This window comes from Paramormyrops kingsleyae, chromosome 6, assembly GCF_048594095.1.
Source record: "Paramormyrops kingsleyae isolate MSU_618 chromosome 6, PKINGS_0.4, whole genome shotgun sequence".
NCBI lineage: Eukaryota > Metazoa > Chordata > Actinopteri > Osteoglossiformes > Mormyridae > Paramormyrops > Paramormyrops kingsleyae.
In genome coordinates this window covers 25,937,026-26,008,819 of record NC_132802.1, presented here as the reverse complement: position 1 = coordinate 26,008,819, position 71,794 = coordinate 25,937,026, and the positions used below count along the sequence as shown (strand labels likewise).

The following is a 71,794-nucleotide window of genomic DNA, read 5'->3' as shown; positions in this document are numbered from 1 at the left end:
AGTGTATTTATAACATTGTGTTGATGATTTTTTTGACATACATCCGTCTAAATTAGTATGCTTCACTTTTGATTTTGAAAGGGAAAAAGCGCACCATGCGCATGCAGAAAAATCCATTTTTTTGGCCACTAAAATAGATATTATATGTCATACGCCAGGTTTTTGCAGCAAAAATAATTAAAAGAGGACGGATGACGGAAGCTCGAGGCAAACCTCCACCCTTGATGCCACCAATGTGCCAGGCGTTGTTTATGCAACGATTCTGCCATCACTGAAAGGTCAGGAAAGGCTTCATACATGCAGAACAGCACAGGACTGTATTTGGCCCAGTGGGTCACAATTGCAGTGTCATCCATAAGCACCGTTCCATCACTCGCCCTGACTGCAAGTCTCCGAGGAACAGATTCAGATGTGCGTAATGCTTCGATTCCTCTGTAAGCAGGACGTGGGTATAATTACTAGACCACAGATGGTGTGTCACCTGCTCACAAATTCGTCTAACAAACGCCTCCTTATCTGCCCTCAGCCCTCACAGTCGTCCTTCTCAGTTCCCAGTATAGACTGGAGTTGCCACCAAGTTGTGCGCTGTGACTCCTCTCGATAATATCCAGGGTGCCCTGCGAGATGAAACACCTCCTTCTGGGAACACTGGCAACACTAACACAGCCCTCGGCAACCTTCAGGGTCTTATCATGGAAGGTCTCCCACATCACATTAGAGTCAGCAGTCGCACACAAACTGCATGCAAACTCATCAGAAACAGCTTGATCTTGGAGTCTGGCTAAATCCAGCCTCATTCTCCTAATAGGTGGTAGCCTACTGGATCTAAGCTGAATCGTCAGAGTAGCAACAACAAGTCTGTGGTCAGAATTTACAAACTTGGCACTTCTGTAGACCTTGCAGTCCTGCAGGAGCCTCCAGCGTCTGCCCACAAGGATGTGATCGGTCTCCTTCGCCGCAGTATTGGAGTGCCAAGTTCAACGATGCGGCTGGAGGCGTTGGAACCAGGATCCAGCGACCCGCAGCCCCTGACCTTTCGCAAAGTCAAGGAACATGGAGCTACTTTCACCCCGGTCTCCAGACCCATGGGGACCGACACAATCCTCATAGTCAGCCCTGTCAGTGCCAGTGGTCACATTGAAGTCACTCATGTCCAGAGGTGTGTCCTGGGTATGATGTTAAACTGCATCCGGCCCTGCAAGCGGTCCTACGACTTGCAGGGAAGCAATTTTTGGAGGTTGGTGGCCGTATTGGCACTCCAGCTACCATAAAACAACTCACAACTGCTCGATTAAAATAAGCTAAACACTCTTCTGATCTCCGCTGGAGTAACTCTGCTGCAGCTGCCTGCAGGAAGGCTGCACGCACCATGAAGGGGATGGGGGAAAGCCTTCGGGAGTCCCATCCCTGGACGAGTCGAAACCGTCGGAGATCTAATAGGGTCAGGCCTGTTGGGGGTTGGGGTTGGTGTGGTGCTGAGGTGTCACCTGCTGCATGTCGGCACTCAGGTCCCAGTTTGAGACGGCCCATCCGGGTAGGCACCTGGAACGTCTTATCTCTCCAGCAAGATGACAAAACTCTTAGGGCTGCACAATTAATCATTTTTGTGTCGTGATCTCAATTTATACCCCAGTGCGATCTCACTCTTACTTGACACAGATGCTACCTTTTCTGCATTAGCGGAGAGATACGTTGCATCAAACCAAATGCTCTCTTTTTCTTCCTGTATCAACAAACAGCAACATATTTCTCTTTGTTATTATCATAACGATAACACAGGTTAACAGGTCATTTTCATCAGAGGTCATTTTATGTGGGTTTTGTAGTATTTTTCATGCTGATTTCAAATCTGTGTTTAGTTTTTCTCTAGCACGTCAAGTTTTTGTGATGAAGCTATATGTAGTATGATATTATGTACATGTAGTCTGCCTAAGTGTATTACAAGAGTTTTGTTTTTTATCTTATAGACAGCATCACCGTTCCCTTGGTGACTAGATATTGATTTATGTTTTATTGATACTTGTCTAGTTGTGATTTGAGTATGATTAATTTGACCTAGAGCGAATGCGCATGTCTTGTGTATAAAACTTAGTATGGCGGGAAACATAGGTAGTTGTGCCTCAGGTTTTGTTTTGCTGATGTAAGCTTCTCGACAAATTTTTTATTTTCTCGAATTGTTGCAAAAGAAATACTAAATCTAAATCGAAGGCGGAGGTGACAGACAGCATCAACTGTGTTGGCTTTCAGTTGTTATCATGCCTAGAAATTGTATTAATCATCCAGACAGTTTCTGTTATGTGTGTGGTTCATTCACAACGTCGCCCAATCACTGCAGATCTTAAGAAGATATGCAAATCATACTTTGGCTGTCCACCTGGAGACCAGGATAAATCTTGGGCTCCACATGTCATCTGTACCAGTTGTTCAAATGGTCTGCGTGACTGGCTAAATCGGCGAAAGGCAGCAATGCTTTTTCTGATGGTGTGGAGGGAACCGCGAGACCATCTCAACGACTGCTGCTTTTGCTGCGCAAATTCAAGTGGATTCTCAGCTAGAACTAAGCACAAAATTGTATATCTCAGCCTAGATTCTGCAATCAGTCCTGTTCCTCATGGCGGTTCATTGCCTGTTCCTGTACCGCCACATGATGGTCTTGATTCTGTAGAAGGTGATGAGAAGTACGGAGAAGGTGCAGCTGGTTACAGTGAAAGCATGATGGCCGACTACTGCTGGATGCTGTACCGCGACAATCCAGACAAGGTGTACACAAGACAATCAAACTCGAAGAGTTTTTGAAGAAACAATGGTGGTTAACAAACACTTTTCAATTTCTTTATTTCTTTTATGTCTGTTTATTTGATTTTGCTCTAAAGATATTTTACCACATACTACAGTGATGCTTTTGTTTTAGTACACAATACTTGCAATTACGGTATTAACTAGCATTACTCATTAATCAAAAAGTTGATGTGAACGAAAAAAACTGAAAACAGATATGAAATCAGCGTGAAAAACTGATTTGGAAAAATGTGTTTTGGTCTCTGATGATTTAAATAAATGTTTTTTTGTTATCCTGTGTAATTGAATAATAATAATTATTATTATTAAGGGTCCAAAGCATGTAGTGCATTGGAACCTTATTTTATTATTATTATTGTTAATATTGCTATTAGAATTACACTAAATTATTATTGTTATTGTTATAACAAAGATAGAAATGTGTTGGTCAAGAATCATGACCTCTAAATCGCAATCTCTATTCTGAATGTAAAAAAAATCATATTTTATCCAGAATCATGCAGCCCTCATCAAGAAGTTACTATATAGCTATTAGAATGGCTAAGACACTTTTAATGTGGTGTGACTCTTGGTGCCAGATGTGGAGGTTCCAGCATCTCAGAAACAGCCACCCATCTGGGATTTTCACGCACCACAGTGTTCAGAGATTACAGAGAATGGTGAAATGAACAAAAAACATGCAGTCACTGGCATTTCTGTGGCTGAAAACAACTTGTTAATGAGAGAGGTTGGAGGAGAATGACTGCAAAAATAACAGGCCAGTAAAACACATATATACATATGCATGTGTGTTCAGCATTTTCCATCACATCTGAAGGCTCTGGCTCCTCTGCTTGCTGATGTTCCCCTGGAAACACTCCAGCATGTGATCACTGCTAGAGCAGGAGACCAATACGGCGGAGCTGAGTCGCTGAGTCAGCGCCCATGGCCACAGGGTCGTCGCGCTTTGACTCATCGTCCCATGCCTGTTCTGCTCCTATTGTATCTGGTCCGGTCCGGTTATAACCAGTGCTAACTGCTGCTTGGTTCCTTAGCTGTGTAACGTTCCACTGAAAAGTCCAGAAAGGAAGCAGAAGTGCCACTCCTCTGCCCCCAGTCAGTTGCTGATGGCCCCCTGCCCAGGTCTCCCCTCACCTCACAGTTCACCATAAGCCCCACAGAAGCAGAATCCTTAACCTTATAGTCAATGGTCCAGATTACAGAACACTCCTGCCTTTTTTCTGGTCTTGTTAAAACTCTCAGGAGCAGTTATAGGTTTGTGACTCTGTCCCACTCTGATTTAACTGAGACTCACTTCCTCCTGCTCTGACCTGACTGAGTCTCTGTCCCACTCTGATCTGACTGAGACTCACTTCCTCCTGCTCTGACCTGACTGAGTCTCTGTCCCACTCTGATCTGACTGAGACTCACTTCCTCCTGCTCTGACCTGACTGAGTCTCTGTCCCACTCTGATCTGACTGAGACTCACTTCCTCCTGCTCTGACCTGACTGAGTCTCTGTCCCACTCTGATCTGACTGAGACTCACTTCCTCCTGCTCTGACCTGACTGAGTCTCTGTCCCACTCTGATCTGACTGAGACTCACTTCCTCCTGCTCTGACCTGACTGAGTCTCTGTCACACTCTGATCTGACTGAGACTCACTTCCTCCTGCTCTGACCTGACTGAGTCTCTGTCCCACTCTGATCTGACTGAGACTCACTTCCTCCTGCTCTGACCTGACTGAGTCTCTGTCCCACTCTGATCTGACTGTCCGCTCCATGCGTGGCTTTTCTCTAAGCAATGATGAAACTTCTTGAGTCTGTTTTTGCTTGTCAGCAGGGCTGCTAAGTTACAGAGTGTCACTTCCCACACAGCTTGGTGAGACCTGGTTCTGGTGAAAAGAGGTCCACGACAATTCAAATGATTTTCACACAATATAGCATGTCTCATGACATAAACATTTCCATGAACGTATATCAGAGCTCAAAAGAGGCTTTTATTGGCATGAGGAATGTTTTTTCAAATCATCAACTACGGATTTGGTCTCAGTGGGAAAAATGGGTGGGAGTCTGTGCTGTGTGACTAAGCATGGGCAGCGTGCGGTGCGGGAAAGGCAGGGATGGATTGGAGCAGTGAGAAGGGAGCCCCTATCAGGATTGGAGGGGGAGAGGAAAAGGTGCAGCTAAGGGAATGCATAATGACACATTCCTCTCCGCACGAGCCACAGCCAATGTCCCACAAAATTACCTTCCCAGGCTGTAAACGCAGCCCTCAGCCATGCCTGTTAATCGCTGGCTCACAGCTGCCGTCAGTTCCCCTCCTGACCCTTTAGCCCAGGGCGACTCCCAGGGCGGGCGACTCCAGGGCAGGCGATTCCTCAGGGCGACTCCCAGGTTCGACAACTCACAGTGCGACTCCCAGAGCGACTCCCAGGGCAACTCCCAGGATGACTTCCAGGGCGACTCCCAGGGGGACTCCCAGGGCGACTCCCAGGATGACTTCCAGGGCGACTCCCAGGGGGACTCCCAGGGCGACTCCCAGGGCAACTCCCAGGATGACTCCCAGGGCGACTCCCAGAGGGACTCCCAGGGCGACTCCCAGGATGACTTCCAGGGCGACTCCCAGGGCGACTCCCAGGATGACTCCCAGGGTGACTCCCAGGGCGACTCCCAGGATGACTTCCAGGGCGGCTCCCAGGGCGACTCCCAGGGCGACTCCCAGGATGACTTCCAGGGTGACTCCCAGGGGGAATCCCAGGGCGACTCCCAGGATGACTTCCAGGGCGACTCCCAGGGCGACTCCCAGGATGACTCCCAGGGCGACTCCCAGGATAACTTCCAGGGCGACTCCCAGGATGACTTCCAGGGCGACTCCCAGGATGACTTCCAGGGCGACTCCCAGGGCGACTCCCAGGGATTGCATGGCCAGCAGCAGGTGAGGCCTGGAGGACATGCTGCTCCAGCTGTACTCATCTCTCCTCCCCTCTCCACAGGACCCAGCCTTCCGCTGGGGGGCCTCACACCTTCTGGCCCTTGCTGTGTGCAGCTGGAGAGCATTGAGGGGCAGTTCCACTCCCAGGTGGTGAGGGAGGGGGGTCATCATTCATCTGGTTAATTAGTAGCTGCAATTGTCTCTCAATGGCCGTGTGGCTTGGTCCCCCGACCCACGAGACTGAAGACCCGCTGGCTCTTCCCTATCTGTCCGTGTCTGTCAGCATGACATATCACTTATCGTAAAAACCCAAACCTGACCTGAACTAATTCATATATAACCTGTATCATTCCTATGAAAGTATCCAACATAAATTTTTATATTAATAATTTCTTTTCTCTTGTAACAAAAATATGTATATTTCTTAGATTTATTATTTCCTTGGCAAATAAATTTATATAGGGGTGGCACGGTGGTTAGCACTGTTGCCTCACACCCCTGGGATCAGGGTTCGAGTCTCTGCCATGGCGCCATATGTGTGCATGTTCTCCCTTGTTCTCATGGGCTTTCCTCCGGTTTTCCCCCACAATCCAAAAACAAACAAACTAACTGGAGTTACCAAATTGTCAATGGGTGTGCTTGTGTGAGTGAATGGTGTGTGTCCTGTGAGGGGTTGACACCCCACCCTGGGTTGTTCCCTGCCTTGCACCCATAGGCTCTGGACCCCCCATAACCCCAAATAGGACAAGCAGTTGGATGGACAGATAAATGTATGTGATCATTTTTTTTTAATTGTCATTTTTTTTAAAGAGTAAACAATGCATGTCAGCACAAAATGAGCATTTAGTGTTTGCAACGACTGTGTGACATCTTTATGATCCACAAAAAGAATGTTTTAAAATTAACTAAAAAATGTACAAAAAAATGTAAACCTTTTTTGACACTTGGAAAAAAACAGGATTAAGTCTATAACTGAAATGTTCAACTGTAACAGGACTCATGTTCAATTTCCTAGAAAAATAGAGCCAGAAAAAAATTCCCAAACAAAACCTGAATTAAATCCATTAAGCTTGGTAATAATCGCCCATATTAGTCAGTACCAAGTCGGCATATATCCATCCATCCATCCATCCATCCATCTACTAAGTACTTATCCAGAAGAGGGTGGAGATCATCTCATTTGGTTAATAGTGGCCCATTTGAGAACATTTCTAAAGAAGGATTATCGTGTCTCACTTGCTGACTTGATATCTGTTTAAATCAAAGTCTCTTTTTGTGGGAGCTTGTGTACGGTAGCTGGGGCAAATTGCAGGATAGACTCTCTCTGGCAATCTAGCTGTTACAATAAAGCGCTGATTGTTGTTGTTAACTGTCTCTCCCTGGGGTGTCCCCTGCCTTCAGTGTTGACACAGCTCTCCCCCCCCCAATTCCCCCCCCCCCCCACCCCCGGATGGCTGTACATCAGAAGGCAGCGGGCCCCCCACACCTGGGCATGTTTGCATAGGAAGCCTTGCTGGGTGTTGCTTCATACGCCTGACGACTGGCTCCAGTGAGTCTGGCCAGCTGTGCTGAGGGGATGTGCGCGGCTGCGCCTGGCGGTGGGACTGCGCAGCTGGGAAAAGCATGCTCCCAGAGACTCAGCAAGGGGGGGGGTTTGACCAAAGCCCAACTATTTCAAGACCATACTCATTTCTTGCTCGCTCCCTCTGCCCCCCATCTTTTCTATCTTGCTCCAGATATGTTATTCAACTCAAAGGGTTTGTTTTCCATGGATTTTTTTGGAGGGCTATTTTTACGATGGCCGACCCCTGTCCCAAAGCTCAGTCACCGCTACGCTGCCCATCTCCCCCCCTCGCCTCGCTCCTTCCTGCATCCTTCAGACTGTCGGAAGGTGTTTTCTCCTTTTCTCCTCACATACTTTTGTCCTCTTTTTTCCGCTGCCATTTAAGCCACCTATTACGCCGCTAATTGCCTGTATTTCATTCCGTTTGACCTCACTCCCCCTCCTGACGCATGCACACAGAAATTACCCTGGAGTCCCTTTGCTCTTCTTCGACATCTATCTTTATTCATCATTGCCCTCTCTCTCCCCCTGTCCTCATAATACAAACTCTGGCCTTACAGCTTGCTTCAGCCCGTATTAATTTTTTCCTAACTGATTTGGTCTGGACCGAATGTGCTGAAAATAAATGTTGAAATAACTTCTAGAAAAAAACAATTATTCCTGAAAACTGCTCAGCATTTAAATGGCTCAGCGGTGTCTGAATCATGGAATTTGTGTCGCTCCTCGCAGTTAAAACAAAGGCCGTTTTGTATGTCGGGTAACATCGATATCGTTGTTAGCTTCTGCCTCATTTCGAATAATAGTATAAAATGATCCTCTGCTTGAACAGCTACTTGTTTTTTTTTTGTTATCCACTACATGTGTGAGGGTTTTCTCTCTGGATCAGCCCTCAGAGCCGCGCACAGGTCAGATTGAGAGTGCAAGCGAAAGAATCCACAAACAAAGGGATCACTGCACCGTCGCTTGTCAGCTTCCTGCAAGGCTGCCGTCGGAATGTGGGCACATCCTGGCCAGGAAGCCGCATGCTCTCGTGTGTGTGTGTGTGTGCGTGTGTGTGTATGCGGATCTGCGTCTCTGCGTGCCGCCTGTCTGTGTGACGGGCAGACTCAGGGTGCATCGTCTGACGTCACGTTGACTAGCGCCGCTGGGGCAGGTGCTTGGACCGAGGCCGCCCCCTTTCCGGCCGAGTCGGACCCACCCGGGGGGAGATACTGCGGCCCCGGTGCACCCATGGGAAGCTGTGTGGGGCAGGTGGTAGAGTAGCTGGGGGACAATAGCCAAAAACAGGCCTCAGTGAGGAACCGCTTTTATGATGCTTAGTTAACCAGCAAACTGTCTTCCTGAATAAAACCTGAAGATAGCACTAAATAATTGCCTTTTTCCACCTGAAAACCATACAGGAAATTAGCCAAACCAGGCTAAATGAGGACTAACTCATTTAATTTCTGTAATCAGGAAGCACCTGAGGCACTGAGCGTGGCGTGAAGATATATTAATCACAAGGTTAGCCCAGTTACAGTGACTAGTTTCTGCTGACTAATCGCACACGGTATCCAAATACCACCAGTTAAAACCTGCAATAAACTATGTTAACAAAAGAAAAGGCAGAAAGGTACCATTAGGGAAATGAGAAGCAGCTTAACCGGTCCTGTTGCTGGGACAGGAGAGCGATGTGTTTGTCAGTCACCAACAGGACAGTACAGAAAGCAGCAGTGTCAGTGTGCCGTGCAGTTGGACACCATGTCACCCTTTCACGAGTCCAAGTTGTTCTGGAGAAATTTCTGCCAAAAAAGACAAAAATGACCCAACACTTATTTCTTTATTCTATCACTGTTGCAATATCTTCTGATAACTTTAGAGAACTGAAGACTGCAATTTTTAAATCAATCTCAATGAGGACACCGTTTGGCTGGCTGTGGCGTGGATTAGCTGGGTATAGCCTAAACCTAACCCTACTCCTACTCGTACCCCCGACCCTGGTGTCATTGTCGGAAGCATATCTGTGTCGCAAGCTCAGACTGTCTGCTCCTGTCCAGGTGCATTTCAAAGACTGAGAGTCTGATATCCACCCACAATTTTGTTTTTCTGAAACTGGAAAATTATGCATGGGTAATACCGTTGTTGTCGTCCTCTGAAACCGCAGCTGCCTGACTCGCGTTTGATCCTTCCTGACGCAGCAGTCCGATGGCGGTAACTCTACGCCGCTCGCCAACATGAATAAGATCGGGTTAGCCTGCAAGGCACTCTCGCGAGTCTGGGGCTGTGGCCTGCGGCCTGCGCTGACGTCTTTAGCTCTCTGGCTGCTCAGTTTCCGCCTCGACCTCAGGCTCGGCGGATCAGATGCACACCTGCTGCTTAGGTGTAAATGCAAAGGCGCCCCGGGATGTGCACACACGTACATGCGTGCACCCCGCTCCGGGGCGCGGGTGTGAGGGGGGGGAGGACTGCTACAGCTCCCTGCTGCCTCTAGGAGACAGGAAGACCGGCAATCTGACCGGAAAAGCAGACGGAGCCCGCTGACAAATGGGCAGCATCAGGCACTCACACAGGCTCCTGTGTCCAAGTGGGGCGGGGGTTGGGGGGGGGGGACAATGGCCTGTTTGAGGGAAGGCCGGTGGGGAAAACAGAGAGGAGCGGATCCCTCACGGGGAGCCATCGACACCCGTCTCGTCTGCACTCACTCTCTCTCTCTCTCTCTCTCTCTCTCTCTCTCACACATGCACACACACACACAGGTTTGCAATTATATCTTTGTGGGGACTTTCCATTCATTTCTATGAGAAAAACCCTAATCCCAACATGACGACCTTAACCCCTACCCAGCCCTAACCTTAACCATAAGTAACCAAACAAAATACGAGACTTTTGGCATTTTTAGGTTTTTGATTGCAGTCACAGATCTTTGTCGGGTCCTGAAAAATGGTCCCCACATCAAAAATAACCGGTTTTTATCACATTGTGGGGACCACGTGGTCCCCATAATCCACATAAACACACACACATACACACACACACGCACAGCTGGCCAGTGACCAGCACGGCTCCTGCTCCCCAGGAACTTTTGGTGAGAGGCGCATTCACATCGCTTGCCTTAAATACACACTGTATTTTTATCTAGCAAAGAGAGAGTGGTAATTTTCTGGGAGGCCGATTTAAAAAAAGGACAAGGGGAAGAAAAGAAGAAGAAAGAAGAATTTAAAAAAAAAATGTATATCTCCTGACAAAAGCATAGAGTGGATATTATCTCGCCGCAGCTGTCCCCAGCGCAGGCGGTAGTGGCTGCCCACAGGAAGTAGGCCTGAGAGGAGCCTCTTGAAGACCTAATCAGTGAGGCGCGGCAGGATGTCGCACAGAATAGCAGGAAGTGAGCCCTGGCTCCAGCAGGTCTGGGCCTCGGAGACACGGGGCCAGCAGCACGGCCAGCTGTGAGGCATCGCCGGACGTGCTGGGGAGAGGAGCCCGCGCCAGGCGGGGCTGTCACCGAAACTAGGGGGGCGGCCTGGGCCCTGCAGCTGAGCAGCTGATGCCCCAGCAGCTCACTATTAAATCCAGAACACTGCATTTTACCAGCATCGATAACTGCATTCACAGACATATAAATCCAACATAAAACATCATGGCATTATAGCAACACAAAGAAATACTCATCTATCCTTGTCCATTGTAACGATGTAAAGTATTTATACAATATAAAAGACAATCAAATGTACATTGTAATACATGAAAATGACATGTATTTATTTATTTAGCAACTGCTTTTATTGAAAGCGACATACATTTTTACTTTTTGAGAAAGTAGGGTCAGCCAGTCCCTGGGGCGATTGGGGGTTAAGAGTCTCACTCAGGGGCCCAGTGGTGATGAGACTCTGCTGACGCTCGCATTTAAACCAGCGACCCTCCGATCCGCGTCATAAGCCACTGAGCGACAACGTTCAACAACGGCAGTATAAATGTGCCACACAGCGAAGGTACAGATAAAGTACTGGAAACCGTCATGTATTTGTCTTTAATGCAGTCGGAGGAATGAATTTACGATAGGGAGCTGATTGTGTGAGCGGAAGGTTTACCCTGGCCTGGCCTTGCTGCGTTCTTTCCTTGGGGCTAATCTGGTAGAGTCTACCAGCTGCCCAGCTGGCAGTAGTAACCAGGAAGTGCCTTTCAAACAGTCTGTCAGTGCTGTGCACATGTGTGACCCTCCCCCCCTTTCCCAGCTCGCATAGTTTGTCAATGATTTTCTATAAAAAGCCAGGAGGTGTATGCGTGGTTGGGGGCAGGAGGTGTATGCGTGTTTGGGGGCAGGAGGTGTATGCGTGTTTGGGGGCAGGAGGTGTATGTGTGTTTGGGCCAGGAGGTGTATGTGTGTTTGGGCCAGGAGGTGTATGCGTGGTTGGGCCAGGAGGGGTATGAGTGTTTGGGCCAGGAGGTGTATGCGTGGTTGGGGCCAGGAGGTGTATGCGTGTTTGGGCCAGGAGGCGTATGTGTGTTTGGGCCAGGAGGTGTATGAGTGTTTGGGCCAGGAGGTGTATGCGTGGTTGGGGGCAGGAGGTGTATGCGTGTTTGGGGGCAGGAGGTGTATGCGTGTTTGGGGGCAGGAGGTGTATGTGTGTTTGGGCCAGGAGGCGTATGTGTGTTTGGGCCAGGAGGTGTATGAGTGTTTGGGCCAGGAGGTGTATGCGTGGTTGGGGGCAGGAGGTGTATGCGTGTTTGGGGGCAGGAGGTGTATGCGTGTTTGGGGGCAGGAGGTGTATGTGTGTTTGGGGCCAGGAGGTGTATGTGTGTTTGGGCCAGGAGGTGTATGCGTGGTTGGGCCAGGAGGGGTATGAGTGTTTGGGCCAGGAGGTGTATGCGTGGTTGGGGCCAGGAGGTGTATGCGTGTTTGGGCCAGGAGGCGTATGTGTGTTTGGGCCAGGAGGTGTATGAGTGTTTGGGCCAGGAGGTGTATGCGTGGTTGGGGCCAGGAGGTGTATGCGTGTTTGGGCCAGGAGGCGTATGTGTGTTTGGGCCAGGAGGTGTATGTGTGTTTGGGCCAGGAGGTGTATGCGTGGTTGGGGCCAGGAGGTGTATGCGTGGTTGGGCCAGGAGGCGTATGTGTGTTTGGGCCAGGAGGTGTATGCGTGGTTGGGGCCAGGAGGTGTATGCGTGGTTGGGCCAGGAGGCGTATGTGTGTTTGGGCCAGGAGGTGTATGCGTGTTTGGGCCAGGAGGTCTATGCGTGGTTGGGGCCAGGAGGTGTATGTGTGTTTGGGCCAGGAGGTGGCCACACTATGGGGGCATACGGGCTGCTGGCTGGCTTTACAGGGGGCCTAACAGAGACGACTGAACACACAGTACCTTGCCACGTTTACCAAGCACATGGAGAATCTCACCTCTCCCTCAGGGTCATTATAGATAGATATATAGATAGACAGACAGACAAACAATAGATAGACAGCCAGACAGAGAGAGAGAGAGAGAGATAGATAGATAGATAGATAGATAGATAGATAGATAGATAGATAGATAGATAGATAGATAATAGATAGATAGATAGAGATGCCCATGTGCTCATGCCCATGTGCTCTGCTCCAGCTCCTCCTTCCTGGAAGTGCTGCCCATCCCCTGGCCGTGAGCTCGCTGCTGGGGCTCTGCCACGCGGGCCGCGGCTTCATTACTGCCCGCCGGCTAATCTGGCCCCGTGAAAGGGCCGGCCGGCTCCTGTGCCTCCTCCGAGGGCCTCGGAATGCTTTCACTCCACACACAAAGAGGGCAGTTTAGGTCCACAGCTTTCCCAGCATTGTCATGCTAAGAAAGGCAGAAGAAAACTGGCCCATTAGCATTTGAAGGAGTCCCAACATCTGAAGGAAAGATGCTCAAGGCCCCACAAAAACAGGGGAAAAAAAGAGAGAGCCGGGCTTTCCTGCTCATTCATCCACACTCCTGCTCCCTCATTCACACACTCGCTCCTTCCCCCTCCACTTTTCTCTCTTTACCCCCTCGTCTTTTTTGTTTTCTGATGCTGTACCATCTGTTGAAGGGTTTGGCCCATTTTCGAGAGGAATAAAACGTAACGGTGCCGCGACGAAAGCGGGGAGACGGAGCACAATGAGCTGGGTTTTATTAAAAGGTAATAATACTGCATGGAATCTGCGAGGTTTAGAACACAGACCTGCTAACAGCAATGAGCTGCGCCACCCACAGATCATTTAGTGCTTGTTGGCGTCAAATCAGCATTTATTTCCAAGGATTATCCTTCCCAACTACAACTGCTTTCACGAATATTTTAAATGTTGATTTATGGAATGGTGAACTAGATATTCCATAATTCACTTCTGTGAATGGCATCACATCAAAGACAGTGGTTTAAATCTATTAAATGGTTAATAGATTTAATTATCCTGTTGACCAAAACCTTCTATCTTTTTGAGAGAATGGTATAATTATAGAGCTGTTTGACAAGGTACTGTTGGTTAATGCATTGCCATTGGTAGTTCAGGTAGTGTTCACATTACTCTGTTCACTTATTGGTTTTAACAATCGGGTTATTTATAATTTTTTTTTAAACTTTCCACTAGGAGAAGTGCTTTGGCCAACTGCTTTCAGACAGAATGTCCAGGCACATTTCTGTCTAACTATCCTAGCGAAATATATGCCATAAACGGTAAGCAAGCACTGAGATAATATCAAATGCAATCATCCTGATGTAGAAGAATCCAGCATTACTGAGGAGATCTTATGATGTAATATCAGAGGAGGTCCACAAAGCTGCAGATGCACATGCTGAACACATGATCTCATCAAGCCGTTGTCCCCCCCGCAGAAATGCCCCATAATACAATCCATCAGCCATCTTTCTGCCTGAGTCAGCCAGAGTAACTGTTCAGTGGGGCAGAAGTGGGGGGGGGGGGGAGGGGAGTGGCTCCCACTGCCAGCTACGGCTTACGAAAGACATGTTCAGCGTGGCACAGCTGCTTGCAGCTGGAGGAAGCTGGGACGGAGGGGCCCTGTGATTCTGGGGGGTCCTGAGTCCTGACCAGTGACAAGTGACAAGCATTACTGAGGCTGTTGGAGAAATGGCCCTTTATATTTGCTGAATTGTCCTCTACAGCTGCCTCTATAATGCTCCATAACAGTGTTTCCCAATCCGGTCCTCCGGGACCCAACAAACAGTCCATGTTCTTGCTCCCTCGCAGCTTCCCACTGGGGAGCAAAAATGTGCACTTTCTGGCAGGGAGCTCGGAGGGAGCAAAATGTGAACTGTCTGGCAGGGAGCAAAAATGTGGATCCTCGAGGACCGGCCCGGGAAACACTGCTCTATAATACAATAACACCAACACATCCGGGTTCCTGAGCACATCAACACTTATGTTGGACAGCCAGGCCACGGGCTCCCGCACTGTCCTGCTGGCCTGTGATTCCTGGATTTATACGGTGACAGAACCAGTGGGGTGTTTCAGGAACAGCCATCTGGAGCTTGTTGGACAGTGCAGACAGCAGGGATAGGCATACAGATTCACACCAGTTCCTTGTACTGTAGCAAAGAGAAGACCTTATGAAACACCATAAAACCTGAAAAACATATACCACAGGAACATGCAAATAGTGTAAATTGACTCTCTTTTTATGTTTAAAAAAAAAAAAGATTGTCTTCAGCTTTCACGTGTTTAGGTTCTGCTTGGGTGCAGGTTGAGTCACATGCCAAGTGACAGCGAGAGGCAGCGCGCGGCCGGCAGGAGGTGCCCAGGAGAGACACCCGCGGGTTCCCACGCATGCGTGTGTGTGGGCGACAGGTGGCCACAGAGACAGCGGCGGCGGTGCCAGCGCACGCCGGGGCGAGAGAGAGGCCCTCTGTGCCAAGGCTGAATTTCTGATGACTAACACACAGGCGGCCTCACAACCGTGTGGTGAGTAACTCCTGCACCTGGCTGACAGTTAAGGCATTGCGACAGAACGGGAGGGGGGTGGGGTTTTCGAGAACGGAACGAAAGATGTTGCCAAACAATGAGAGCAGTGACGGCCGCGGATGTGGACCTGCAGCTGCGGGGCGGTTTGCACCGAGCGCGGGCGGACGAGGAGAGTCCCTCTTAACGGAGACGGAGCCTCCTCCGGCTCCCCCAAGGAGGTCCTCTGTCAGCGGTGCTCGCACGCGCACGTGCAGATGCACACTTGTGCGTACACGTGCGAATGCTTAACTGCAGGCTGACACCGGCCTTCCCGGGCTGGACACCTGCAGCTGTCCGTACAAGGAGCCCCATCTTTATTTATGTATGGGTGATCTGGGCCTTGAGTAACAGTTTTGTCCCTTTGGGGGGGTGGCCATGGCCGGTGGGGGGGGGGGGGGTAACCCAAATTTTACAGGTGTCTCCAATTTGTAAAATTCTTTCTGTGAAAAGAGCAAAGTTTGCATATTTTGCATTTTAAACATATTTCTGGCAAACTGTAAAATGTGTAACGTTACCCTGCAACTTGCGCTGTTCTAGTTCTGCTTTCTTTGTATTTTAACTGACAGAAGCAGTTTAGTGTCGCCCACCGGGTCCCCAGCCTGGCAAGTAAAGAAGATGGCATCCCTGTTGATGCCCGTGAAGTCGAGAGAGGCTCATTATAAACTGACAAATTGAACCCACGTTTTCCCACTGTCATACACGCTGAGCGTGGAGAGCCACAAATTTCCTCCAGTCGGATACTACAGTCGTTAAAACAGCATGAAAACACTTGTTGCTTTTAAACCGAGAGGTGTTGGGATAGAGCAAAATTACCAACAAATTATAGCTGAAGTCTGCAGGAGACCAACTGCAAACATTAAGGAATTCACTGAGATCAATCGCCACACTGCCGGTCTCACTGCCCTTGTCTCTTAGCGTTGTTACCTTCGCCAACCAGTGTCCAGTTATCACTATATTTTCATCGTCTTTGTTCTGCCCACACCCTGTTTGCTCATTGGTGCCACATACCTGGCCCATTTCTTGTCTGAGACACAGTTTAGATGCTGGTCTTGTTGAGTTAAACCTGCCTGCAAGGTCACATGACTGTCGGCTGTCCCCTGGATCTGGCTGATCTCTGATTGGCTCTCTGCAGATTTGGGTTTTACATGAGGGGCAGAAATGCGATGATGATGCATGATGGCTTCTAGAGGGGCAGTTGCGTCATAGAGACCCAGTTATGAGCAGCTGTGCTACAAGGGGGGAGGGGTTTATTAATAGAAGCAGAACGGATTTCTGCTCAATTGTTAATGGGTCTATTCTGGGAGAACGTGACTTTGGCTTTGCCTCTTATATCTGAGGTGCCTGTGAAGCTGGGCCCAGTCAGTCTATGTAAGTGCTCTTCTCAAGAGTGCCTTGTTATTGTCTCCAGAGAGGAAACACATTTCTCTTACTCTTCAAAGATGGCTTTATAATAGCTACTGGTGTTTTTTTTTTTGATAGATAGATGGAAACATTCAATTTGATATTATTCATCAATTACAGTGCAACCTTGTAATGAATATGTGGTCATGCATGGATGGATAGATGGTCGGACGGATAGATGGATGGTTGGTTGGATAGATGGCACTCCCCAGGAATGTGACAGTGTGTGCAGACTTTCATTGCAGCAGCTGGCAGCTGGCGTGAGACACACTGCTCTGTGCTGCCGTTGCCCCTGCTGAGCTCAGAGCCCCCCAGTGCTGAGACATCTTGCGGGCAGCTGGTCCTTTGGGGGTAGGGGGGGGAGTAATGAGGGGAGGGGGTGGGGATAAGGTAGAACTGGGAGGCATACTTACCGAAGAACGGCCACACAGCTGGCTCCTATACCACCCAGACACCCAGCCTTCCGCTGCTGCACATGGCGTCCAGGCACATGCACGCACATGCACACGCACACGCACATGCACACGCACACGCACACGCACAGCTCATTACGCTCCACTCTCTGGTTCCTCTTCTCTCTTGACTCTCGTACCTCTGATGGCATCGCCTTCCTCTGATCTCACCCCTACCCCTTACATAATTTCCTGATTAAATTCCCATGACCTCAATAATGTTTTAGAAGCGAAAGCGATGGGAACGGTCGCGTCGTCACACGCGCGCAGACCTGCAGGCATGTGCGTGATCCCGGCAGGCCCTGACAGTGTCCTCGCGGCCGCCCGGAAGCCGCGCGTGGCCCCTGTGTGGTCCGGCCCCGGGCCCTTTGATATCAATGGCAGGGAGGCCACCCCTCTGATCTGTGAGTGACCATGATCCTGTGGGCTGGTGGGCCGCAGGCCATATGGGCCGCTGGCTGGGTGTTACTGGAGCCTGGCTGCCGTTCCCAGAATTCACATGATAATGAAGCCATTAGTCTTTCAGCCTGCGCGGGGCTAAAGCTGCGATGAGGTGCTTTTGATGGGCCCCAACCTTGGGTCCTTCCCACCACTGGCTGCAGCAGCTTGCCAGCCAGCTCCAAGCCACCTGTTTGATTTTCCCAGGCCTGATGAGGAGGGGTTTTCTTAGCAGGATTCAGGAATTTTTTCCCCCTCTGTCTCTCTAACTCTTTTACTCTCTCTCCTTTTTGTCTGCTACTGGCTATACTTCCCATTAATTCTGGCACCCCCCCCCCCCCCACCGCCCACCCATCCCATCTCTCCCTCCCGCATGCAGCGCTCACACACACATCCCCGTCAGCATTCAGGCCGGCCGGCCAAAAACATTCTCAGGGGAAAAAAAACGAGGCCACCTTTTGTCAGATTAAGGGCTTCCTCTTTAGTCTGTGGTGGTGGCCGGTGCTCTGAAAGCAGGGCATTTAACAAGAAAACCAGAAAGGCTCTGTGCCTGCGGCCAAAGAGCAGCTATGACACGAGTGTCACACGGTCACTTTGTATAAAACAAAGAATGATGAGGGGACACCGCTGCTGTCTGGGAAATGTGTAGCTTGGGTGCGTCATATCGATCCAGCCGTTTCTATTATTATTATGACGGATTCTAAAGGTGGATATGTGTCCTAGCTAACTAGTTCTTTCATAATCTGAGTTTAAACGGCAAAAAAGGAAGCTTTCTGTTCTTGCTAGAGGTGGCTTCACCATATGCTAAGAGGACTGTCAGGATTTTTTGGTGACCATTACTGTCGCTGAAATAGCCACCTCCCCCATGCTGTGTGCCCACAAGGCTTCTGGCCAGAGTTGAACACCTGTTCCCTTTTCCCAGGGTTTGTGTAGAGGGTGGTGGTGGGCGGGGGGGGGGTGTGTGCATTGTTGTGGGCCAGTCACCTCACAAAGCAAGCCCTGGTGAGCTGGACAGGTGGCTTTACTCTTTGCCATAAAAGACAGTTTTTTTTTTTTTTTACACGGACTGATCATCTGTTTTTTTTTATAAAACAAACAAAAAAAAAATACAGAAAAAAACAATGAGGCTTTATAAGCAAATAACTCACGCTCTTCACGCCGGTGCCATTTCCTCCCTGGAACACAGCCACACCTGTAGCTGGCAGCGTCAGGCCGGGCTCACGAGGTGGGGGGGGGGGGGGCACGCCCTGCCAGGTGCGGGGAGCAGGGGAAGGTCAGGCTCAATGACAGCCGTGCAGCGTGCCGGCCAAACCGGCAGAGTGAATCGCCGCAGGGATTTTCACAAGCACGCTGTTGATCTGTAGCTTAATTATAAAATGCACGGCTTATTCTAAAAAGCAGACAGCGTGCTTAGCAGTCCCGCTCCCGCGGTATGTGAGGACGTGAGTATGTGTTTGACGGGCTGACAGTATGCAGTGCAGGTGAACCTTGAGTACGCTGATAGTCAGCTGTTTGTTCTGCCTTCACAGAAAAACCCCCGGGGCAGAAGAAGGGAAGGTGACCGTCTGTGTGTGCAAACGCCCATTCAGCAGAAAGCTGACAGGAACCTTGGGGGGGGGCAGAGACACCGAGGTAGTAAACAGCAGACTGTCTTCATATCGCTATGCGTCGGTGTCAGGAACCGGGCCTGTTTGTCAGGCTTCCCAGAATTCCTGTCTCCCTGCTCCTGTATGGCACAGGCTGAGGGGGTTATAAAGCGTTAATTTTTAGGTGTAACTAAGTAGATGACGCAAAGATGCTGTGTGGGTAGCTGTCATGGCCACCAGGGTGGCAGGGCTCTGTAACCCACCACCCCAGACCACGAAAATATCCCTCAGCATTTCCAAACCCGGTCGGGCAGGATGGCGAGGCGATGAATCAGCTCAAACGACTTCACTCCTGAAAACACGCGGCGGAGGCGGGGCTCCCAGCAGGTGCTCGCTCAGCTGGCGGCCGAGGATGGCCGAGGGACGCGGGCGGCTGGGTGCCTAGTGCTGCGTGCGTGGTGGGGAGGGGGGGGGGGGGGGTGATTACACTGGCTGCTGAGCCTCGCAAGGTGACTCGGGGTGAGAGGCGCGTAGCAAGGGGCCACAGGGGCGATCCTGCAGCGGGTCAGCGACTGCACCGTCATCAGGACCCGGCTCGCGAGGACCGGTCCCGGACTCACCCAGTCACTGCTGACTCCTTCTGTTTATCATTCCAGCTCACGCACCTTTACCCTGCTGCCCCAGCATCTTATGCGTCGTCCCTAAACCATTCAGTGAGTGACTCTGACAACTAACCACTAGCTACAAACTACCAAGCGTCCACTGCAAACATATCAGAAACTTATGCTAACCGGGGAAAACTTGTAGTGTGCACATTGCCAAGGCCCCTTTCATTCCCCAGAGAGCAGAGACGAGCCCTGAACGCACGCATGAAAGGCAGCCTATCCTCCGGTCCTGTCCAGATGGGCCTGCTGTCCTCCAGCAGGCCACAGGAGGAGCTCCAGGCCAGTGCCGGGCCTGTAGACGGCATGGCGCCATTCATTTCTGCTTGTTTTTCTGTAGAGGGTGACAGCTGGCGGCTGCATATAAATCTCGGCCTGCTCAGAGACGCTTTGCCATGACCCAGCTGTGAACAGCTGGTCCCTCTAAAGAAGTCTTTCTATCCTGGGAGAGATTCTGAAGGTGTGACAGAGGAAACATTGGGTATTGTTCTGCTTATCTGTGCTGCTCCTGTTAACGGACATTCACTGTGTGCAAATGCATCTGCAAATATATCCCTGAAGCCTCCCACAGGAACAGCTGTAGAGCAACTAACTGAACCTTTGATATTTTCCTCCCCACTCTATACGATTCCCCCCCCCCCCCTCATTGACAAAAATAAACAGAAAATAGCAGAGAAAACTTCCTTGCCTTTATTACATGCCTGAGAATGTAATATTGTTTTAAAGAGCGATTGGTAGATCTGCATCGTGCAGCCCTCTTCAGGCTAATGGTGCTGAAAATAAAAGGGATGCTTTAATTTCAAAAGGGCTTTGAAAATCGAATGGAAGCCGGAGTGAAAAGGAGAAATCGAAATAAAGGAATTTGCCCCCTCTCTCCCTTGCATGGTGGGAGGAATTAGCATTTTCAGCAGGATGAATGAAGTACAGCCGGTCTGGTGAGTCGCACTTATCAATGGACCAGTGGGTGGGGGGGTGATCCTAACTTGTACCTTGTGCTCTTGCTGATACCTGTGTCAAGTGGCTCAGCTTTGGGATCCACTGCCAGCCCAGGACCCTTAACTCTAGCAGAGTGCACTATTGGGGCTTCCTGACGCGTCCCGGCTGAAACGAGGGCTCGTCTAATTACCCCCCCCCCCCCCCAGTAAACGAGGCAAGAACACAAAGAAGGTATTGATTGTGTTTATTACCTTAATATGCAGGCCGAGCTCACAGGAAGAAGATCCCTTCAGGGATGCGACGCTCTGGGAGATGAGTTAAATCTTTCATGTGTAATGGAGGAAGAATTATAGGCAGTAAAGGAGGGGGAGGGGCGAGAGGGGGGGTGCAGGGCCCGGCATGAAAAGGACTCCAGCATTATCAGATTTGCTACAAGATATAACAGTGTCTCCCATTGTGACCCCCCAGCCCCTGACTGTGTATGGCTCCAGAGCTGGCTTCTCTAAGCAATTGCAACTGGAGTGGAAAGTATTCCACAGCACAATATCTCTGCTCTCAATAGATCTTTGCGTGCCATTGGTACACTGTCACTAGCAGATGGCGAGCTAATTAGAAGCTATTAAGTGCTTTGATAGTGTGTGTGGGAACCAGGATGACGGAGAGCCGGTGCTCAGGCCATGAATGTGCAGACAAGCCGTTGCAAGGGCCCACCCAGCATCGTCCTCGGGGCTGGGGGACAAGGGCGGCTGGCGCAGACAGCTCAAAGCAGGCACTGCGTGACGGCTGCCCCGAAGCTGCTGCAGGGATCTTAGGGGGGCATCCGTCAGGCATCTTTTTCGGATCGATCGGACACTCCTGTGTCGCGTGGTTTAGCCGTTTTGTTCAGGAGATTGAACCTGTCTTAGTGCCAAGGAGAGCAAATTACCTGGTGTGCCGGCAGTTTCCCAGATGGGCCACACTGACAGAGAGTCCTGCCAAGCGCAGAAACGCTCTGTTCTTCCAGCAAAAGCAACATCGACGTGGCCGAGACCTACTTCGGGTCCATCGTGCATCTGATCCAAGCACGTCTTCCTACCGATATCACGAAAACGGTTACCGATGCCAGCAGGCAGAATGTCACAGAACAAGAAAGCTTGTTTACTTTCTGTTGGCACTGTGCATGTCCGATGACATTATTTGTTTAGTAGATGATTTTATACAAAGCAACACACAGGGAGCCAGTCCCTGGAGCAGTCAGGCTTAAAGGCCTTGCTCAAGGGCACAGTGGTGAAATCAGTCTGCTAACCGAGGGATTCGGACCAGCAACCTTCCGATTACCGCCACAGCATCCTAATCCACTGAACCACACACCTTAGGACATACCTCACCCAGGGCACCGGAGCTGTTGAAAGGCAAGCCTTGCATGTTCGTTGCCATCCATCTGAGATCAGACAGACAGAGAGGTGCTGTGTCATCAACGTCACTCAGTCCTCATCTCCCAAAAGGCCACAGACCATACCGTGTTCCAGAAAGCATTTCTACCAAAATGTTGTTTGACATGACATAAAGAGAATTAATAATTACAAAGAATTGTGGCGATAATGAATAGCGTATGTAACTCAAAGCAAAGGTTCCATTATGTAATATGGCTCATGGAGTTAGGGAATTAGAGGGGCTTTGACAAAAGTTGAAGGCCTTTGATAATCACACTGTTATTAAAATCAAACAATGATTGAACACAACTTCAGTTCCTACTTTGAGCTTTGACTCTAAAAAGTATAATATCCACTCCAGATCCCAGAGCTTAAAAAGCAGGGAGAGTCACCACTTTTCAAATGTCACTGCAGCATAAGACCCCACGCTGAGCCTGCAAATAAAATGCACCGTGTTTGACGGCTTCTTAGTCACAGCAGCCCAGCGACCTTGGATTTGCTGACTGCAGAGTCCAGAATCCAGTCTGCTTATTCACAGGGAGAAGATTTACTTCTACAACCACAAGTGAAGCCGTTTCAAGGGATACTGCTGTTATGCTTGAGGGGCAGACATTAGATGCAAGGACAGCAGATATTAATGTCAATTATATTCCAGCAAACAGTGTCATAACTAACCTGTTTATCAGTCAAACTCAACTTTATTGCTATTGTGGACAAGAACAATAAAATGAGGAATGTGGGCACAAAAAGTCACAAAATATGTCCCCATATTCAAAGTGCAAGCAGTGCCTTTCGTATTTGAATAAATAAATTTGCTTTCCATCACATAAGCTGAATAAATGAAGCAAAATCACCAGTTTTGTCTGTCGCTTTATGAGAGCTGCACCTGCAATCTGTGGAGAGCCAGCCATCATTTCTCAGCCATTTAGACACCTTATAACAACACATCCAGTACACATTCATTTAACTTCTGGAGTGTCCATGCCAAACTGATTTACAAAAATACAATGTTATATTTTACTGGAAGCTATGCTCCCACTTTATGTACATAGTCAGTGCCACCCCCCCCCCCCCCCCCTCCGGAACTAAACACCTGTACAGGTGATGTTTATCAGTCAAGCAGCAGCAGCGAGATCTGGAAATTCAAACCTACAGGTGGGGAGGATGTGTCAGGAATGTCCAGCACAGGTGACTGAGACCTTGATGCCACGACATGCTTCCTCAAAGCCAGTCTGAAATATGACTACGGTGGAAATGACTCATATTTCTAAGTTGGGAGCACAAGGCAGACTTATGAGGTGAACACAAATAAAAAGAACAACTCAGGAGCAGTGAAATAGGATTCTGGACACTGGGGATTTCATTTCCTCTGAATCACAAGTGATATATGTATACCATATTTTATATATATATATATATATATATATATATATATATATATATATATATGCACAACCATATATCATGTGCAAAACTATGATTTTATGTCTGTCAAAGTGTTAGTCATTGCAAAACCTCTCCTAAAATTGCTCCAGTATTTGCAACAAATTCAATAGTCTACTAATAGCATACAATGTTTGACTCCTCAAAACCTCATCAAGCTTTTTATTAATTAAGTTAATTAATTAATTGTGCTCAAGGGGAACCCCCCAAGGAGAGTTTGGGAACTGAAGTAGTGTCCGTCTAGTCATCCAACAAGATATCAGTAACTTTTTGGAGAACACGAGAAACTATTTTGATTTTGGTACTGGTCATTTGCATACATATATTCATAGTGATTGGCTCCCAAAGGGATACTAAACACAAATGATTGGCGTTTCATGTTATTGCAAAAGTGTTACTAATTATAAACCACCAAATGAGACTGCTTGTCAATGAACTTTTTAATCCAGAAGAAATCTTTTAGTATTATAATTCAAATTTCAGTTTATTACTACATGAAATGAATGTTTTCCTTAAATCTAGTGCTTGTTTCTAATATTATATACATTTTTGTAAACAAATGAATAAGGTAATTTTTCTTATAAAACAAATTTGTAATATTTTTACTGAATTAAGCCAGCGTTCCCAGACTGTGAGCACTGTGCATGCACTATATACATATATAGATGCCAGTACCGCAGTAGAACAGCCCTGACCTTCTCCCTATGGACTGCTGGAACCCAGCGGCAAGCTGCTCTGCCTTGCCTTCAGCAAGTCCTCTTCAAAGACCCATGTTGATAAAGTCAGCTTTTTATTGGCCTCCCACCTCAGCAGTTGTTTTGCATGTTGCAGTTTTGATTAGTTTAGTGACTTGCACAAGAAACCGTTACTCTTATACTAAGAACAGTGGTGCAAAAAAGTGTTAAAATATCTCTGGAATGTCCTCTTTACTTATCATTAATATGTCACTCGGCTTTCTCACGTGCAGCTTCCGATTTACAGCCCCTGAAAGGCTATTTTTCTTCGAGATAAAGAGGGCGTACTTGGTGACAGACTTCCTCTTTCTAAAAAGGAAAAGTCTCCATGAAACAGGAAAAGGCGCGGCGCTGGTGGAATCTGCTGTGGAACAGATCTTTGCAAGTTCCCCGTCATCCCTGAGTTAGTGTTTGTGACTGTTGGTATTTGGCAGCTGGGGATTAACATCGGCAACAAAAGTTAAACTTTACTTCCAATGGCCCTTGATAAGCACACGGCTGGGGGCCAAAGCTAACGGCCGCAGAGCTAAAGACAGAACACAAAGATATTTATACACGTCAGTTAATTGCTCATTTAAAACCCACCACCTATAGGACAAACCTTTTCTAATTAACCACTGTAAAATCCGGTGTCCGTAGGAAGCTTCTCCCCTCTGTCAGTTAAAATCAGGAGCTAATATGTTTCACTTTTCTCCTCTTTTCTCCTCTTTTCCCCTCCTCTTTCCCCCTTCGCCTTGATGTGCTGTAAACAAGATTAAAAGAGCCCAGCTGTGTGCAGTTATTGTTGGTGTCAGTAGGAACTGCTGATAGCTTTTGCAGTTGAACAAAAGCTGGATGAGAGAGCAAAGGGGAGCCCCAGACAGAGTGGCTCCAGCCTAGATTTCTCCCACAATCCTTGCTCTGCGGCCCCATTGTTCGCGCGCCCCTGGCTCCCTCAGCCATGACCCGAGACAGCGGACAGCGAGACAGCAGGATGTTAAAAAGTATGCAGCTAACAGAGACAAAGTGTCACACTACCAGTAAGAGAGGGAAAGTGAGAGGGCAAGACAAATGCAAGAGATAGCAAAGCGTTCATACAGAATGTTTATTTGTGCAGCAATAACAATACCATAATATTAATTGTGTACTATTTATCATTTGGAGGATTTTTTAAATATACAAATGCATATCTTATATTTAGGTTTAAATCAATTGCACATGTAAAGGTTTCTGCAACCAATGTATTGCCACAGAATTTTCAAAATAATTTTCTGGTAAACTTAAAAAAATGTGATTAAAATAACGGTAAATAACTAGCAAATATTATATATAAAAATTTTTAACTAAAATTTTCGAATGAACGGCGCAGCCTACTTTGCAAAAAAACTAACACGAATATATTTGTAAATGTACAATATCGGAATTTTTATGTGAAAACGTTTCATCTGGAAGCACAGATTAATTTAACTAATAAACCTGCAAGCATATATTAAGATAATTAGTACATAAATATTATTGTTATAAACCTACAAATGTGTATATGTTATAATCACCATTATTTTACATATACAGCATACAAATTCACGTTTATTTCATAGCCATAAAAACATCGTATTAACTGGCTTTATGTGTGAGAATGTAGCCAGCAACTTAACTTAGGCTTTGCAGGGTTCAGTTAATCAAACTCATTATCTGTGGGAGGAAAGTAAAGGAATTTAGTCTGAAAAAGAAAACTCGGATTTGGTGGCATACAGGAACTATCACTGCAATTCAAAGCTCTCTGTTTCTTTCATTTTTTTTCCCTTTGGAAGCTGATCGAGCAAGCTGGCGACAATAGCAGTTTGCAGGTGTGCGGGGCGGTAATCTCTTCTAAGAGTGGTTTTACGTGATAAATGAATAACGATTTCTACAGCCATTTTGTTCTCAGGGTTTTCGCTGCGCAGGTGAATGGGGGAGTGCAAGCCTGTTGTTTGTGGTCTCCATGGAGACCGCCCGCGCGGCGCCAGGCTGACAGGCGTCAGGAGTCGTATGAATGGGTGACGTCACAGAACTGGCGCCTGCCTGTCTGCGTTGGCTTGTTTGGACAATCTGAGCAAGATTCAGACCAGAGCGCTGCGATTTCTGCGCATACAGAACGCTAAATACACAATGAAAGCATGTGGAAGAATTCGTAAAGCCCGTAGCTGTAATCTGTTTAATATGGGGAGAGGGCGGGAAAGCTGGGTCGTTAAAAAAACAAATATGACATAGGGAAAGTAAGATAAGCTCCAGCGTTCTAGAGCCGTAGAAACCTATAATCTGATATTTTTTAGGTGTATGAATTCACACAGCAGTACATATGGATACTCGTTTAACAAATGAATAAATATATTATAATGTTATCTATTTATAATATTTTTATAAATTAAAATGAAATGCTAACGCAATGTTTAATATTAAATTTCAAGAGTTTTTTTTTTTGTGGCTTTATAATGCTAAAGGAATATTTATGTGAAGTAATCACAAAATAAAACATGTGAGACATGTTTTATTTTAATATAAAAATATAGTGTTACTGTATGTGTTTAGGTTACACAATGACATGAATTATAATGCAGTTAAACGTAAATAACTATACATCCAGGATAATTACAAAATTCCTTCGAATTTGCCTGTCGCCCATATCTAGGCAGGATAGACACCTGCACTGTCCCCAAGCGACGGACAGCCGAGTTCCCACATGTCATCCATAAAAAAACACATTTGTTTCCATTTGTAACACCATCCCTAAACAGATTGTAAATTCTGATAACCAAACTCGCTTTTTCTATTGGTTGAGAGAAGACTAATGTTCCCGCCCCGCGTGTAGATCAGAAAATGTAATTGGTCCGCGCAGGCAGAAGCTACCTCCTTGGGTTACGCCCCGAAATCTTCGCGAAGCATAAATAGTGAGTGGAAAGCCCGTACTAATCCAAACTGTCAAAGTTTCAAAAAGCTGTTAAATTCGGATCTCAGCAGGAAAAACAACCGCAGTGTGTAAACTTTTTTTTGACTGCCAGCTGCAGAGAAGTAACCCTGCGCTTATTCATCGAATCGTCGTCAGCGTTTGCTTCTGCAACTTCAATTTGCTGCCTCAGCTTCTTGTTCCAAGATCAGTATAACGCCAAGATGAAAGTTATCGGATCTACCTGCGCACTGAAGAACAAGGTTGGCAGCGAGGACGTCGTGCGGTGCCTGTCCGACCAGAGCCTTGCCATCTCTAAATGCAAAATCCCGCTTCTGGACGAGCAGATGAACGTATTTCTTCACGACATGAACAGCTGCTACAGCAAGCTGAAGGAACTCGTGCCTACTCTGCCACCTAACAAGAAAGCCAGCAAGATGGAGATCCTGCAGCACGTCATTTATTACATCTGGGACCTCCAGGTAGAGCTCGACTCGCCGGAGATGAGCCGTCAACAACCTAGCAATGGATCAACCCTCAGCCGCACTCCACTGACAACCCTAAACGCAGAGCTGAAGAGCGTCTCTGTCGAGGTAATTGTCAAAATGCTTTAATAACTGCTGTCAGAATTGAAGGTTTACTGGTTTATCCAATTTGCAAGCTGTCGTATAACTAGGGCAGAGTAATTACTGAAAGTGATCATTTATTGACTACAACTTGCCTTCTGCCTTCCTTTACAGAATGGATGCACCGACGACAGAATTCTGTGCCGCTGATTTGAAAGCTGGAAACCACCGTGATGCGCGTAAAACCAGCTATATTAACAATATGGTCGAAACGGCTCCCTTGAATAAAAAGGGGAACTGCAGAACATTCCCATGATGTCCCAAAAAATCCCCGTATGAACTGAAAGTGAAGAGGAACTGTGCATAACAAAGTCGTTGTTCGGAAGAACTTCATGGTCCAGACGGAGGGGCACGGAGTCCAGGGGAGATGAGGGCAGCATCCCGACCCGCTGCTTAGAATGGACTCAACAAAAAAGACTTGCTCCTTCCCCCCCCTCCCTTCACTTTTTTTGTACTTTTTGCTAAATTTACGCGTAGATGAGATTTTATATTTTGTAAAAAATGACAACTTCTCAGATTGCTGAGTTAATCTGTATTGTATATTACAATGCTTTAAGATGTGAAGATGTTTTTATTAAAATGTACGTAAATGGTGTTTTTATTAAAACGAAATATTTTGAAATGATCCATCTTTGTGTTGCGGTTATTTCTGAGGCGCAGTAAATCTCAGCAGGACGCCTGTGATTATTTACCTTAATACCACATTGTTTACACAATCTACGTACAATCTCGCATCGCAAACCATTCTAATCCGGACAGCTCACATCCAGCCATCATTAACAAAGCTGTAATCTGTCAAATAAATAACGTACTGTATTCACGTAGTCAATAAGTACCGACAAGTACATTGTTTACGAATATTCTAAGCAGATCTAATTTAGATAATTACGATAACATCCCTCTTCGAATATAGCCCACTGCAGTCTTGTCTCCTAATCTGAGTTTTGTATGCTTCAAGAAATCCGTCAAATATGAAGTAGGCCTACTACTACCACACACACACACACACACACACATGTGTATGTACAATATTATATAGAGAAACAAAGGCAGGCGCGTGCGCGTGCGCGCACACACACAGAGTCAACTTCTTGGCTACAGTCCTGGCCCATCTGCAGCTTGGCTCACGGATTACTGTTTGTTAATGTTTCAATCAGCTGTGCGCTCAGGAATGTGGAGCTATTTAACCTGAACTTCCCCAGGTGTGGATAGGCGCCGCTCAGTCTGGGCCCGCCTGCCCTTCCCTGCCCTTGGCATAATGCTATCACACAAATACAATCACACACTGGCTCTGCTTTAAAACATTAGCGCTGCAGCTGTGCATCGCACTGCAGGGGAATTGGAACAACATTGCACCAGGGGGAAAAAATAAATCTTACAATGAACTGCTGTTACTTACAGCGAATGGTTTAACCCTCACGCTCCCGCAAGATGGTTCCTGAATCACCTATTATTACTACTTTTACACTTATTTGTCTAACCTTTGAAACGGTTAATTATACTCGTATTCATCATGTCTTTGGTTTTAACAGTTCCCGAAACAGACTTATCAAATTATGCTGACACACATGTACACGTGTAGTCGTTTAAAATACCAAATAGCGTTTCTGCAGTACTACTGGAAGAAAGCCTTTTTTTGGTATGCAGCATCTGAAAGTTTGAGCAAAATTGCAAGGCTATCTCATATTTACGTTACTTTGTTGAAATTATAACAATGTATAAATTTAACATCCACTGAATTGTTCTGGGCAGGAGGCTATCGCTGACATTGGGAACATCCAGAACGCCAAAGTATACTTGTTCAGGATACATTACTATTACAATAACAACAATTATAACACGTGTTTATTTTTCATGATTAAACACTGACACCTGCTATATTTTCTTAATTGACGAGGAAGTACAAATTCGTTCTGTTTAATTAAATTGTCCTTAAATACATATATACGTCTTGCGCCCTCCAGTGGTAATGTATGTAATTAATTAGCATTCGGGATAAAGGTCCCAACAAGCCAACCAAAACTGTTGATATTTATCGGTATACTGATGATTGCCTATAGATGGTTTTTCCTAATTTTATTTTCAACCTAAAACCGCATACTAGGCGCTGTACCATATAGACATGAATCACAATTCTGGAACCTAGGTATTTCATCTCTAGTACCAAAATAAAAAATACTTTATTGGCTACAGAAGCATTAAAAGAAAGGAAATGTACAAAAAATGATTAATAATTTGAGGTGGGGAGCAATGACTGTTATCAAATATTCACAGGCAATGGAGAAAGAAAAATTACACTGCTTTATAACGGTCCAATGAATTCCACAAACTCTTGCGAAATAAGTCATGAATATAAACATATCCATGTTTCAGGTTATGAATAATATTTTCGTTCAGGTTTTAGATAACATTAAAAAAAAACTCTGTTCACATCCAGAAGCACAACACATGCCTGTGTAAGACAACACAGCACTGCCCAGGTGACAGAATTCCAACCAGGCAACTCCTGATCACAGTTTCCCCACCTACAGAGCCATACACAACCCTAACATTCCCATAACGTTTCCCATAATCCCATGATATTCACATCTGGTTATAGGGGTAGCCATGTGAGGCATTATACTTCAAAATGGCGTTCATGACACCTCTGTAAGCAGTATATATGGGAACATGAGGGAGTGTGTTTACGCCGTGCAGTGTACTTGTACGTAGAATGGCCTCATATACCTTGGCCTGTGTACAATCATGCATCAGCATGGAGGATCAGGCCAAATTGTCTCCACAAAATTGCTGCCCCTACCAAGAAACATCGTAGGTCCAAGTCATCCTTTGACTTTTTCCAAACGTAGACGTGTCCAGACAGCAGGAAAAAGGGTGAGTGATGACTCCTCAGACCATATTACCCTTTTCTATTCTTCAGGACTGCAGGGTTTGAGCTCTTTGCACCAGCCTGGCTTCTACAGTATGTGCGTTTTCCAAATGGCAGCCAAACCAGAAATACTGTCTTTGTTGAAGCTCACATTTGGTTTCTATTGAGACCAGGACATAGAGGTGCTGATTTAGGTCTGTGGTAACTTTTAATGCCTCACTTCTGTGGAGTTCTGCAGCTATTCAACTGAGAATCTGTCTGTCTCATTTGGTGACCTGACTGCTGTTCCTTTTTTTCCAATACATTCCATATTGGTCCATATTTTATATATGCTGTCACACTTTTCAAAACTCTTTCCCTTCACACATCAAAAAATGTCAGTTTTTGTGAGTGATACACAAACTATCTGCCTCGTTGCCAGACTTCTTTTAAAGCTGCCACATACCACTAATTGACATACAAACCAACATGACTCACCTTTACAATAATGATGCCGTTACTAAGAAAGTATTACTCTGCCCTCCCCCCGTATATAACAGGCACTAGAACTGGGGATTTTTTTTATTTTTAAATGTAGTTCATCTAAAGTGCACACTGCACACTAACCACAGTGAAACATCAGGTACGCAACATAACACAAGGTCTGGCTTCTGGTTAAAACCAGTCAAGTTCACCATCACAAAGGAACACGAGACACGTATCAGCATTAATATTAAACAGGCCATCGACGTGCATTTCCATTTTCCTTAACACATTGAAACTTCGCATGGGTAAAAAACACAAAGGGATCTGTCAAAACAAAAGACGTAACATCACTAACGAATAGATTAAATCTCTAGTAGTGTCTTTGTTCCAAGGCTGAAAGAAGATTGTATGTTTATGAGTGATATGGAAGGCATAACTAATTGTCTTGTTGACATTACAGATTTCTCCATCATTACTGTGGTATCAAAACCTCCTTACTTCACATTCTCCAACCATCTTTCAGTTTGGTAAAGACAGGCGTTCACTGAAATTTACGTTCACATTTCTTGAAATTATCCTAAGGGGGCAACAGTGAGAATATTCAAACCCTTTCCACTGAGGTGTGCAGAGGGCACATGGTGAGCAATTAACTCATTTATTCGGCCATCTCACTTATTTTCTACAAAAGCCCACATGAACACAGCAAGGGGCTCATACTGTATCCTGCAAAAAATTCTATATAAAACCTCAGTTCTATATAAAATTTGACCAACTCTACTTGTGCACTGAATCTCAGTCTAAGGCCAGTGGGCTTCACATACATCAGTGGACACATCATCTCCAAGGGCCTGAAATCCCTGCGACCTAATTCTCAAGACGCCCGTGCGCATCCTGCGCAACGTCACCATCCTTCCCATGGTTCTTCGCCTCTCCGCATGCCGTCGGCCTTGCTGCCCCTCCTAGCCTCACAGATCTTCTGCCTGCCTCTTTGTGGCCAGTAGTGCCACTAGCTCCAGGCTGCCCCCCGCTGGCTACGTTCTGCGCCGCTTGGCTCCTCCGGGACTGGAGGGGTTGCTGTTGGAACTGAGCACCTTCTCAGTGGCCCGGTTCCTCTTCCGCTTGTCTGCCGCATCCTTGGCCGAGATGTCACCGGAAGCCTTCTCTCTGTCTCTCTCCTTGTCTCTGTGGCTGGCCTTCTCGCTCATCTTCACCGACGAGTTGCTGCCTGCAAGGGACAGACCAGGCAGGTCAAGAGGGTGCAAATCGACTGGCTGACAGAAACTAAAGGAAGGGATGTCACGCTCACTTCCTGTGAGCTAAGAGACATCACAGGCACGTCCAGTGATTACAGGGATGCACATTTGTTTAAAGTGCTTCAAAGAGCCAAAGACATCAAGATTACACTGCAGCCAAGACCAGACTAGAAAGCAGAGAGGTCTCTCCCCCACCCTTCCATTGCTTTTTCGTATGTGATTGAAGTGTTACAGTCTATGAAAGCATCTTTAATGGTTTATTAGAAGTTACATTTTGAGTTCATCTTACACAACCGATACCAGTAAGAGCACCCGTTTCCAGGAAATTAAAATGTACAGGGTGAGCCGATTAGTCACTCGGGTGATGATCTACACTCCCCATGGGAAACAGACACCTGTGAATCGAAAACGCGGCTGAAAACTCCTCCGCTGCGAGTTCGGGCCGATGAAGAAACAATTAGGACAAGTGCAACACGAAAGTCAAAGGGAGCCAAAAACCACACGAGATGAAGCGACCCAGGGACACTTCCTGGTTCCTCACTACTAGAATTACTTGAGTGTTTCTGCTCATAGGGGGTCAGCGGCTGGGTGCGTGCAGCCAATTCAAATTCAGGGGTGAGATGAAGGGGGGGGGGGGGTCACCGATCATGGCAGTTATCTATGAGATGCGCAGTGATGGACACTGAAAAGTGCATCAGACCAGATTAGTAATTCTGTGCACAGTGGACAGCAAATAAGCAACGCTTGTGAGTCTAAGAAGCGACACGCAATGCTGCATTCAGAGGGAAGGCAAGCAGGTGGGGATGGAGCAGGACAAGGCGGCCCGGCACGAGCTGCTGCTAAGCAGCGCCCCCTACTGGCACCGCCTCGAAAAGCAGCGGCCGCACCTGTTGTCCTGGACCCGCCGCTGACCCGCCAAGGGGAGTGACGTACAACATCTCTGACTGGGCATGCCATGCTCCTCACAGTCCCCGTCCCCCCCCCCCTCCCCGCTCCCCAGAAACACAAAAAATACACATCCGACAGTCGTGTTTAGCTAAGGATGGGGGAGAAAGGGAGGGGGTAACACACACTGTCTGTGCCACAGTCACTTAAAAGGGGCCTTTTGAGCTGGTCTGTACTGGGCTCATGTTGGAGTTTTGGAACAGAGTGAATGTGCTCTTCTGTCCATACCTCTCAAACTCCTGGCCAGCCAAACTGGGACCCAGACCTTAAAAATGAGACATAAACGACCAGAGTGAGGGACACTGGTTGGTGTCAGATCAGCGTGCCAATGAGCTGCACAGCAGCAGTAAATACAGGCACTTTAAAACGAGGAAAGGAAGAGAATGTATACACATCGATGGAGGAAACGTATGAGGCGAGCGAGGACCTTCTTCGTGTGCCGATGGTGGCTCCCTCTCCTCCTTCGTCTCTTCCTTGACTTCATCGTCTGCCACCAGCTTACCTGTGGAGTGACAAAAGTGGTTGACTTTTACCTAAGCAGAACCAGTCCCATTGATCAAAAAAAGAGAATGCATATGGAAAGGTCACAGTACTATCTATTTATTTATTTACTTACCTTCTTTCACTTCTTGTATGATCTCCTCTGGTAGAACAAAACTCCTTTCAGAGTTGGGAAATGGCAAGATTTCGGATTCATGCTGCAGCAATATAAGAATGGCACGACACAGATATAAGGAGACGTGCTGTTTCGCATGCTGAGTGCTGCACTTCAAATCGAGACGGAAATGGAAAAGTCAAAGTGGGGACACACACCAGAGCCTGCATGTCGTACATTGTTCCCAGATGGTCCCAAATGACTTTTGATGACACCTGTCTTCCAATGTTCTGGCTAAATTTATCCCGAATACATATCATATGGAAGTGACGATTTACTCCTAAAAGGGCAAAAACAACATCATGTTATAATTATCCTGGTTCAGAAACGTTTATTTCAATGAACCTCTGTCACATAATGCATGTGAGATATAATACACACAGAGCTTATAAACCACATGTCACAGTATTCCCGCAATTCCAAACAGCTGTTAAATGACACATCCGTGATTTTATGTCTCATGTGTAGCTGGCGATGTGAGACGCTTGATGACACCGCGCATGTCTGGGCTGCGGTCGCTGTCACAATGGCTCAGTCGTCCTTCCCATGTAAACAGCCAACATGAGAGAGACGATCGGCTTCATTCTAACATAACCAAACAGCCAAAGAGTGACTCAAACTAAGCAGAATGGGTCAGTTATCGATACTTTAAAACCTCCAAGTGGCCATAGGACTCGGCATCATCCGGTCATCCGGGCGCTTTGTTGTAACGGGCCAGCCAGCAAACATCGGCCATAACCGATAAAAAAATCCATCAAAAAAATAACCTTACCGACGGGCTTGTGGCCCAGCATGGCGTGGAAGAGACACACCTCCACTTCTTGGCTCCATATTACCGGGTCTTCACCAGGACAGACCCCTGAATCTACGTGTTTATCGTCCGGTTGCGCTGCTTCAGCTTCCCCCATGTTTCAATCCCACGAACTAACCAGAGAAGAAGAATAGAGGAGACAAACAACGGGAAACAGCGCCGTCAAGCGGACGCCAAGCGCCGTGCTGCTGCATTAACCTTCCGTACGGTCACTAACGTTATTCACATTAACATTTATGTAGGAGACTAATGGCACAGTACAAGCATACAGCATACATTCAAGGAGTCACAGGGGCATAAGTACAGCTCAGCTTCCAATAAATGAGCAAGAGCTATACAATGTATTTCAGACACAGCCAGAACAATAGCTCATTCACAGAAAAACATCACCGTATCAGAATCTAAGAATACTGCCTATAGTATCTATGGTTTAAAATTTCCTGTTGATATTACACTAAAATACTGTAAAATTGCAAAATGAATGCTATAAAACTGGACACAATTGCAACAAGCTCAACCATTTACAGCACAAAAAAACTGAAATTATTTTATTGTATTTAAGTTTGAATTCCACTGCCACAGTCCCTTTCATCCCAGTGCTCTTACAGTAGCTCTCGGCAGAGGATCATGTGGATCAGAAAGCCTGGCTTCTCCAGACTCCCCTTTGTGTGTAAGTGTGTGTGCCCTGCGATGGCCTGACTATGTGCCCAGGGATTGCCTTGTGCTTTTGTAATTTGTTGCCTCTAACAACTAGCTGTAGCACAGGTCTATATTTTCAGTGGGCCCTACCCCTATGTGTTTTGGTTAAAGAACAAGCATGCTGTATTTCAGACAAACAGCGATGGAAATAACTAAGAGGTCACTCTGCATTTTTGAACAAATCTGCATTTTTAAATCCTGGTTTAATCCTGGTTCTGCTGGCAGGAGGCTACCCTGAGCGGCAGGCTGCTCCCAGGTTCAAAGTTTCTAAGACAGCAGCACACAAGAATAAGGTGAAGCAAGAGACACTGGGAACGACCAGAAACCAGCCAGGTGAAGGGCAGGAGTGACTAAATGGCAGAGATGGCTGTTAACTTATCTGACAGTTTCTCATGAATCGTAGGATGACATCTAGTCACCTTCGAAAGGAATGGGAAACATTAAATACAAGTGTGAGGTGCACTACTAGGATAGTTTGTGTCAGACTCCTAGAAGCAGGACTGAAATCCCATAAAGCAAGGAAGAGCACAGGGCTGGGGTACATCCTGAATGGGACGCCAGTCCATCACAGGGCACAGGGCTGGGGTACATCCTGAATGGGATGCCAGTGTATCACAGGGCACAGGGAAGGGGTACATCCTGAATGGGATGCCAGTGTATCACAGGGCGCAAGGCTGGGGTATATCCTGAATGGGATGCCAGTGTATCACAGGGCACAGGGAAGGGGTACATCCTGAAAGGGATGCCAGTCCATCACAGGGCGCAGTGCTGGGGTACATCCTGAATGGGATGCCAGTGTATCACAGGGCACAGGGAAGGGGTACATCCTGAAAGGGATGCCAGTGTATCACAGGGCACAGGGCTGGGGTACATCCTGAATGGGACGCCAGTCCATCACAGGGCACAGGGCTGGGGTACATCCTGAATGGGACGCCAGTCCATCACAGGGCACAGGGCTGGGGTACATCCTGAATGGGATGCCAGTGTATCACAGGGCACAGGGCTGGGGTACATCCTGAATGGGATGCCAGTGTATCACAGGGCACAGGGAAGGGGTACATCCTGAATGGGATGTCAGTGTATCACAGGGCACAGGGAAGGGGTACATCCTGAATGGGATGCCAGTGTATCACAGGGCACAGGGAAGGGGTACATCCTGAATGGGATGCCAGTCCATGTCAGCGCACAGACAAGTATTATATGGACTCATATTATTGATACTGATACAGGCATAACAAGATTACAAAATATGGGAATGAAAATATTTAAAAATAATTACTATTCATATATAAACGTTAGCACGCAATTCAATAACTAGATCCAATTGCAGAACTGTGACAATACTGAATATAAAATACAATAAATTTTTTTTTTTAATTTTCAGTGTGCCAATGAGCCCCAGAGACCAGTCACTATCAGTATATTCTTACAAGTACCTGAGGGTCCCTTGAAAATCAGTCTAGACTGGGTGGAGAACACCGCAGTGCTGTAGTAGAAAGGCCAGAGTAGACTGGGTGGAGAACACCGCAGTGCTGTAGTAGAAAGGCCAGAGTAGACTGGGTGGAGAACACCGTAGTGCTGTAGTAGAAAGGCCAGAGTAGACTGGGTGGAGAACACCGCAGTGCTGTAGTAGAAAGGCCAGAGTAGACTGGGTGGAGAACACCGCAGTGCTGTAGTAGAAAGGTCAGAGTAGACTCTTCCTTCTGAGGAAGCCCAGATCTCTTGATGTATGCAGCAGGACATTGAAGATATTTTACCACTCCATAGTGGCCAGCCTGCTTTCCTACGTGGTGTCCTGCTGGGCTAACGGTATCTTCTCATGCAGAACAATCTGATCTGGAAGCCCAGTGCCATGGTGCCACTGACCCTGCCCCCCCCCTTCCCCCCCCCCCCCCCCCCCGCTCCCCCGCTCCCGGAGGCTCATTAATGATTCTTATGTACAAACAACCAGCATCAAACATGGGACTCGACCAGCTTGGATCAGTTCATAGAACCATTAGTTCATAGACACTGCAAAGCAATCTAAATAATAGTCAGCGGGTCCGAATTCTGATGGTCTGTGGTGCTTCACCAGAGTCTCACCACGGGACCCACAAGCAAATCGCATACTATCGTCAAGATAGTACGCATCAGTGCTATAATTAACAATTCTTCCCATGTCCTCCGTGGGGCGCTCTCATGGAGCCCCTACAGCCGCTGGATCATTCCTCCTGCTACCATGGCCTCTACTGGGGATCCTTTCTGTCTGTTGGCACGTCCCGACACGCAGGCCCTCCCCCAGCCGTAAGACGCCAGGACAGCATTTCCTTTTTAAAATATACAGTACGGCACTTCTACAATGTCAGAGTACAAATGCCCCTTCTGGCTTATTTGCCTGTTTGGGTATGTTGCACACATTATATTCCTTTTCTGCTGCATCTAAACAAGTTTCCCCCTGGGATCAATAAAGCACATTTTACCTTATTGGAAATGCTTAAACTGATTCCGTTTTAACTTTTAAATGTTCATGAATGCTGTGGGCTTCTGGGATTCTTGTCTCACAAAGGGTCTGTTTTTGTGAGCAGGTGCTCTGTGTGTGAGCTCAGGAAGCGTAGAAGAGAATCTCAAGTTTTCGAGGCAACATTGCAACCATCTTTGTGGAGAAGGTGAAAAACTAGTGATCTCTGCACTCAGGAACTGATGTGCTCATCCATACTTTATACATATATTTCTGTTTTAAAATACATCCTATGATAACAGAGTACACTTGTAACATAGTAACACTGCAGCAATGGTGTGATGAATTTGGCCTCTTTTTGAACTGGCATGATTCATTCTGCATCATCAGCGTACGGATTAGGGGCATCCCGTGAGCATCCTACTGGTGCTGCTGTTATCTTCTCTGGCCAATCAGGGTAGCCCTCTGCAAACAGAGTGCCCGATGGTGTCATGGCTCTTAGAATAGGTCACCTTGTATTTCTGGCTGCTTTGTCACATGTTGTCGTCACTTGAACAGTGACACGGCTTTTTCTGACGATTCTCTGCCCTTCTATTCCTCTTCCGTCACTCACAAATTTCTCATTTCTTCTTGCTCTCTCCCTCCTTCCTTCTCTCTCTCTCTCTCTCTCTCTCTCCTCCCTTCACTAATCCACTCGGTGTTGCTGCGGTTGTCTCACTGCAGTGTTTGCCTTTCCATCCCTGCTACCGCATTGCTGTATACCGGAGGGGGTGAGGTGGGGGGGGGTGACCGCATTGCGCAGCGGAACCAATACCCTCACCCCCTCCAAGAAACATAAAACTGCCTGGGTCACATCGAATAGTCTGTGCTGTCTGAGGTTGCAGCCACAGGTAAGAGGCAATATGTGTATCTGCTAGTGATTATAAGCCCTTTTAAATAAGGTGTGAGGTTGTGGGTTTTTCTGAAGCACAGTCACTATTTCGTTAGTGTTTTATAGCTTTGTCTGTTACCTATGAATGCTGATTGGCAGTCAGCTGATTTTGAAATTGCCAGCTTTGGTAGCACAATTTAGACATTAAACTTGCTTTGGAGGCATCACTAACCAGCATAAAATGTCGAAGGAATATATGATTTTTCTGCTGTTTATAGGTGAAGAATCTTCTGTTTCTTGTTAAACTTTCTTTGTGCATAAGCTTCAGGCTTTGCAGGTCAGCGTGTTGTTTACATGCTAGCAGGGGCAGCTGCAGGTTGGACATAAGCATTATTGTTTCATTATAACAGGGTATACATAACAATGAATGTACAGATCTGTGGCTTGGATTAAACCGACACCCATATGCTTTGGCATCCTTAAAATCTGAAAACGGATACAGTGCAATGTTTTGCCATCATATGCTCCTCATTGTAATAATATGTTAAAGGTGCATCTAATTACTTTGTTATAATACGTTTATGTATTTATATATTTAAACAATTAATTAAAAATGTGTATAACACTATATTAATCACGTGAATCTCATTAAATAAATAAATTGTATAGCTTGATCCCTGTTTATCATTCTTAAATTCCCTTTTACAATGTTAATAGTTTAAATAAGGACAGAGGTCATTAGCAAAATGATGCATTTACAGTTTTGATGGTAATATCAACAAAACACTGAAAAGCTTATTACCACACTGATTCTTATATACAACGTCATATAACTTTTCTCTTTTGTTTTGGATAATTTATGAGATATCAGGCTACAATGTCATTAACTTTTTTTTTTTTTCTTTTCTTCATTTTTCTTAACTTTTTAGTAAGGTCAAAAACAAGCTAGTTTTATCATTTGTTTCCTGGTTCAGTCGTCCCAGCACTGTGGTGGCATATGTAATGTACACTACCTAGTGTGTACAATAATATAGACATTTCATCAAGATCTAAAAGGCATTTTGTTAATGTTTGCTGCTTAACGTTTCATATACTTTATGAAGAGTGTTGATTACAGTCTTGGTTCACTATACCAATATTATGGAAGCTAGCATTGGATTGGAAAGATCTGAAAGTTTATTTATCCTCTGGATAGGTAGCAAATTATTTTCTTTCTTTCAGCAGAGAGCATTAGAATGGGACATTGACAATGTATCACTGCATTTACAGTAATCTGATCAAGAGATTTACCCATGTTCATTTCAAAGTCACCCAGCCTTAAAATACGACATCTGTGTAATGCAAATATCCTGTTGATTCTGGTGGCTGTGTTCGCCTTCTTCTCTATTCTGGGCCTTAGAGGTTTGGTTACGCTCCGTCCCCCCTTGGCCTGTCCCCGGCGTCAGACAATGGGGAAGGAGAAGATCCACATCAACATTGTGGTCATAGGCCATGTGGACTCTGGGAAATCTACCACCACTGGGCACCTGATCTATAAATGTGGTGGCATCGACAAGAGGACCATCGAAAAGTTTGAGAAGGAAGCTGCTGAGGTAGGTCTGCCTTTCACACCTTAATCAGTATGGCTCATGAGCCGACAGTAGTAATATGTCTGCGTCATCGTTTCCCCAGGTCAACTAAAGGGAGAAAAGCAAATTGAAGGTTGTACTGAAACCTACATGCTTCTGATCTGAGTTCAGTTTTGAGCTAGAATCCTCCTAGAAATTCAGAAGCTGCCCCCACATAAACCACACAGTGCTGGATGGATCCCTTAGAACGAGATGGTCTGCCAAAAAGGTGGAAAATTCACATTATCAGATTACTGACATTGGAGGCAGGCTCCATGTCCTGGTTGAGTGCCCTTAACAGGTAGTACTTAAAATAACAAAAAGCTTTTAGATTCAGAATCGAGAAGATTACCATTCAAAGGGAGTCATGGCTGAGGTCAGATACAGAGAAACATCACAGGGATCTGCAGCCCTATCCACCATCCTTTCCTTTTTTGACACTGATTTGAATATACATTCTGGGCTCGTTTAGAATAGACTACCAGTACTCAGACACACTAAAGTGATTATACCCTAAGTCTTTCGGGGTCAAACTCACTTTGATTCACAAGCCATATGTTATGTTCTATAATAACATCTGGTAACTTTTGAAAATAATGTGATAGATGTTATTACTTGTTTGTTTTTAACCAACATTCAATCTGCAGTTTTCTAAATAGGTCACACATTTGTGTGTTGCAATTTTGTCCAGGCACACTATACTAATAAAGATTCACTTACGATCGCATCACCATGGAACACAGAATGACCAGCATCACAATGGGGTGTACAACTGCAAATGCTGTGCTCCTCTCCATTGATGAAACCCACTGAATGTTAGAAGCCTCCGTCTCCATTGAGACCCATTTATAAAGCAAATCCATTTATCCCATTTGGCTTACAGTTTAAATGAGTCCTTAGACAGTCTGTAAAGGTTGATGTCTTATTGAAGTCATTCATTAAGCTTCCTAAGCATCGTTTTTTTACTCACTGTACGTTACACCACCGTTCTACACTACTTTCCAAGTGTCCCAAGTACACGCTTGTGCAAGAAGACTTTGCATATTGTGATTAAACTACAATGAATGCATGGGCCCATACTACTCCTCACCATATCAGCTATTATGGACTGCTATGCTTATAGACGGCTTAAGACTATGTAAGCTCATGGTCATACTGCTGAGCAATGGGCCTTCAAGCAGAGGTTACAGAGGTGGTTAGAGTGGAGTCTTTCCAAGCCGACAGAGGGGCCTCGGTCATTAAAGATTAGCAGTGTGCTGCCAATCAATGTCAGGGCACTGAGCTTTAGAGCACAGAGAACTTCATTAATGCTGCCAGCGTTACCTTGGGGCCGTCAGTCACTTTCATGCAGCCGCACTTTTTAATGATTATTTTTTGACCCGCTAACGATCTTCCTGACATCTTATGCATGTTTTAGTACACTATTCAGTCCATTTGTTTTTTTTTTTAATCTTGTTAAAGTGCTCCAGTGACCCGTTGATGTGATGTCAGCTATAAACTTGTGGTTTTGAGAAGCTGTATTTGTACTGAAATCGGTCAGTTTAAACATCATGCTGTGGAGACCTCAGAAGCAGCTTTATTTGCCACGTACTTCGCGTGCGGGGGCGGTGCGTGGCTGAGTGAGTCGGCACACTGTTCCTTTGGTCGGAAGGTCGCCGGTTCAGATCCCATGGTCAGCAGAGTGATTTCACAGGTGGGGCCTTATTCAAGGCCTTTAACCCCCAGTTGCTCCAGGGAACGGCTGGTGCTGCTTTCTCAATTGTACATTTCTTTGGCTATAAAGCATCTGCTTAACCAATAAAGTATAAATCAAGTGGAGAGCCTTTGTGCACGAGCCCAGTTCCTCAGCTGCTCCTCTTTTGCTATATACCTCTGTGCATCTGTGTTTGTATGAAACTGGACAGATATGATACTATCACCCTGTAGTTGAAACACTTTTATGCTTAGGGTGTCAGATTAGCTTCAGCATTGTTCTAATGATTGACATATCTAATGATATTTTGGTAACACTTTCTGTGAATGTCATGTCTATAAGAATAAATGAAAACATTTGTAGCATGTAATAATGCATTATAAGCATGGCAATAAATATTTATAAATAGGCATAACACATTATAGCCATGATTATTATGCATTATGAATGCTTTATGAAGCTCTCATCTCTAATGCGCTATAGATACCTTCATAATGCAGTACAAAGCATCCTTAATGCTTATGTCATTATCCTTAATGCCATTATAGTGCATTATGAAGGTATCTATAGTGCATTATAGATGAGAGCTTCATTGGAGTTTATGAAGTATTATAATCAGCACCATAATGCCTTATGGCTTTCAATTGAAGATGATGTAATGCTTTATTAGTTCTTATACTGACCGTTATAATGCATTATGAAGGTACCTATAATTCATAGATGATACCTTCAAGTAAAACATTACCGATATTTTCTTATGAGCAAATATAACATTCCCTTACCAAGAACTTTAATGTGTTTTGTAGCCACACCTTAGGTTCAGTTAGTTGACCAACATCTTCTACTCATCTGTTCCTTGCTGCAGATGGGTAAAGGCTCCTTCAAGTACGCCTGGGTCCTGGACAAGCTGAAGGCGGAGAGGGAGCGGGGGATCACCATCGATATCTCCCTCTGGAAGTTTGAGACAACCAAGTACTACATCACCATCATCGACGCACCGGGGCACAGAGACTTCATCAAGAACATGATCACTGGGACCTCCCAGGTATGAGAGGGAGTCTATTACCCCATGAGATCACCACATTACAATCAGCTTTATTTTGTCATGTCCTTCACATGCACATGGAGATTCTTTTGGTATTTCTGACCGTGAGACCTACTGGAGGACCCATACGATTTAGTGATATATGAGACAGAGAGACCTTTGAATGCATGCTGAAAAAGAACATGCAGTATTTACAAAGAGATGTGGTGGACACACAGTACAAATGAGTTAGTACGAGACAATCGGGCATATATACTGTATGTATAACGCAATACTATCATAGTGTATCAGAACTGTGTTCAGCATAGACCTGCTGTTCTGACCCTTATCAATAAGTCTTTGGTATTCTCTAACTCAGTGTTTTCCAGTCTGGTTCACGGGGACCTGCAGACAGTCCACGTTTTTGCTCCCGGTGGGGAAATGAGAGGGAGCAAAAACGTGGACTGACTCTGGGTCCCTGAGGACCGGGTTGGGAAGCACTGATCTAACTAGCATTATGTTCCACCCAGGGGTTGCTGACCTGTCCATACATGGAAAATCATGTCCGTGGTAAAATATTTTGATTGGAAAAAAACTATGTGGGCTATGTTTTTAAAAGCCATGTCAGTGGTACAAATAATTTGCATTTTGAACAAACTGTCCATCAGAATTCATGATGGTGTTGAGCCATGGTTCCAACCATGACCCTAGTTACACAGAATTTCATGTTCATCCTCACACTACTTCTCCTGTCAGTGCAGACCAGACGTCTGTCAAAAGTTGTAGACTGTCTCATTCTGGGGATCTCTAGACATTCTCCAGCCAGCTGGTAGATAAAATCCCTCAGGCGAGTCCTGGGTCTTCCCCGAAGCCTCTTTCCAGTGCTAAGTGCCCATAACAGCTCCCTTGGGAGATGACCAGGTGGTGCCCTAACAGGATGCGGGAACCACCTTGACTGATTCCTCTTAATCCCAGTGAACAGCAGTTCTAATCTGAGGTCATGCTACACGGCCCATCTTGTGGGCTCAGCAGCTGCAAGGCGAGAGGTGGCTGTCAGGTGCAGTGCCACCTGTGAAGCAGGAATGAGCAGGAAGTCCCTACAAGGACTGTGACTTTAGCTTAGTGAAAGCTTTGTATCCTTCAACTATCCACAGACCTATGAATACAGTCACTATTTAAAAAGACTGGCAGCCTATACATAGATGTACATAGGTCACACAGGGTAATTTGAGAGGATGAATTTGACTCGCTGAGTAACTTAATAGGTTTGTCACTGTCCCCCCAATATTTAAAACACACTGACAGTCTTGTGTATGGAACATTCTAGTACAGCACCCTTTGGCATACAGGTCTGTGGGGAGAGGCCAGGGAAATTGTAATCCTTCGAAAGTCCCATGAAAGGTACCAAGAAGAACAAATGGACCCAGCCCAGAACTGGGTTATCGGTCTTAGTTCAAAACATCTAGGTAGAATCTAACAACTTATATTCCATAATGTGTTCACGTCTTAGGAAGATTATAGAGGGATAGAGGGGAGCTTTTGAGTGACAGTGGTCCCCAGGTATATATTTGGTACAGCCCTCACGGACATGACAGTAAATCGCTGCATATTTATGTCCCATACCCCCCCCCCCCTTGCTCGCTGGACAGGCAGACTGCGCTGTGCTGATTGTGGCCGCTGGAGTCGGCGAGTTCGAGGCGGGGATCTCCAAGAACGGCCAGACGAGGGAGCACGCCCTGCTAGCCTACACGCTAGGCGTCAAGCAGCTCATCGTCGGGGTCAACAAGATGGACTCCACTGAGCCACCCTACAGTGAGAAGCGCTACGACGAGATCGTGAAGGAGGTCAGCGCCTACATCAAGAAGATCGGGTACAACCCCTCCTGCGTGCCCTTCGTGCCCATCTCTGGTTGGCATGGCGACAACATGTTGGAGCCCTCCCCCAATGTAAGTAGTTTACAACCACCCCGCTGTGAACTTCGCTGCTGCCCTCCATGCTTTGCTGAAGCATGATTGCTTTACACAGAAGACCAAATATGCTGAAGCAGCGTTTCACCTGCGTATGGCCCCCATATCCACTGAGACGACAGAAATTGTATTGCCCACATCATTACCTCTCTTGCACTCGCATTAGTTAAATGCTGCTCATCATTCATTATCATATATACATTCCCCAAATGTAGAAGCTTAAGGAGGTAGATGAAGCATTTTAATAAACTTTCTCAAGGGTAAAAACGCTTCAGGATTTGAACAATACAGAATTTGCTCTTCCATCCATTTGGCAGTGGTGTCAGAATCACAGTTCTGCCCTCGGGCATTTTGCGGCAAGCACAGTATTGAGCACGGCTCTCCGCAGATGCCGTGGTTTAAGGGATGGAAGCTGGAACGGAAAGAGCATCATGCCAGCGGGGTGAGCCTGCTTGAGGCTCTGGACACCATCATGCCACCAACACGGCCCACAGACAAGCCCCTGCGCCTGCCACTGCAGGACGTCTACAAGATCGGAGGTGGAGCCCACAGCCACAAACACACATAATCATATGACAATACATAGACAGTTAGAATGTCTTATACTAATATTATCCAGACTGTCTATAATATTTTAGGACCAACACTGTCATACATACAGAAGATCAGGTGCAACATTCTGATCCAGATAAAAGACTCAGATTACTGCGAGTAACTACAGCACTCTGTCTTAGGCAGCCAAAGAAAGTGATGTTTGTATTGCTTGTGTGTCAGGTTTGCCATTTCTTCTGAAGTCACCCCAGTGTTTGCCATAATCACTCAATATATTCATGTATTTGTCAAACTCATCCACTGGGAATTGGTGGGCAGTGGTGGCTTAATGGTTAGGGAAGTGCACCTGTAATTGAAAGATTGTAGGTTTGAATCCCCAACCAGCAAGGTACTGCTCCCTGGGTGCTGAATTAGCTGCCTCCTGCTATGTCACATATGGGTTAAATGCAAAGGACACATTTCACTGTGGTGTATCAACACTGATCACTTAACTCTGGTACCCTTTTTTGGGTAGCCAATATGTCATGAAGTTAAGTCACTAATTATGGTTTATTAATTAATTGAGCTGGTGGTGAAATGCTAAAATACAGGGAACGGCTCAGGTGCCCCCCAAGGAAGAGGACTGGGAACTCAAGCATCCAACAAGATACCAGTAACACAAGAAATTCTTACATAAAAGTAACTACCCACAGTATTGTTCTGTACCTCAAGCCAACGAACCGCTGAAGCCATGCAATGTTTTCACGAACATCAAAAAGTAGAGTGCATTCGTTAATAATCAAACTTTTTATATAATAGGCTTTATTGCAGTCTTCTCGTAAGTAGAAGCTGTCCGTAAGTCTGATGTTCTTAATCTGGGGATTGCTTGTATTTTGCTCTACGCACATGGTGAAAATCAGCTCCAAGATTTTCACATGCACATATAAATGTCTGTAGACGACACCCTTGCAGATAAAAAATATTCAAATAAATGCTTACATGAGAAACTCGGATTTCCTTTACTCACATTCAGGGGCGCCGTAAGGGGGAGGAAAGCTAGGACGATTCCAAGGGCCCCTGAGTGACAGGGGCCCTAAAAAATTAGGAAAATAACTGGATTGGTTTGGACTGGGGGGCCTAATATGATATGCTTTCATGGGGCCCAAAATCTCTAGCAACGCCCCTGCTCACATTTGAGTACTTTTAGCAACGGACAAAGGCTGCAATATGGAAGCGCATCTTGCCCATTATTTCTTCTGATGTCCCTGTTCTATTTTCACCCAAAGGAATCGGAACGGTGCCCGTAGGGCGTGTGGAGACGGGGATCCTCCGGCCCAGCATGGTCGTCACCTTTGCCCCAGTAAATATCACCACTGAGGTGAAGTCGGTGGAGATGCACCATGAGGCTCTCAGCGAAGCTCTTCCGGGCGACAACGTCGGCTTCAACGTGAAGAATGTATCCGTGAAAGACATTCGGCGGGGGAATGTGTGTGGAGACAGCAGGTCAGACCCTCCCCAGGAGGCCTCTGGCTTCACGGCTCAGGTCAGTGTGTGCTGACACAGGCCTTTGAAGCCTCCCACCCAGCGCCATAAAAACACAAGCCAACCAAGATGACATCATCTTACCTGAGTTTTACTTACACAAAAATGTTCTGAGGGCAGAAGGAAAAATGATTGGTTCAGAGAGATAACCAATCGGATTGTAGAGGAAGCTGGACCAACCAATCAGATGTCTTGGTCCCACCTCCTCTAGTTGCTTGCACCCACCTCATCTACAGCAGATTGATTGGTTCAGAGATATAACCATTTTTCCTTCTGCCCTTTGAACATTTTATACACGATATCTAAATATATAATTTCAGTGGCGTCCTTATGCCCTGTGCTACATCCTCAGGATAAGTGTTTGGAGAATGAATGTACAGTGAGGAATCCAGAAGTGGATAATATAAAAATTGTTTTTTTGAGTGTGTCTATTTATAGTTTAGTTTCAGTTTAAGTTTTTGCAATTTTATTTCTAGGGATGGACTGAAAGTGGTACACATGAATACACAGTGTATATTGTGTACTAACACCCGTAAAATGGGCATTATATATTCCAGATCTTATTAAGGATTTAGAAGTACTGTAACATTGTGAGAGACCAGTGAAAAAAGATGTAGGTAAACAAAAAAAAAACAACAAACACAAAAAGAACAAAAGAACAAAATAGTAACAGAAAGTATTTGTTTGTGTTTAATTTTACTTAAGTTAATTTCAGAAGCAATATTCATAGTTGTTTTTTGTTTTAGTTAACAGTAATAACCCTGCTGTATACATCACACAGCAAAAAGCACTATGGATTGGTATCATGTGTTTAGTCAGTTTAACTTAGTGACTGACACACTCCCACTGTGTCTGATTGATTCATCTCAGAGGCTGCAAGGCAGTTTATCACTGTGTAATATTATGTAGTTGCACACCCTTGAAGTGATTAGTCAGAAAATTTGAGTCTTTTGGAGCGCAATGCTCTTGCATGCCTCTTACGTTACTGTTCTATCGTGTACTATTCCTGGTAAGGAATCACAGTAAAATTACCACATAGGAATGTACTAGACAGTAAAAAAGATTTCATGAAAAAATATTTATTCGATCAGTACAAATGTCAGACAGCCATTAAAATTCAAAAGAATCCTACATAAATACACAGTGCTTATTATATACTAATGTCCTTAAAATGGGCAATATATACTCCAGGTCTTATTAACGATTTAGACGTACTGTAGCATTGCGAGAGACCAGTAAAAAAGAAAAAGATCTATCTAAAAGTGACCTATTGTCTATGTAATGTAATTCTAACAAGTACACCAAACAATACAGAGAATCAGAGTCATACATACGCAGCGGAAAATACAAATGGGAGAGAAGATCTCATTACAGATGCTGAACACACAATATCATGTAGGAGTCATTTCTAACGGTTACGTGCCTTATTATTGTTAACTATTGGACATTTAACCATTTTATGATTTAAATCACATGTTCAAAATATTTGTGAGAAATGTATATTTGTGTTTATTTGTTCTGGGTGAGATGAGGGGTTTGACTGTGTAAAAGGAATTGAAAATTGGTAATCTGGAAAAGATTGTATCTGGAGCAGAGTGATCCAAGCCAATGTTGCTTTTGAATGGATTACCTAGTCCTGGGTGACACAACATGGGATTTCCAAATCGGGATTATTCTTATCCAGATTCAACTTTTTTTAAGTACTGGGCCCAGGGCTGAAATTTAATCCCAGTCCATCCCTGGTTTCCTCTGAGGTTAACCAGGATGCAGGCCAAAGGGCTCCAGGGCTCCTGTCAGTGCCAGCAACCCTAACCCCCCCCCCCCCCCCATGACCACAACCTGCTGTTTCTAATGTTCCTGTCACAGGTGATCATCCTAAACCATCCGGGACAAATCAGCGTGGGTTACTCCCCAGTCATCGACTGCCACACGGCCCACATCGCCTGCAAGTTCGCTGAGCTCAAGGAAAAGATCGACCGCCGCTCTGGCAAAAAGCTGGAGGACAACCCCAAGACGCTCAAGTCGGGGGACGCTGCCATCGTGGATATGGTGCCCGGCAAGCCCATGTGCGTAGAGAGCTTCTCCAAGTACCCGCCCTTAGGTGAGTCCTCGCCCCCCTGCTCAGCTGAGGTCCTCCGCTCCAAACAGGGCCACACAGACTGGGCATCTCCTGGCACACAGCATTCACATTGCAGCTTAGTCAGCTGGAGGCCTAGTTCCTGCACAGACTCTGGATCAGTTCAGATTGGATATTCTCCCCATGTTTATATGAGATCTCATTAGGGATTCTGCTTTCCAGCCACAGTCCAAAATCATGTGGCACTGGTGAACTGACATCTCTCAAATACAGTATTGAGTGTGGCTCTGTTCATGTGTGCCCATGTGTGGACTGGCATAATGCCCCCTGTGCCCCCTGCCCTGTGCCACAACCTTGTACTGGATAAGTAGTCAGGAAGACAGATTCATGGATGGATTACATCAGCTTCACTGTGCTCTGACTGCAGCTGTTTCAGCACCAGACAAACAGAAGAAATAAAATGGTGCTTACTCACTGATGGTAATTTACAGTCATGCCGCTCTGTAACAACATCTGATTTAAATTACACTACACCTCCACAGCTTGTTAAAAAAGATCATTTGTTAATTAATTTCAAGTGTCTGTGCCAGTTTATTGTTCCTAAAATTACAGGTTTCTTTCAACTGTGTAATTTTCTTAAATTTATGGGCTGACAGCACCAGACACAATATGTTTGCTAACAAGGTTCCCAGTGTCTTTCGCACTTTCCCATGCAATTATATTTTTACAGACATATAGTACTTAATGTCTAACAGTGAGCAGTGCAGTATTTAAACTTCTCAAAAGACCTTTAATTAAAATGATGATAATGCTGTGAATAGCCCCCCTCTTCACTTTTAAAAATAGCTCATCTGTTATTTACGTTGAGCTGAAGTTTGGGGGATGAAGGTATAATGGCTGTTATGATTGCTCTCTAAAATGAAACAGAAGGAGTTTAGCTACTGAACTACTGCAGCAAAACTTAAAAAAAAACCTGCAGTAAATAAAAAGCATTTACAGTAAAAACTGTATACACAAATACATTTTAAATCTGAAAGGCTTTCCATAGTCCTGGAAAAAGAATAAAAATAGCAAATTGATAAATAATACAACTACAATAAGAAACCTTAGTGTAGGTGAAGACAAAAAATGCTTTTAACTTTTTGTGTCTTTTTTGAATATTTGAGGATTTAGCAAAACTAAGCAGCTCCGCATCAATTGTCAATTTTTAACTGTTTTTTATTTTGTTGTGTTTTCTAGTTTGTCATGTCTGTATGCCAATATTGTTTCCTCTATCATCTATCTATCTATCTATCTATCTATCTATCTATCTATCTATCTAACGTGGCAGGAAACAAGCCATTCTCACCTCTTTCTCTGTGCCTGAGTGTGTGTTTGTGCATACGTACATACGTGTGTGTGTGTGTGTGTGTTTGTGTGGCAGGTCGTTTCGCTGTCAGGGACATGCGGCAGACGGTTGCTGTGGGAGTCATTAAGAATGTCGAGAAGAAGACGGGCAGTGCTGGCAAGGTGACCAAGTCGGCCCAAAAGGCTCAGAAGGCCGGCAAGTGAATTGAGCTGCACCACAATCTGAACACCTTGGCTTGGGCTCTCCAGCCCCCCAACTGAACTACAGCGCCACCCTGCACTGGGCATGCCCACACATGTGCTTGTAACACACTACTTGTCAACGACTGGATGCTACTGACTAAGGTGCAATCGAAGTCCAGTAAGAGATAAAGCATGTTCCAACATTTGTAAATTAAATAGTGACCTTTGCCATTAAACTGGTACAACTGCTACTCCAACTGGTGTGCTATTATTTCAGCTAGAGGTTAGTAATCAACAGAGATTAGTAATCAAAGGCAAATAAATTCCTATTTCCAACCTTAGTGCTCTTGTTTGAAATGACCATATGCAATCCACTTTTTAAAATATGCAGCAGTACCTACAGTTGGCCAGTAGGGGGAATACATCATCCACATATAAACACAACACCCCGGTTCATAGATCCATCCTTATCCAGTACAGGGCCCAAGTGAGTATGGAGCACATCGCAACGAACACCTTGGATGGCAAGACGCTCCATTTTGTATATTTAATGACCCGATCTTTTTTGTTCATCGTTAAACAAGGAACGTACAAATTATGGCCGGATATGGTTAGGGCTGGGCCAGAGTGAAAAATGACAGACAGCTAAACATTGAAGCACCCGTAGGAGGTACATCTCTCCATCTATCCCATAACCCAGCGCGTTTTCCTCAAAGTATTCTGAGTGCCCTAACTGCTACGTCATTCATGCTGGTTTCAGCTCCTAAACTCACTGGTGGAAGGTGGGTCAACCTCGGCCATCTGGCTCAAAACGTCTGTTGGGTGGGTGAGATAAGACATACAGGTTATGGACGGACGTAAGTCGCATACCAAATCAGTATTAATATTAAGTAGCAGCCAGAGGGCAACACCTATATACCATGTACTTCCTATGTAATAGTATCTGAAGCAACGAGGGATGCGGTGGAACTGTTTACTCAGATACTGTACGCAAAGTTACATCGAACTCCGTGAAACCTTATCATATTTAGTTGCAGTGCACCGTTTATTTGCGATGACTTTATCTTTTAAACAAACACCACCACTCGCTGACTAATTTATTACAATATACGGAGGAGCCAAAAGGACAAGACTCCATAGGTTCATACCCAGATAGCACACGTAGGCCTATGTTGAAATGACATTGATTCCATATCAGACAAAAAGGTTGAAACAACGTTGATCTTCAGCGTTTCACTTTATATCAACATTGAATCAAGGTTTTGCCACCATCGATTTTTCAATATTGAAAATCTGACCAAAAATCAATTCAGTTTCAACGATAATAATTTAACACTGACCATAATTCAACGCATTTAACTATAATTCAACGCTGAAACAATAACATGATGCTATCTGGGTAGTACGTAAGGAACACAAATTAAAGCATAATGAATTAAAAGGCTTGATCTGTGACATGGAGACGGCACCGGTGTTCTGTCGAAAAATACTACCTATCGAGACGTGCTATCGAGCCTTTCTGCGCATGTGCAGTTCCACCGTTTTGGGATTAGGGTTAGGTTTTAGGGGTTAGGATTAGGGTTAAGGTAAGGGTTTTAGGGGTTTTGGGGGGTTAGGGTTAGGGCTATCGATTAGCACTACGGTAGCATTTTTCGACAAGGCAGCATATATCGACAGAACACCGGGATGTCCTTCCTGCAGTAGCTGATAAAGACGCGCTTCACACGGCTCCTCAAACCTCCTGAATCGCTGTATAATCTGCCCCGATACTGGCTGCGTAAATAAGGGGATTCACGGGGACGTGAATAAGGGAGGAAACACGGCGCACTTAAACCGTAGGTAACAAGACGCACTTTTATTAACTCCTTGCACAATGTCATAAGCCTCTTCCCTTTTAACAGTCCAATTAAAAACAACAGATGTTATCAGGTGTATTTATGACGTGCAGTTTAAAGGGGGAAATTAAAGTATGCTTTCACAACGAAAGCATGCGGTCCAGGGGGTTATTCATGCGAAATAGTTGCAGGCTTATTCATGTGAAATGGCTGAAATTGTGTTTTTCAATTTGCGGAGAGTTCCTGATGCAACAGTTGCAGCTGCATCCTAACGGTGTTAGCAATTAATGTAATTAAGGCCGTCCCAAGAAAACACATCTAACTTAATTATAGGTGAGATAATAACATAGCTGACGTTCGTAAACAAATAAAAAAACACAAAGTATTTCACTTCAACAGGAGAAAAGACATGTAACGCTTGTCGACAGCCCTACAATCCGGATGATTCTAGCCTATAGTTGCATGGAAAGAAAAACTTTGAAAGCTTTAAGTAGGCTATATTTTTTGTCCCAGTGGGAAGGATTACAAATGTAGTGTTTACCTTAATTTTACTTTTACTGACAACCATTCCGTACACCCCCACCCCTAAAAAACGTATAATAGCTGTGTAATTAAAATAGCTATAGGATCTGCTTGGCGGCACCCGTTGAAGAAAGTGAAGTTTCTGCACCCTCAGTGGGCGACCAGCGCCCTGCCCGTCTCCCAGCACACAGACAGTGACTGTTTACCGGCCTGATATGAGACATGCGCTCCTGCTTCCAATGCCAAAATCCCAGGTGTGTCTGCTTTTCTTTCCGTGGGGTTGTTTTTGATTGCATGCACTGCAGGTTACTTCTGGCACGGCTGCGGCGTCACCCATGTCGAGCCGGGGGTTCTGGCAGAAACGGCGAAAGATCAGAACAGACAATAAAAGTCTTTTTTTTTTTTAAATCACCTTGCAAGCTATTTTCTGTCATCTGGCCTCGTGCAATAGTAATTATGATTTCTTGGCATCAATTTTATTTTGAGCTTATTCCTAAGCCATCCAGTCATGAGGCAAATTACTTTTCGTGTCAATTTAAGACGTCGTTCTGGCTGGGTGCTTTAACTGTCAGTTTAGGACAAATTATGAGGTTTGTTATTAGCAGAAGAGGACAACGAGAGATGGACGTGGATATGTGCTGGGCAAGCAGATGACCTTAACCCTTCACCAGAATCCTCCCCCTTAAGGCAGCCTTTGCAAATTCACATTGCACTAAAATGGCTTAACTGAAGAAGGTCGCGTATGTTATCGGGCAGGGCACTTGGCCTGCTTAAAAATAAAATGTACCTCCTTTGAGGAAGGTGGCAATTTGCAGGCTAATGTAGATGCTGCACAGAGATAATTTGGCACCATGTGAACAAACAGTGTGAAGGCTCATTACAATGCTGCTGAAATATGCTTGAAATTCATTAGACCAGCTTCGCTGCTTCGTCTCTTTGATTCCAGGCACAGCAATCCCGGTGCTGAAAGGATAATTGCGTGTGATTAGAGTTCTCATACTTTACATATTAAGCAGCTAATTCTGGTTTACAAAACTTATAACCACTTCCGCCATCCGAGTATTGGCAGACTTAATACTCAGAAGGATAATTTGAGCGACATAAATTTGCGACCGCGGAGACCCATCACTTAAGTGAAGGATAGCGGAGGTTATTACCAAACCAAAGAAAAGCCTTTAGAATGCTAATAAAGAATCTGACATATTAATAATGTTTCCCTCCAAATAAAACAAGCGAGCACTGGAGACCTAAGGAGAGCGTTGCATAATTCCCAACCGATATTTAAAGAAATCGCGAACTAATAAAGCTTGCCGTTAGTTGCAATTTGATTTATTAGTAAAAAAAAATCTGACGTCAGACTATGTGAACTAGCATAAATCTGTTATGGTGCTTTGAACTCCTTGGAAATCCCTCGACAATCTTAGCTAAGACTTGCGGGTGTCCTTTCCATTTCTTAATTATATTATTGTAAGTGTTTGTATGCTGGGTAGATTGAAAAGAAATACAATTAGAGACTAATTAGTCTCAATTTTGACACCTTGGAAAAGGTAATCATATTTCAGTGTTGCTGGCACAGGGAATTGCCCACAACCATTCTCAGGATTTTATTACTATAGGGCTGGATGTAAGACTGCATATATTTTGTTCCTACAAAAATGTTCGTAATATTCGAAAAGCAACCTAAGGCAGTAAAAGTTATTGGGGTGGAATTAGCCGTATATTTTAGTTTGCAAATGAAGGTTTCGTGTGCAAGATGGCAACAACTTAATACATTCTTTTCGGGATTCAGTATTTTTAAGATTTAGAACTAGGAATACAGTATGTAGGCTATGTAGCCCTGCGATGGGGTTGGAATAAAGATGGTCGATCTTTATTTTGTACTGAACTAAATCCGAAAGATACTACCAGACTTTTTGGATCTACCAGGAGAAGTCGCTGTAGGTTCAATGTGACGTCGTTAAAGTGTAATCTCAGGACTAAAGGACGTGTTCCTAAATAAAGTGGTATTCTAATAGATACCTCATTTAAAGTGTGTTAATCTGTTCCCTCACTCATTCTCTGAAATATGAAAGGTAATCTAAGTATATTTTAATTAATAGAAATGCTGTTTTCTGTTGTATTATTCTGCAACACAGCTACATATGAATACATTTTAAAAAATGCAAAGGTCTTAAGATTCAATTGAGACAAAACAATGAGTGATAGCTTAGTGATAGCTAAATATTTACTGTGAACAACAAATGATTGAACAACCAACAGCCCCTGTAGGTCTTTTATGGTTAAATGGCAACATAGGTATATGTCTTGCTATAAAAATGTGGTGACGTTTTCTTTGGTGTTATAAATACTTCCGCCCGGTACAGAATGACAGAGGCATGCATCTGAGATTTAAACCTGATGTTGAAATGAACCATCTGCACAGCATAGCCCTTGAAACTTTACAACTGTGGACGGCCAAATTATATCGACAAGTTGATTTATTTAATGTGGCTCTTTGTCATCACAGTGGTGTTTGCTAACCAAGATTTTAGGCCTACCTGTGTTGCTACACAAACACATTCACTTTGCCTCAAATCTGTTTTGATATGATTTCATTTTTGGTCTGACTTTAATACCAGGCATTTGAAGTGCTGTCCTCACATTATGACTTAGATAATCTTATTGCATTAGCTATGTTATGTTCTCGAGTGTTTCTGGCACGGAGAGGGAGGTAGGGTGCAGGCGGGGAAAGGAGCGGACGATCCAGTGGCGGCTCGCAGGAAAAGGGGGTTTATTAACTGAAACTGAAAACACTAGCAAACACCAAAAAACAGATCACGGGGGGTCAAAACTAAAAAGAGGTACAAAGTATCTAACAGAATAATCTACAAAGGGAAACTGGTTACACCATGGAACAGACAGTGAATCAACAAAACAAAAAATAAATAAATCAAACACACAGTCACCAAGAGCAAATTTAAACATCCAACAATGACTCCACAAGAAACAGGGTAGGATCAGGAACTTAAATACAGAGAGCGAACGAGGATAATGCAGGACAGGTGGGAACAATTAACAAGGCTGGCAAAACGGGCAACAGGTTAAACGAATAATTAAACCAAATAACTCAGAACTGACAAAGAAACAGAATCTAAACACTGGGAAAATGACAAAGGCAGGTAAAACAGAACCAAACCAAAGACTTGCACAGACAGGCACTGACCCTGACAGTCTAAGCTTGTATTTGTATGCGTGTAGCGACATATTGTGAAATTTATATTGTAGCAGTCACTGAGCATTGGCTATAATTTATGTTACACATATAGTCATTTAATTTTTCTTCAGGCTGCTTCAATAATACCAATTAACCTATGCATCCATCAACATGGGTTACATTCTCTGTCTTACAAATGACACATCAATCACTTATTTGTTTAAAACCCACATATTTTGTGCTCTTTCTGTTGTCTAGGAAGATAACACACAGATACACAATTTCGCGTGCTGAATTTGGCATGCATTCATGTCCGTATCATATCTGTGATTTTAACAGGTGCTGGAATTATTTGTATTCACAGAGTTGTGTGCCGTCTCTCCCTCCCTGCCTTAGGCAGTGTTGGTTTTGACTGGATTCATGCCTGCTGCTAAAACCGCAGCTCCTACTCCGCCCTCGCAATGCATGTCGGCATTGCTGAGCTGACTAAAACGCTGGTGTCATTGCCTGGTTCGAGACGCGTTGCTAGGCGGGGCCAGGGTCGGCGTTGTGCTGGATTGTGGCTTTTGGAAGGTGAAGCCTTCGGGGTGTGTGGTAGAAATTTGGTTTGGGTAGGAGGAAAGCATTAAGGAGACTGTAATGAAAAGAAGCACCATCTCATTCAGGTATCGCACCCTTAAAACTGGAACTAAGTGCGTTAAGCAAACACATCGATTATTAATGAAAAAACGATACGGTATAGCGACGCTATGGCAAATCATAATGCACTCTCGCAGCGCGTTTCTGCCCTGTCGTTGAAGCGGGATTTCACGGCGCACTGCTTGGTACGGCTGGCATGTGATGCTGACAGCACGACATTCCTGCTTTTTGAACACACGTTTCCAAACTGACCATGGAAATAAACTTGCGGGTGACAAGCGATCAAGCGCATGGCAGAACGCTGGCTTCCATCTACAGACAGCAGCGTAAGGGAGAGTTGGATATTGGGGGACAATTTAATCATTTAAATACGAAGGTCTATTTATTGGTGTGATGAATGAAGCCAAATTAAATATTGGGGAGGACACGTTCCCCCCATATCCTGCACCCCTGCCAACAGATACAACTGCACTTGGTATCCAAGATTTTTGTTGGCTAATATCAGTTGCATTTTAAGGTTTAAAATACCCCACAACACTTGTTAATGGTTATTCAGAATATTTTAATGAAAATCATATCTGTGTTATGAATTCCCAGTAACATTATGTAATTTATCTGTAAATGACTACAGACTTTTTGGCTTGCTGGAAAATGAACATGGGGGGTGGATTTATGGTTAATACACTACACACCCTGCCAGCACACTGTATGGACAAAGGTATTGGGACACACCTCTCAATCATTGAATTCTGGTGTTTCATTCAGACCCATTGCCAGAGGTGTATAAAATCAAGCACCCAGCCATGCAGTCAGGTTTACAAACATTTGTGAAAGAATGTGTCATTCTGAAGAGCTCCGTGAATTCAAGCGTGGTGCTGTCATAGGATGTCACCTTGGCAGTAAGTCAGTTTGCTGGAAAATGAAGACGGGGGGGGGTGCATTTATAAATGCAGTTTGGGAAATGTCTTCCCTGCTAGGAATTCCATGGTCAGCTCTATGTGCCCCAGTGCACAAAGCAAGGTCCCTAAAAGTATGATTGGGTGATTTTGGTGAAAAAAGAACTTGACTGGCCCACACGGAGCCCTGACCTCAACCCCGTCAAATACCTTTTGGATGAAATAGAACCAAGATTGCAAGCCAGGCCTTCACTCCAACATCAGCGCCTCACCTCAGAAATACTCTTGTGGATGAATGGGGGAAAATTCCCAGAGACACACTCCATAAACTTTATAGTTATTATAGCTGCAGAGGGGGCCCAACTCCATATCGCTGCCTATGGATTTAGAATGGGATACCATAATAAGTTCCTGTAGGTGTAATGGCCAGGTGTCCCAATACTTTTGTCCATATATTGTATGTATATAATATGCAACCCTGTATTTGAAGATGGGGGCACTTTTAATATAAAAAGAATTATCTAGTTGTTTGCATAGCTGGAAAGCCTGTCAATATGGAGGAGCAATATAATTAGTGCCTGTGAATTATAATAGAAACTCATTCAAACATTAGGAGTGAGCCCCCTCCCCCCGCCCTCTCCATTTTTCCATAAATTAAACCGTCATCTTCGCAGTTGGAGAACTGCATTGTTGCATATGAATTGTGTGTTGTTTTGCTGGAAACAATTTAATGAATTCATGTGGAAGACAAACGACAAACACATCTGCGACATGCCAGCGATAAAAGATGCGTTTGCCGTTTGCTGAAAGGCGGTCCCTTCTTCGATGCTCAGTGAAGAAGAGAAGCGATTAAAACAAAACCCATGTATAAAATATTTCAGGTTTTAACAAGAATGTGAAATGACAACAAACAACCGTTGGGAGTTAAAAAAAAGGAAATGTCACTTGGAATGAAGTTGCCTCCGATTTGTTCCTTTTGGCTTGCAGGCCGTGACCTTATCTGTTGCTCTGGTCCCCTCTGCCATTTGACATTTGTGGGCGGTAATTGGTGCACTGGAGCTAAGACTTTGGGTCCATGCTGCTTGGGAGCCGTGTCAGAAGGTGCCGGGACAGAAATGGATCTTAAAGCTGTGCAGAATTTGGATGCTGCCTGCATGCTATACTATGATGTGGGCAGTCACCTCTGTGCATTCTCATCTTGATTCGGTAATTGGTTGTATTAAGCTACATGAATATTGCGCCACAATTTGTCCGTAGCGGCCATTTTACCAGGGAATGTCGAAGATGTCGTGCGTTGCTCAGATGCAGAAAGTTCCATGTTTCTCTTCAGTGTTAATAAGTTTCATATAAACAAAATTTACAGTGAGCGCTCAGGACCAAAAACAAAACTGTATTTTGTTCAGGCAGATGTGCTCGAGTCATTTCTTCCTAACATCTGAAGGACATAATCTACCCCCACACTTGACTATAAAGTCTAAATGCACGCGTGATGAGACGCAGTAATGCTTACATAAATTAATTATCGTAATGCGTGAATTTCCGGCTTTGTCTTACAGTAGGGTGCCAAACATGCACAACCTCAAAGAAACAGTCTTTTTGAAACACACTCAAAAAACACAAACGGGACCAGCGGCTGTGACGTATGATATCCAGTGTACAGGCTTACAGATATACAGGCTTAGTGGCTATATAAACTCGGATTTGCTGATACGAATTTAATTTTGCCATAAGGAACAAAAGTAGCTAGCCTGAATTATCGCTAATGTAGGCTTCCATATATGACAAACCACAGTATGTCACTGCCTGAGCATGTCTATTGAAATTAGCTAGAATACCACTAGCAGGCTAGCAAATGAACTCATACATTATAGAGTACAGCAGTGCTGTTTGCTGATCGCTCTATTTTTCTGTCCTATACTGACACTGAGTGAACAATATAGGCCTATTTTGCTACATACTCTGCGTTAAGGCAGTTTGCACCGATCACCAAAGCAGCTTGATTCCTTAGATTAATGCCAAAGATGGTGATAGGCTATATGTAAAGGTCTGTAAGCCTGGTGATGAAGGTTCTTAAAATGACATTTTATGAACTATTTTAAATATTTGAAATATATAAAATATCTCAAAATATTTTGTTACAAATTACATCTGATTTTTTTTCCATCCAGCAAAATGCAAATTACAAAATACTGAAAAGTAAATAGATATTTTAATTGAAATACTGCCCATCTCTGCCTGTAGGGAAATGCTCAGTACACACAAAATGCTACTTCTCCACAGTACCTTGAAGTTCTTTCAATTGATGGCTTTTAGCTAAGCTTTCCGTCGCCTTTCCAGTAATTCTTCGGTTTCTTTGCCATTAACTTATACAAACCAAAGTTAAAGATTTGGGCGTTTCTTGCGGCTGTTACTACTCGCTCCCTGGTGAAATGGCTGCCGCCTCGCTTTCTTTCCTGCGTACTTTGCATGATGACGTCAGCTTAATACAACAAATTGGTGTAAAATGCCTGTGAGATTAAAGATAATCACTGTTATTTAAGGATGAGCCACTGGGACAGGAAAATCCTACTGAAATTTGGGTTGGCGTATGTGTTGTAAATAGCACACATCCAGTGTCAGGGTCAGGATGGGAATGGAGCTTATCCCAGCAAGCATGTGGCCCAGGACATGGAGCAGCCGGAGAGGGATGCCAGTCTATCGCACGGCACACGCTTACACACATTAGAATTTAGAGACACCAGTTCACCTGCATGGAAATCCAGTTGAACACAAGATGAACATGCAAACCACATGAACGCAGAGTGATGGCCAGGCATCAAACCCACAACCATGGAGGTTACAGTACTGCCCACTGAGCCGCTTAACCACACATATAAAGTGTGAAAATGATTTTTCTTCACTGGCAGTTCTGTGGTGACCGTATTCTGTGTAACTGGAACCAGTCTAAACGTCCTAGTCTTAACTGCGCTGCTGATAAGCTCTGCTTTCTGGGTGGGCTGAATTTCCCAGCACCACCGTGCTTCCCACTGGTCTTTTCATGCTGTTCTCTCCATGGAAGGGGGTGTGGAAATTGGAGGGGGGGGGGCGGGCATGTACAGTGGGATGACGAGCGATGTGCCGGCTGTGTGAGCGGAATTATGCTGGATGTAAGACTTGAATTTGCCTGATGAACCAATTGTAGGGGAGTGCAGACTGGACCCTGGAAGACATCTCCACATACTAAAAATAATAATCTTCTGAGAGCAGGCGAGATTTTCTTATGCTCAATAAGAATGTAATGGAACAGCTCCACCCAATTTTAATGGCACTTGGAAGGTCTAAAAATGTACACTTGAGCTAACATGACCCTTTCCTTTAACCCAAAATAAGTTCCATGAGTGTAATTATTTACAAAAAAATGCTAGAACAGTCAATTTTGAGGGTAATTTTGAAAGACGCATTGGAGAGCTGGTGTCTCTGGTCATGTGGTCCTTCCATTGTAGCTTCCTTTGCTGAACAATCCAAATATATCTTGGGCTGATAAATAATTTGGCGTGAGACATGAATAATTCAGGGCGTGTGTTAACGTCTGGAAGCTGTGAACAATTCTGCTGCTGAATATAAAGAAGATAAATGCTTTCGGCTGGGGACATGGGGACTGAATTTGTCAGCCCATGTACAGTGACTGGAGCAACGGGGCTGAACATTAGCTGTTTGCCTCCACTTGGATCAAAGGCGTCTTCCTTCCAGAAACGTCATGGCAGCCAGAAGCAATACTGACTGTAAGAGTAATTCACAGATGAGGTTTTCTGATAACTTGTAGGCCTACTTATCCGGTCTTGTACTGTGGATCTTCAATATGATGTTCTATAAAGTTTATGCGTGTGCGTTTTGGAGTGTGGGACGTTTTCCCTGCAGCCATTCTAGTGTGGAGGCCATTTAGCAGAAACTGAAAGATCACCTTTCAAAGGTCCAGGAATACGTGCGTTTCACTGAGGCCCAGATTGAAGAAATCGGTCAATGCGACCTCACTGAGGGCATCGCTCCAAGTTCACTGTTATTGCTTAACAACATCATCTCTTGATAATTTACAGATTTAAAAAAAAAAAAAATCATGTAAAAGGTCCTAACAAAGCGTTAAAGCTGGATAGAGTTCTGACTGGTTGATTACACCTCTCCAGTGAAGCGGACACAACTGGAAAGTAACTTCTTAAACATGCAAGCTTTACAAGTGTTTCACGTGTTAATAAGGGAGGACATAGCTAGCTATGACGTTATGCAGCGGCTTGGTGGGGAGCTCTGCTGCCCCACATCTCCAGGGTGGCTGGTTTAACTTTTGCTGATGCCCCTGTCTGTGGAGTTTGCATGCTTTCCTCCAGGTCCTCTCGTTTCCTCTGGGGCTTCAGAGACATGCATTTAGCCTAATTAGTGTCTCCAAATTGTCCATGTAGTCTACGTGTATGTGACCTGAAATGGACTGGCATCCCATCCTAGATGTACCCCAGCCTGTGCTCTGGTCTGCAGTGCCCCGCCCCCCCATGACTCTAACCTGAATAAAGGAGTAGAAGGTGCATTGAGACATGCAAACTGGCCTTGGCACTAGCAAAACAATCTGCCTCCTCTGTTATTATGGCTGAAAGAATCGTGTCGGCTGTTTTGGGGGACTGAAAATTGTTTCATTTCACATGAGTGATGCTGCTGTGATGTTTCCAATGAATTTTATTTATGTGCAGTCGGTGGGGGGGGCGGGGGTTTAATTCTTCACAAGACAAGACTCTCTATACACTGCAGACAGGGAAAGCAAATGACAGGCTGTACTTATTTTCTGTCTAGATTACAACGGATGTTTATGGTGCCGAGTCATTCGTTACACATATGATCTCATGTATGACTGTTTCATATGTAGGTTACATGTAATGTAAGTCTGAACTGGGAAAGAAAAGAATCTCAAAAATGCCTTCAGAGGATACACTATATGTTTCTGCATTCTGTTGGTTCCCTGATGGCTTAATGAGGTTTAATTGCTTAATTAGCTCAATAGATTGCATTAGTAATATATCTCCCAAGCCTCCAACAATTCAGTGGGCATAATGCATCTCACGTTTCATTTTTGAAGCTGCCTCACCGGGATGCTTATTAATACTGGCGACTGTCAGGACAGCTTGACAGTTTGATCAAACAGCAGACCGCTAATAGAAGCTGGAGTCAGACATGTGAGAGTGACCCATGATTCAGCCTGATGCTGTTTGTGCAGCAGACGTATCCTTAATGAGACCATGCTGTCAAATAGCAAAGTCGAGCACAAACGAACCTCCAGGTTCCTATATCCAAATGTATTTGTAAATTAACGAAAACTCTGCAAAACACTTTAAACAGGCTAGAATCTGCCAAAAACAAGTGGATCGAAGGCCTTAGTCTACAGGACACAGCATCTGTGCTGCAGCGCTATCCTCAGTCTTTATATCGGCAGTGTTAAACATGCCAATGTAAGGCTCCAGCTGTAAATAGATCTTTAGTTTATTGATCTTTATTGAATAGATTTGATATTTTGTTTACACCGAGCAAAACTGTTTTCCATGCATGAGACCGGTGGTCTGGAGGTTACGTTAGAGTATTGATTATGAACGTGGGGTCTCAAGGGCACGTGTCTTCTCTGCGGGGCCTATCTCCATCTGACAGAGTCACTTTAGTTAAACAAGGCTTATCTGATCAATGCTTATGCTGATGCTATTGGTCTCTGTCATGGTGGTGTACTTCCCAGAAGGTCAAAGGCACAATATTTGCTTACAGAAGGTCACATTCCTTTCTTCAGAACTGACCCTGGTCTCTTCCTTACCATTGACCTGAGGTGTGTACTGTGTGCACCGATCAGCCATAACATTAATACCACTGATGGGTGAAGTGAATAACATTGATTATCTTGTTACAATGGCAACTGTCAAGGGTGCCATTGTATATTAGGCAAGTTTCTGAAGTTGATGTGTTGGAAGCCGGGAAAATGGACAAGTGTATGGATCTGAGGGACTTTGATAAATGGCTAAACTGTGATGGCTAGACAACTGGGTCAGAGCATCTCCAAAACAGCCGGTCCTGTGGGGTGTTCCCAGTTTGCAGTGATCACTGCCTACCAAAAGTAGTCCAAGGAATCATTAAGGCATGTGGTGAGTGAAGGCTAATCCATCTGCTCCGATCCCACATGAGGGCTACTGTAGCTAAGTTGCTGAAAAACTTAATGCTGGTTATAATGGAAAGGTATAAGAACAAGCAGTGTATTGCAGCTTGTAGTGTAGCCACAGTCCGGTCAGAGTGCCCATGCTGACCCCTGTCCACCACCAAAAGCACCTACAATGGGCACGTGAGCATCAGAACTGGATTATGGAGCAATGGAAGAAGTTGACCTGGTCTGATGAGTTACATTGTGTGTTACAGCATATGGATGGCCAGGTATGTATGTGTCGTTTACTTGGCGAAGAAAACTTACAGGACTTTAAGGATATGCTGCTAACGTCTTGATGCCAATTACCACAGGAGACCTTTAGAGGTCTTGTGGCATCCCTGCTTCGATGGGTCAGAGCTGATTTGGCGGCATGAGGGGGGCCTACACAATATTAGGCAGGTGGTGTTTATGTTATGGCTAATCGGTGTTTGTCTGTATGTAAGTATGTATTTAGGTATGTAATACTGTGCCTCAGGACCTGCCAGCTGTGTCCTGTGGGTTTGGCTGTTCTCCCTTTGTCAGGCAGGCAGTTGTCTCTGTAGGTGGTGCTGGTGATGCACTAAGTCGGCACCCCACTCCAATGCCCTAGTCAGCAGCCTCTGTTGCCTAATGGGTTGATCGGCAATAGACTGGACGTACCCCAGCCCTCCCTACAACCCTGAGCAGAATGAGCAGTTGGAAGACAGATGGATGGGTCTATATTCAGTAATGTAAACTCATCCAGCTCCTTTAATTGATGACTAACCAGAATGGAGCCTGCATTCTTCTGCGCAGCCGACCGCCACACCTGATAACTTGTGATAAATCGGCGATAAGTTCTGAGTTGATTACAGTACCAGCTTGGCAGCCTTATGTAAAAGTGGAGTGCATAAATGCAACTGGAGACTGCCGATCGATAAAAAGCAATTACGGCATATGTCACTGGGGTATGACTCATGCGCTTTCAAATACAGAGCCTCATCAGCAGCTCTTATCTGTCACCATTATAAAGGAATAAACCTGTGACAGAGCAGGAGCCAAAACAACAAAGCCAGAAATCTTCATTTGGGTCCAGCTGCGCAGTTCAACAGTCGATCGCTTCTTTCAGACTGCACATCTGTTATGGCGATATTCTGCGTCTATTTATCTGTGAAGTAATTGGACGTTTGCTGGGGAGACGCATGCTGTGATCCTTTGCACTGTCAAACTGGATGGTTTTCCAACCATATCCATTTCAAGTGCTTTATTAATGAGACACTTGAATATCATTTTCCAGTTGGGAAAAAAAAATCCAGATTTTTGCATTGTTATGGAAAGTAATAACGTAACATTCCATGCTGGTAATCTGCTAAGGAGTATTACATGTTTCGTTTCTGCTCTGGCTCATAATTCACATGTTCCTGCAACGAAGGGAAATGGTGTTAAGCAGGACTCACATGACTGTAACATCACACCTCCTCCACCGCCGATGGATTTTGATTGTTAGTGCCTATGAGACGTTGGGGGCATGTTCCTCTTGGGAGGGAGGGGTCAGGTGGCTGGGAACATTGTGTTGATTCAGTCCATCTGTTCCTTGTTCCATTGCCGCTATAAATGTTTGGTTTTTCCCCCTCTTGTTCCCAGTAAGCTTGCTCAGATCCCAATGCAACTGATGTTTCCTATAACCGTGATTTGTTTTCCCCAATGTCCATGCCCGAGTTGAATTTTCTCACTATAATGCTTTTCATTTGTGCATCACCTCTTGATTGTAGAGCACCAGTTCCCTTCTCCCCTAGGAAACCACATGCTTCATGTCCAACCCTGGGTCACGCAGAGCAAATCTTACAGGGGTGTTTTTCAAGGTGAGTCTTAGTATTTTTAAATTTGTATATATGTACCTTTGCAATATTATTCTGTGCACATTCTGGCACTAATTCTAAAACGCTTTCTGACTAAATCCAGGCTGTGATTATGAAGGGCCACTGCAGTGTTGCAGTCATATTTCACAGTAGGGAGGAGGTCCATTTTTTTTTTTTGCATTCAGTCTTGGTGCTAAACTTATCAATGGTGTTCTTTGCCAAGGAGTTCAATTTTGGACTCATCCAACCATAGCATATGTTTTAAGTCAAAATACTAGCAGCACTTGAGAAAATCCATGTGCTTCCATTTTTCTGTTATTCTCAATAAGGGATTCTTCAAGAAACTGTTCCATAAAGTCTGTTGGCATGGATGTGGTATCCAAGTGTTTATGTAGAGACTTGGGCACAGCGTGATGCAACTAAACTCTGAAGTTCTCCAGTTGTGACCTTTGGGTTCTGCTTTTTTGGACTTTCCCTTCCTTAATAAGCATGAGGAAAAGATGCATTTCTGTCCCATTCCTCTTCTAGTGGATGAAAGCTTTTTGATGGCAGCTATAATAATGGTGGTATATTTAATTTTTTCCCCCATTGGAAAAACTGTGGTTTGTCTCTTGTGACTTCTTGACTGAATATGTTGTCTCATTTTTATACCGTAGTGAAACAGGAAGCCAGAAATACAGTAACTTAAAACTATACTTATGAATTATAGTTTAGATTATATTATGTATAATTACTAGACTTTTAATGCTAATCTAATTTTGTTAGGTTAATTAGAGATGGGGGAGATCCTTCTTTGCCCCAGCAAACCTGTCCCAGTCCCAGACCACGTTCTGTCTCCCACTGCAGTTTACTTTCTTCCTTTGCTTTCTAAAATTCCTCTCTGTCTGTTGATGCTGACAGTGCCCAGGCTCAGTAAACACTAAAAAGCCAAAGCCTTCCACAGGGGTTTTCCCCTGGTCCTTCCCCTGGTCTCCTGGTTTGGTTCACTGTGCACTGTGTGTATTACAGTGGTGCAGTATGGTAGGCCACTGGGTATGACTGCATTAGGTTTCATTCCTGTACCTAGGGGAGTTTGCAAGATCTCCTTGAGAATCTTCCAGTAGTCAAAAAGCACTGAAGTGATGATACGTCTTTACATTTTCTGTTGTGTCTCATTGTGTGTGCCATGCAATGGGGTGGCATCCTATCCAGGGCCTACCCCTGCCTTATACCCTGATCATCCAGCATGTACCCCTGCCTTATACCCTGCCTATCCAGGATGTGCCCCTGCCTAATACCTCACCAATCCAGCATGTACCCCTGCTTTATACCCTACCCATCCATGATATACCCCTGCCTTATATCCTACCCATCCAAGGTGTACCCCAGCCTAATACCTCACCAATCCAGGATGTACCCCTGCTTTATACCCTACACATCCAAGATGTACCCCTGCCTAATACCTCACCAATCCAGGATGTACCCCTGCTTTATACCCTACACATCCATGATGTACCCCTGCCTAATACCTCACCAATCCAGGATGTACCCCTGCTTTATACCCTACCCATCCAAGGTGTACCCCTGCCTTATACCTCACCAATCCAGGATGTACCCCTGCCTTATACCCTTGCCACCCAGCATATACCCCTTATAAATACCCTACCTGTCCAGCATGTATGTTCTACACAATCCTTGAAACCATTGGTGACACAGTCACAACCCCACATAAACCTAAATGCCAGTGAAAGCACAATCATGGGGGGGTGGGGCTGGTTATAACATTACCATGGATAAATAAGGGCTTCTCTGGGAATTTTGCCCAAACATCTGTTTGTTTGTTTGTTTTTCCTAGATTAAATCACAAAGCAGACTCAAATTGCAGCTTTACATGAAATGAATAACTGAATATTACCTTTCCTGCTTCTGAAGCTGGATAGCTAGAGGCTACTACCTCCAAAGTGGTTTCAGGACAGCTGAGGGACGGCAGAAAATGTAAGACATTGGGCTGCGCCATGCTGTCCTTTCACCCAAACGACATACCTTATCGTATAATTCCAGGGGCTGTTTATAGTGGACCAGTATGCCATGCAGGGTGATCCCCAGCCTGTCCCCTGTGCTTCCTGGGATGGGCTCCAGGCTCGATCCTGGATAAGCCATTATAGAAAATGGAGGAATGGGTGTGTAGATACGCGTTATGACTTCTTTCTCAGTTCGCTCTGGTTTTTTTTTTCTTTCTTTCTTTTTTAACCCACCGTAATAATACTTTTTTCACCTTGGAGAGAACCCTGCTGGAAGCAGAGATTGAACTGCGGTGTCTCTGAGGCGTGAGATATCCAGCCGTCATCTCCAATACTTCCACACAGTAACATTTTAAGTGTTATTTAATGTGAGTGGAGAAGGATGCAGCCACCTGCTCTTCAGCCGCCGTGCCTGTTGACTGGTGCTTTCCCTGGAGATGCTCTTTGTGAACAAACAAAGGACGTGCGCGGTTCTATAGGCTGTCTCAGCCTGTTTTCATTGACAATGACACTGTCTGTGATTTAATAAAAAGGAAGTACTATGTATTGCGCATGGGACACATTTTTTCTTCAGCAGGAGATATAAAAAATGTCTGCAATTCAGCGATTGCATCTCCTGCCACTGTTGGGTATTTAGCCAGTCTCGCTAAATAGCAACAATTTGCCGTAATGTCATTCTAAGACTATAGTCAATTTCAACTAGTTTAATTCTAATGTGTAGTAAACATACATTCCGAAAATGTCCTTAGAAACATTACAGTAATAATACATAATTTAAATACCATTAAACATCAATAAGGTCATTCACTTTGTTAAATTATGTTAATGTTCGTTAAATTTGTTTAATGGTGCTATTAGTGATTGCTTCACTGTGTTGTTATTGATTAGCTAGCCTTAGTTAGAATTAGCCTTATCTATGGACTTTAGCTATTTCCCACAGGGGCTTGCCAGTTTGTGTCATGTTTTAACTGGGATGCTTTGCAAACCTAACTTTTAAGTGAACGTTTTGTGGAACTAAAAATGTTCTCATTCTGTTTGGGAGACATGTTTATATGGTTCCAGAAAATAGTTTAAAATTGTATTTTGGTACATCCTCAGGCACAGGACAATAGGGGGAATGTCAGAGAGCAAGACTGAAGATGGCAACCCAACCTGGGCGGGCTGAGGGATGAGACGGCCAGCTGGGGTGTAGGAGTGTGACTGTCACCTTGAACAGCAGGCTTCTGAATGTGTGCTGTCCTTCCTTCCTGAGATATTTATCCATATTGCCCTTAGCTTCCACCTACAGCTGCCACCTCCCATTCATCGGAAGGGCAGGGGTCTGTCGTTGCCAAGTAACTCCGCCACGTTTCGAAACATCCCTCCTCACATCCCATTCGGACAAACAGGCTGCATCACATAAAATTGAAAATACATTCTAAGGTTTCCCAGGGGAAGCGTGTTCTGCAGGTGTACAGGGACTGGGACCAGGACTGGGACTGGGACCTATCACATTCTTATCAAGATCACTATCTTCCAAGTTACAGAGGAGCCTAATTAATTTGTCATTTATTAAGCTCTTTATTTTTATGTAAGTTAACTCAATGTACAGTTGTTGTATGCAAACTGTATCTAGTTAGCCTCTTGGCAGAGACCTCATAGCTTCATTATATTGTCTTGTTCATACATTTAATGACAAGATTTATAAGATAAGACAGATATGGCGGTAAAAAAACATATGGAGACATAAAAATTGAGATGGATTATTAACTGCACAGAAATAGAACTGTCAACACTCTCATGACAGGCGAAATAGGCAGAGCAGATGCCAACCTGAATTTTTGCTCCGCATATCTTCTAAAAAAAATAAGAAAAAAAGTGGATTAATTCTTGTTCTTTTTTGCCTGTTAAGGGGATCCCCTGGTGGGCAAACTGGGCATCTTCCAGCACAATTAAATGCAATTAGCGCTGCTTGAGGGTTTCCTTCATTTGAATACCGTTTAGCTGCATCTGAATGATGTAACCAGTGTCCCGTGGCCTGTAACAGTCTGGAGCAGCTGAGGCCAGCGTGTGCAATGGGGAAGTCAGGGTCGGGGGGGGGGGGTTTGCTTATCAGGTAGTTCCGCAGTGCTCATCGCGGCTGGCTGCCCGGGGGCCATTCTCAGCCAGCAGCACCAACTCCCTCCTCACCATTCCCTTCTTTGTAGTTCCTCCTCACTACGAGAGTAAGCTTGATGCCGACCCTTCCTTGCAACCAGTGGCTCCACGCGAAGAGTAAAGTGGTAGTGTGGAGGCTCAGAGGGGGGGTTTGTCAGCCTCCCCCAGGCCCTATGTTTCAGTCTGACCCCAATCTTGCCGTTGTGGCCTTTGTATGGATCTCCTCTGAATTCAATTCAATTCAGTTTATTTTTATATAGCGCCTTTCACAACAGTCATTTCACAGCGCTTTACATGAATGTGGATACATTAAACATCATTAGAGAGAGTAGTACAGAATGGGAAAAAGGAAGGAAAGAAATTAAAGAAAGCCAGATGACCGCGGAGAAGAGAAACCAAAAACTCCCAAGTAAGGAGAAAAAACACTCTGGGGGTCCAAGGTCAACTGGCTGCCCCCCCCCCCCCCCCCCCCCCCCCAGGCATACTAACATTACCGAAACAGAGAAGAGTGGACTTGCTTGCCAAAATCCAGGTATAGGCTCCAGCTCTCATCCCTGCTCCAGAAGTGCCCTTGACACCAGCCGCGATGTGACCCAGGCAGCTAGAGAGGGACTGTTAGGATGGATGCAGAATATCCAGCCACACGGACCGCTTACTATGCGGTTCTTTTGACAGAAGTTATGTGTAACAGGTGCACATTTTAGACAGGCTTCCATAACTCTGTCCAGGGGGCCTGAAATGGATGTGATGGAGCACAGAGGAAAAGGCAGAGGACACCCTGGACGGGATGCCAGTCATCACAGTACACGCACTGTACAGCAACTGCCCAGTTCACAGAAACGCAGGAAGAAATCTGAGCACCTAGGAGAGCTGTGCAGCACGTGGGGAGAAAAGTCCACTCACACACACACACACACACACACACACACAGATTGAAGGCAGCAAGTCGAGCATCAAGCCCTGGTGTTGTGAGGGTATCAGGAAGCAGGTCTGCCCGCTGTGCCACCTGTCTCAGTGACTGTTCTCTTCTGTTCTTTGCATACAGCCTGATAGCTAGAAGTATTTTGTAATTAAAAGCTAATTGCCGGTGGACCATATGGTTGGCCATTTCCGTGAGCACATTGTGTCACGTTCCCCAAAATTCATTCAGGAATTATCTATGACTGTATTTACATGGTAATGATGTAATAGGTGTGATGTACCATTGAGCCTCAAGGAGAAGGGACCCTGATCTCTGCCAGGCAAATCCCCCAAGTCTGCTTGGACCCCCCCACAATTCCACACATTTGCCGTTCGCTCTTTATTAATGTTTCTCTTTTCTCAATTTGTGTCTAAGCAAAAGATGGACACTGCTGATTGGGCTGCTATTTAGCTATGGTTCATATATCAAAATCAAAGTATAGTGATCTTTCAAATAAAGCTTTTTGAGTCACTCCCTTCTTTGCAGAGGCACAAAAGATAACTCTGACACAGAAAAAAGGCTTTTAACAGGATTTCTAATTGATGAGGCACAGCAAATATGGGAGGTTTTCAGACTCATTTAAAATTTGAAATTTGTGGCGCTTCATTTTGATTTTTTTTATCATTATCCTTGACTAATGTTGGGGATTTGGAAAGTGCCGGTCTGAACAGCTTTTCTGTGTATCATATGACTTCTGGTGACAGACTGCTCTGATGACTTCATCCAGATGAGTGTCAGAAAGACAGAAGGTGGTGCTGGCAGTGAGGAGGGGGTGAGGCTGGGACGGCGAAGGCAGACGGTGAAGCAGAGGGATGGAATTAAAAGGGTAACACTGGGCT

At 45.0% G+C, this 71,794-nt stretch overlaps 3 protein-coding genes across 5 annotated transcripts; 2 read left to right on the top strand and 1 right to left on the bottom strand.

Annotated features, from left to right (window-relative positions):
- The first annotated feature begins 27,170 nt into the window (after positions 1-27,170).
- On the top strand, positions 27,171-28,409 carry LOC111857356 (DNA-binding protein inhibitor ID-1-like). The gene is made up of 2 exons (XM_023838121.2): positions 27,171-27,751; positions 27,899-28,409. The coding sequence occupies exons 1-2, from the start codon at positions 27,383-27,385 to the stop codon at positions 27,932-27,934; spliced, it is 405 nt and encodes a 134-aa protein (XP_023693889.2). The 5' UTR covers positions 27,171-27,382; the 3' UTR covers positions 27,935-28,409.
- A 1,521-nt stretch (positions 28,410-29,930) lies between these two features.
- On the bottom strand, positions 29,931-41,185 carry mrgbp (MRG/MORF4L binding protein). 3 transcript variants are annotated; one of them, XM_072712933.1, is made up of 7 exons: positions 41,117-41,185; positions 34,744-34,895; positions 34,130-34,251; positions 33,933-34,014; positions 33,740-33,818; positions 33,545-33,582; positions 29,931-32,343 (listed from the first exon to the last, which is right to left on the bottom strand). In XM_072712933.1, exons 2-7 carry the CDS (start codon positions 34,877-34,879, stop codon positions 32,150-32,152), a joined length of 651 nt encoding a protein of 216 aa, XP_072569034.1. In that variant the 5' UTR covers positions 34,880-34,895; positions 41,117-41,185; the 3' UTR covers positions 29,931-32,149. The 3 variants fall into 3 exon arrangements, with proteins under 3 accessions (XP_072569034.1, XP_023693887.1, XP_023693886.1); XM_023838119.2 differs by having other exon boundaries at positions 33,545-33,581; positions 33,744-33,818; positions 41,117-41,180; XM_023838118.2 differs by lacking the exon at positions 33,545-33,582 and having other exon boundaries at positions 33,744-33,818; positions 41,117-41,183.
- Positions 38,706-51,011, top strand: LOC111857354 (elongation factor 1-alpha 2). Its single transcript, XM_023838117.2, has 8 exons — positions 38,706-38,808; positions 40,189-40,381; positions 42,955-43,134; positions 44,763-45,059; positions 45,469-45,619; positions 46,898-47,154; positions 49,020-49,254; positions 50,654-51,011. Exons 2-8 carry the CDS (start codon positions 40,238-40,240, stop codon positions 50,779-50,781), a joined length of 1,392 nt encoding a protein of 463 aa, XP_023693885.1. The 5' UTR covers positions 38,706-38,808; positions 40,189-40,237; the 3' UTR covers positions 50,782-51,011.
- The last annotated feature ends 20,783 nt before the right edge of the window (positions 51,012-71,794 follow it).

Coding starts and splice junctions, on each gene's coding strand:
- LOC111857356 (XM_023838121.2), top strand. CDS start 27,383: ATGAAAGTTATCGGATCTACCTGCGCACTGAAGAACAAGGTTGGCAGC. Junction 27,752..27,898: donor TGAAGAGCGTCTCTGTCGAG/GTAATTGTCAAA, acceptor CTTCCTTTACAG/AATGGATGCACCGACGACAG.
- mrgbp (XM_072712933.1), bottom strand. CDS start 34,879: ATGGGGGAAGCTGAAGCAGCGCAACCGGACGATAAACACGTAGATTCA. Junction 33,583..33,739: donor TCGGCACACGAAGAAGGTCC/TCGCTCGCCTCA, acceptor TCTCATTTTTAA/GGTCTGGGTCCCAGTTTGGC. Junction 32,344..33,544: donor GCTGGCCAGGAGTTTGAGAG/GTATGGACAGAA, acceptor TGTCCCTTGCAG/GCAGCAACTCGTCGGTGAAG.
- LOC111857354 (XM_023838117.2), top strand. CDS start 40,238: ATGGGGAAGGAGAAGATCCACATCAACATTGTGGTCATAGGCCATGTG. Junction 45,060..45,468: donor TGTTGGAGCCCTCCCCCAAT/GTAAGTAGTTTA, acceptor GGCTCTCCGCAG/ATGCCGTGGTTTAAGGGATG. Junction 47,155..49,019: donor CCTCTGGCTTCACGGCTCAG/GTCAGTGTGTGC, acceptor TTCCTGTCACAG/GTGATCATCCTAAACCATCC.